Genomic DNA, 72089 nt, shown 5'->3' with positions numbered 1-72089 from the left:
AGTATGCGACTCTCTTTCAACCCAGATTTTGAAGATTATTAATCTTAAATGCAATTAAACACAGCTTCAAACACAGCAACAATCCGCCTTTTGACAGTGTTCAGAGTTTGGTTTTCATGTTTTTACCACACTGAAAATCATGAAGTATCACTGTTTCGTGGGGTATATGCCAGTATTTAATATGCCATAAAAAAATGAAACAGCCAACTTAAACAAAACTCCAACAGTGGAAGAAAAGTACACAGTTATCAGAAACCTAAATACACCATGTAATAAAACTTGATTTATTCTGACATTTGGGAAGATGTTATTCAAAACTAAAACAGCAAAATTACACAAAACTTATTCCATGTGTATCTGGGGAGGTGTTTTTCAACACTGCACTGGAGTTCCCTGATAACATCTTGATTTCAATGTATTATAGAATTGTAAAAGCTGCCTTACTTTGAATGAAAGTGGATTTTTTCAGGATTTTGAGGAAAGATTATTTATTATTACCTAAATTCTTTGTAAAACCCAGGAGTTTAATGTAAATGTAGTCTGTAGTAGGGCTTCATCGATACCAATTACTTGTACTTTTACTCTTACAAAGTTACAGATACCAACATCTGGTACCAGCTGATACCATGTGACATAAGCATAGTATACGCTGCCCTGCTAATGAACAAATGACTCATGCTTGCAGTGATGAGTCAAGTCAAGAGTCAAGAGGCTTTTATTGTCATTCCATCTATGAACAAGTACACAGTGGAGTGAAATTACGTTCCTCCAGGAACAAGGTGCAACATGGAACAAGAGGGTCTGCTTACACAGTGAAGTGTTATAGGCTACGTTCACAAAGCAGATTAAAGCGGCCCAAATCCATTCTTTTCCGTCATGTGTGACACAGATGTGTTATCTGTGCGGCAGTGTAAAAAACAAAAAACATACTGAATCTGACATTGAAATCTGATATGTATCCGAATCGTGGTAATGCGACTGAATGAGTCGTAGTATTCTGTGATAGTCATAGTATGAGCTGTCGTAATGTGAGTCTTGTATATCTTTTACAGAGCTATTAAAGAGTAGAAACCAGACTGAGAAGTTCCACTTTCTTTTTCTTGTCAAAATAGTAACGTCTCTGGTAGCAGATTTAAACCAGTTCTAAAAAGAAAAAAGCAGGCACGAAGAACTGGAGAAAGAGGTTAAGCAAGTGGCTGTTATGGTTGACTCTGGATGAGCGTGTCACGTGAAGTGAGGCATCGTTCTTTTGGGCATGTGCATCAGTTTAGGAGCGTGAACTGTTCAGACGAATGTCAGCTATAGATCACATTAAAAAGATAATGTGAACAACCTAAAAAAAAAAGAAATCAAATTTGGTGAGAAAATTGGATTTGGGCCACTTTTACCTGCTGTGTGAACATGGCCTTAGGGTGTGTCACGCTAGCAAAAGTGGATCAGACACAGCAGTGCTGCTGGAGCTTTTAAACACCTCAGTGTCACTGCTGGACTGAGAATAGTCCACCATACAAAAACATCCAGCCTACAGCGTCTCCTGAGCAGCATCTTGTGACCACTGATGAGGATGAACAAAACAAACTGTGCAGCAGCAGATGAGCTATCGTCTCTGACTTTACATCTACAAGGGGGACCGACAAGGTAGGAGTGTCTAACAGGATGGACATTGAGTGGACAGTGTTTAAAAACTCCAGCAGCACTGCTGTGTCTGATCCACTCGTACCAGCACAACACACACTAACATACCACCAAGACGTCAGTGTCACTGCAGTGCTGAGAATGATCCACCAGGCAAATAATATCTGCTCTGTGGTGGTCCTGACCATTGATGAACAAGGTAAAGGTGGGATGAATTATACAAAGACACAGATGGACAGTCTGTAACTGTAGAACATAAGTACTTCGAATTGATAGACAGTGCCTTTTGACACTATTTATAAATATGGACAAAATTCATGTATTTATAGGCATTTAGACAAATCATAACTCTTTTGGAACAAAAATAGAGCTCTGGCAATAATTCAGCTCATGTTTGGAAAGAGAAGGGTTGTGCGTATGATCCCAAGAACACCCACAGTGAATTACGAATGAGAGAGCATCAGGATGCTGGGCTACTTCTCTGTGAACAGTTCTGGAGCTTTAAACACCATTGAAGAAAAGATGAATGGAGTAAACACTGGGACATATTAGCAAAGAATTTACTGTAATCAGCCAATGAACTGAATCTGGGGATAAAATGGATGTTTCAACAAAACAACCCCATTCATGAGTAAAATTACATTTTAATTATCGATTTGACACCATCAGTGAATTATTACATAAAGCATCAATATGCAGTTCTGGAAATGCATTTTCATTTAAATAAAGCTATTCAAAGCATCTAAATACAGTACTTGTGTAAATGAAATGTCAGTATGTAAGTGGAATTATTGAATTTGAGAGCACAGACCTGCATGTATGAGTGGAAAATATACATTCAAACTGAGGATTTCATTGCCATTTTGCATATTACATTTTTATTTTAATTTTGATACTGATATGCTTCCATAAAAAACACTTACATTTCTGCCATTTAGCTGAGGCTCCAGAGCGACTTACAAGGTTCGTATTCGTATTGCAGAGGTGGGCCAATGTAGTGTTAGGAGTCTTGCCCAAGGATTCCTATTAGTGTAGCACAGCATTGTCACCTAGACTGGGAAACAAAACCTCACTGGGCAGGCAGTGGTGTTATCAGTTACACCACACCAAACACTACCACAGAGAAGATACGAAGAAAAAAGATTGCGAAGAAGTTCTTAGATTAGACAGTTTATTAGATTAGGCAATTCAACGGAGGAAAGACCTCCTAGAGTTGGCGGTGAAGCGTTTCAACGGTAGGCAGACCTCAGAAAGTTGACATGGCTGGAGCTGGCTTCCTAGTCGCATTTTCCAGTTCCACCTTAAATGGTGCAGCAGTTCATTCTGGCGCCTGTGTGGAACGTGAAAATTCGAACAAGAACGGCTTCTTCAAGATGACTTCCAGAACACGGTGGCATTTATTTTTGGGTCCATTCACTCAAGCTAAAGTACACGTGAAGTAACTAAAAGGTGAAGAGCCATAAGCTTAGCAGAAAACACAGAAAACGGCGTTAATCAGCGTGTACTTTTACAGTAAGAAAACTTAAATTTGTTTCAGGGATGCTTGACAAGAGTAAACCTCACATTATCTTGCTTGTTGAGAATTTATGAATTTTAATAAGTGTGTTCAAGATAAACTCCTGGGTCTGCAAGATTTACATTGGTTTGTTTACAAGGCTGAAATTGGCTTACTTTTCACCAGCTTTGACTGTGTAAAAAGTGTATGTTACTTATTATATGTTACTATAGATTATGTCATTAACAAAAACATACTACTATTATAATATTACTTAGTAAGTAATTTCTGGCTTCTATTTTTTTTTTTTAATATTGCTTGTTTTAACTCATGTATTCACTCTCCATTGTATGAGGTTCATCTACGACCTAAACATTTCTGTTTTGTGTATTTGCTTTTGTGCATTCATAATTTTTCTACTTTGAAAATGTTTGTAATTGTTATCACTGTCATTAGCATTATCATTATTAGCATTATCACCGTAATATACTCACATAAGCTCATGTTGGAATCAGTTAAAAGTCTCTATATATTCTTAAGTTATTACCACGATAGGTGGGTTTAGAAACCCACTTCTTGCCGAAGTGGGATCCAGTGCACATCCCAGAAAGGGCCCATATTTAACATACATATATACATACATCATCTAAACCGCTTATCCTTCTGGGTCGCGGTGGGGTGCTGGAGCCTATCCCAGCTGTCATTGGGCGGAAGGCAGGATACACCCTGGACAGGTCGCCAGTCCATCACAGGGCAGACAGACAGACATACACAGTCACACACACACTTAGGGGCAATTCAGCATGTCCAATTGGCCTGACTGCATGTTTTTGGACTGTGGGAGGAAACCGGAGTACCCGGAGGAAACCCACGCAGACACGGGGAGAACAGGCAAACTCCACACAGAAATGACCCTGGTCGCCCGGCCGGGAATCGAACCCAGGCCATTCTTGCTGTGAGGCGACAGCGCTACCCACTGCGCCACCGTGCCGCCCCCATGTTTAACATATTATAGAATAAAATGAGGTATTTAAATTCATTAGCAAAACAGACGTTTATCCAGTTTTGTATTTGTTTACTGTGAAAAAAATATCCTCTAGTAGTCAAACTAATTACTGCGAGCAGAATCAGAAAATGTAGCTGTTTATCAAGTTAAACTGCAAAACAGTGCCTCATATGCAGTTGGCTTGATCTCGTTTACGCACATATTTTAAAAAGGCCCACTGAATGGCTGGACAACTATACTTCAGGGACATACACAACTGTTTTTATTCCACAGGCCGCTAAAGTATAATTTTCAGTCATCTCTGATTTAAAATTAAAATGTCTGAAAAAAAATTGTGAAGAAATATTGCAAAAAATGTATTTATGAATGTGAAAAACATAGTACTCTTTGACTCAAGGCATGTGGTCTGTGGAATGGCCAGCTGAATACGTCTTTGAAGATGTACACACTAAGACTGCAGACGATGACCTGTCACAGAGATGAAGCCTTTTTTCATTCATCCATTTACTGTTTTTTTTTTTTATTTCACCAAAATCCACATGGAGTTTTCATTGGAAATGTCTTTTGACACATATTGATTATTAAGAAGAAATATTATGAATATTTTAGATGTTCTGCAATAAATGAACATCCTGCAGGGCCACATCTGGGCTGGGGACCAAGGTGGGTACTCAGTCGTAACTGGGTGCCATATATGAGCCAGATCTGGCCCACACCTTTTAAATGTGCTCACTTTAGAGTATATGGACCAGAGCTGGGCAACATCTGTTAGCTATACAAATTTTACAGTGTGTGGGCCTCATCTGGGCTGGGGACCCAGCCAGAACTGGGCCAGAACTAAACCAAGAATGTGGCCCACAAGTGGGCCAGATGATCAAGCAGGTAAATAGACAGGAAGGGTTGCTGATGTCTGATGGATGGCATTATTGATTGGAACATTTTGTTTTGCTAATTTAAAGGCTTTAGTTTGACTTTCACTTCTGTCACAGTGGAATACACATTATATCTTGATATAATTCTCATATCAAAGGTGACAAACAAGAATTACTTTAAACAGCCAAGTAAATTGATTGACTTAATTAAGGCATCAAGACAAAAACAGGTAGGCTGTTGTTTTGAATCATTTTAAGCATTTTCATGATATTTTACGATACAGACACTGGTTGAATTCATTTAGAGTGAGGATTAGTTGCATTTAGAATTCTGAATTAAGAGAATTCAGAATGGGCACTTGGATTCATTGAGAGTGGGCATTGGCTGGATTCATTGAGAGTGGGCATTGGCTGGATTCATTCAGAGAGGGCATTGGCTGGATTCATTCAGAGTGGGCATTGGCTGGATTTATTCAGAGAGGGCATTGGCTGGATTCATTCAGAGAGGGCATTGGCTGGATTCATTCAGAGAGGGCATTGGCTGGATTCATTCAGAGAGGGCATTGGCTGGATTCATTCAGAGAGGGCATTGGCTGGATTCATTCAGAGAGGGCATTGGCTGGATTCATTCAGAGAGGGCATTGGCTGGATTCATTCAGAGTGGCTGGATTCATTCAGAGAGGGCATTGGCTGGATTCATTCAGAGAGGGCATTGGCTGGATTCATTCAGAGAGAGCATTGGCTGGATTCATTCAGGGTGGGCATCGGCAAAGAAGCTTTAAATCCCTACTACATTTGTGTTTAGAAGTAGAAGAGGAGCTATTTTATTATGGTTTGTATTTGAATTTATTGTTATACAAAGAAAATCCTTCTTTTGTATTTTTTATTATTTTTTTTTCCCATTTTACGACTCGATTTTGAGTTTTGTTATTGAAACGGTCTTGCTTTCATTTGGACTTGGTCTTGACTTGTCTTGATTTTACGATACAGACACTGGTTGAATTCATTTAGAGTGAGGATTAGTTGCATTTAGAATTCTGAATTAAGAGAATTCAGAATGGGCACTTGGATTCATTCAGAGAGGGCATTGGCTGGATTCATTCAGAGAGGGCATTGGCTGGATTCATTCAGAGAGGGCATTGGCTGGATTCATTCAGAGAGGGCATTGGCTGGATTCATTCAGAGTGGGCATTGGCTGGATTCATTCAGAGAGGGCATTGGCTGGATTCATTCAGAGAGGGCATTGGCTGGATTCATTCAGAGAGGGCATTGGCTGGATTCATTCAGAGAGGGCTTTGGCTGAATTCATTCAGAGTGGGCATCGGGTGGATTCAGTCAGAGTGGGCATTTGGTAGATTCATTCAGAGTGGGCATTGGCTGGATTAATTGAGAGTGGGCATTGGCTGGATTCATTCAGAGAGAGCTTTGACTGGATTCATTCAGGGTGGGCATTGGTTGGATTAATTGAGAGTGGGCATTGGCTGGATTAATTGAGAGTGGGCATTGGCTGGATTCATTCAGAGAGAGCATTGGCTGGATTCATTCAGGGTGGGCATCAGCAAAGAAGCTTTAAATCCCTACTAGATTTGTGTTTATAAGTAGAAGAGGAGCTATTTTATTATGGTTTGTATTTGAATTTATTGTTATACAAAGAAAATTCTTCTTTTGTATTTTTTATTATTTTTTATTACGGTCTTGCTTTCATTTGGACTTGGTCTTGACTTAGTCTCGCTTTCATTTGTAGTCAGTCTTGACTTGGTTTCGGCCTCTTTTAGACTCAGTCTTTACTCGGGTTTGACTAGTTATGGTCTCGGACTTGTCCTGGACTCAACGATGGCGGTCTTGACTACAGCACTATTGCTGAGCTCAGTGGACTGCACACAGATCCTACAGTTGAATTATACTGAAGTCATTTTTCTGCAGATGTCTTGATGCTGCCTCCTGTTGGTGGGCTTTCACTGTGATTAGTAAAGCTATCATAGGTAAGACATGTTCATTTATTAGCAATTCATACACAAGGGCAATTCAAAGTGCTCTAAATAAATAATGACAAAAATGAAAATAACAATGAAACAATAAAATAATACAGCAATACTCAATTCTGTGAAGATGAATGAAGCCATGCTATAAACAAGTTTTTATTAGAGGACACAAAGTCTGAAAATAAAATTGTGTTTTATGATGGTTTGGTTAGAAATTTAAAACAGCTATCTGTCATTTCATTTTAGTCATTAATCTGGTATTTCATGGCCAGATCTAAAATGGAAAAGCTAAGAGAGAAAAGAAAATCCAAGCTTCACTTTGGCTTTGCCTTTTCTTCATGAAATGCATGAGTCAAAACTAAAGTCAAATACGATGTTTACATTTTTCATAGCAATACTCTGCAAATCTAACAAAATGAAAAAAAAATTACAAAATGGAAACAAATCAACAGCAAAGTGACAGTCTGCCATTCAGTTTTTGGTGTGGACGCATTTTAAGTGTCAGAATAAAAGGCAAACGAAAACTAACAAAGTTTGACACTTTGCTTTTTTGTTTTCAAGTTAACTAACATGTAAGTTATGTTAATTAACTGTAGGCATTTTAGGTCACCCTCAGACCTCAGTGTCAGAACGGCATCGTTCCTGGTCTAAATGACTTAGAGTCTCGGGAAAACCATCGTCATGTCTCAGATCTGGTGTAACTGAACATCAGACCAAATGCAATCAGATCAAACGGCCTCAGAAAACAGAAAAAAATCAGACAAAACGCAAGCTTGGTCAAGCATATACTGAGTCATAAAACTTAGAAAACTATTGTGTATTCTCCACATTAGTGTCAGTGTAGCATTTGCAAAGTGTTTTGATGGTAAATGAAATCAGATATGGCTCACCACCCTCCACAGCACCACAAACCATCACCACAAATGAGAAGCTGCGTTGTTCTCTGTTGTCAACTGCATGGGTTTCCGCTACTTCTAATGATTGAGGCAAACTTGTGTGATGGTGTTTGGTCTGATGCCTTTTTTTCTGAGGCTGTTTGGTCCGAGGGCGTTTGGTCTCAGGACATCTGAGGATGTCCTAAAATGTACCCCGTAGCCCCACCTAGTGTAAATTAACATGCATTTACATGATGGTTAACTTGAAAATGAAAAGCAAAGTGGGAAATGAAAACACCAGAATAATGACTAAAATGAAATGATAAATAACTGTTTTATATTCATTTTTATTTTTGTCACCAATGACTCTTCAGTGCTTATGTGAAACAATAAACTGTAAATGTAAGTTTTTCATTTCATGGTCAATTTTGGCTGGATATTTGCACAAAATAAATTCTTTTAAAAAGGAAATGGCAAAAAGAGGTTTGCATTTACATTTAATTGTTTTAAGTATTATATCTTTTTTGGCAGAGTATAGTGTGTCAGCCATTTTGTGGTGTTTTCTAAATCTCAATAGTGAATTTTACTCAGTGTAGTTCACTATTGAAGACCCGTAATGCATCATACATTTGAGTGTACAGATGATGGACACTACAAATTCCAGTGTATACCCTAATGCAAAGCTGTCTTAATAAAGTAGTAGTGAGAGAAGCTAGAGCAGATCTAGTTTAAGGAGAACCTGGCCACTTCCTGAAATACAGAACTAGTCAAAAGTTTGTGAACACCTTGTTTCAAAGATGTAGTGTTTAATCATAGGATGGGAGTATTTTTATGAAAGCAGATATGACAACAGAATTGCATGTTTAATGGTTAAAGGAATCTGAAGAAGGAATCACAGAGGTATATGGGAAGCCCAGCTTTTTCAATTTTTGTCCTGCTGAAATTTGTTAACCAAACGTATCTGAAGTTGTAGGTGTTTTGACAATGCTTTAATATTCATCACCACCACAGCGGAAATCATTATCAGGATTCTACAGGAACAACAACCCTAAACACACCAGTCTACCGAAGAGCAAGTGAAACAGTAATTTTGCATTTTGAGTCAAAATCCAGACCAGAATCTAATAGAAAGTCCACTCTAATACTGTTATATGTGACATGTCTGTTCAAACATTTTCATATATGTTTTGATAACATATATATTCATAAAGGTTTCTGCATTTGTCTGTGGAGGCCAGACTAACAGTTCTTGAATAGCTGAGTTGATTAGCATTTGAAACCGCTAAGCTCATGACTATTGGGCCTCATTCACCAATCATTCTTAGGAAGAAATTTCTTCCCACTTACACAGTTTTAACAAAGATTCTAACATTCACCAATGTTTTCTTATTTGGGATTTGTTTTTAGGTAAGAACAGAATCTACACTCACTCGAGCACAAATGTGAAAACAGTTCTGCGGTTTAAGGACATCATGAACCTGAGACAGACTTTTCTTAGGATCTTTCTCAAGAACACATTTAAGAACAGACTTAGAAAGATATTGGTGAACGAGGCCAATATTGATTACTGCATATGTTTCTCTTAAATATTGATTCATTATGTCTAAATAATAACTTTTCTTGAGATTTTGATGTTAACACAATGACTTATGTTTTCTATTTTGACTTTGTAAGACAGATTTTCACGACATCTCAGGATTTTGCACTTCTGGCATATTTTCTCATAATTTTGGCTAATTACATTTTTTTTGGGTGTTAAATCAGGACCTGACTCACCACTCAACCACAAACACAAAAGCTGGGTCATTACTGTGACGTAAGAGGCCCAGCTCTACATTTTGAATAGATCTAGTGGTTTTTCTAGCACTGAGTGGTGGGTCAGCTCTGGCAGTGGTGGATGAAGCTGACTGAGATGTGAGCTGTAAACGAGTTGTGGCAGCTAAATGTGCCATTATTCTGTGTGGTATGTGAGCCACATGAAATGCCAATTAAATGCCAGATGTGAATTTGCTTTCTGGCTGTCTGGGAGTTAAGAGTGAAACTTTAGTCTACATACGACCTGGAAAATCACTTCAGATTGTGAAAATTTTCAACAGCTAAGATATTTAGTAGCGTAGCTCTTATGTGATATCTGAGTGAATAATTCATACTACTTATTTGAACTGTTTCTAAAAAGCTGCTTTGGGCCTTTCAGTGAAAATGATCTTTAGTGTAAAGATCTTCGTGTGGTTGTTTCAAGGTGAGTTTGAATATTTTAATTTAGCAAATTCTGCCAAAGATGTGCACTGTTTAAGATAACGCTGCTTTTTTTTTATTATAGCGACCCAGATTACTTCCCTAACCAACCGTTGGCCACTTTGAGGGTAGGTCACAGTATTAACAAGCACTATTTGTGAACTTTCTTAATAGTGCCACATGCTTTGAACACAGGTTTTTTAAAGATTATATCTCCCGCTCAGTGTGTGTTTTTTAGCATTGACTCTTTGGTATGTAGCTTGAAAATGGGCATGACTCTATTGGTTACCGTGCCACAAATCAACAATCTGATTAGTCACTGCTTAGCTCATTTTTAAAACTTTGTCCAGAAAGAGAGAGAGAGCAGAGGGAGGGGGGGGGTGTGCATGAGCCATTTGATGTGTCAGTTATATGTGTATTTTGTCGTCTCTCGCCTCATTACAGCATGCTCTGACACATTCTATTTGATGCAAATCATGCAAAAATTTTAAATGAAGTTTGGCAGATTTTTTTACACAACACACTGACAGAGTGTATCACATATATGCTGCTTAAGATTTCAGCACCCCACCATCCCGCAGTGATATGGAATCAACTCTGCAAGTAATACTCTCATTTCAAAAACATTTGTCATTTGTTAAATTTTGATTGGAAACAAAATGATTAAAGTCTTAAATGCTTGAAATGCCCAACAGAAAATGATCCAAGTAGGATTTATTTCCTCAGTGGTGTCTAGATATGTACAACCAAGCAAGCTCTTCTTTTGGTCAGTACTTCAAGAGCTGAACTGAAGGATGAATGTGTCCGATAAACGGCAAACATAATTAGTGAAATCACCACATTTTGATTCCTATGTGGGAGAAAAAACATCACTAGGACTTCTGGATGCCTAAACACGTCTCTGACTCTAATAGAAGTGGTAGCCTGACCAATGCATTTCGATCAGAAGTTACAAATTGAAAACAGAAGCAGCTCTTTGTCATTCTTTACCAAAAGAGACACTGTAAAACTGCTACACAGTAAAATATATGTTAATATGTCCATTACGAACTTCAAATGAAATACGTAATGTCTTTTACGAGCTTCAGATGTCCTCATTTAATGTAGAAAGGCCAAAAAGCTTTGTGAATTGCCTTTAGCTCAGTGCTACTCGTGAATACCATAGGACTGCTTGCAGAAATTGCCATTAATGCAAATCACATAAACATAATCACACAGATTTAAAGGCAATTCTCCCAAAATTTCACCAACACATCAAATGTGTTACAAGAGGGAAAATACTCTGGACAAAGTCTATTCAAACATCAAGAACAGATTTATGACAACATTACCCCCTCACCTAGGCCAGTCTGACCACTACTCATTGTTCTTTACTCCAGCTTATACCCCCCTCAGGAGGAAAGCTCAACCAACCACAAGCACTGTTCAGTCATGGCCGAGTAGAGCTTCCTCACAGCTGCAAGACTGCTTTGAAAGAACTAATTGGGACATTTTTGAAGGTCAAGACATTGAGGAGTATACATCAGCTGTATTCTGCTACATATGGAACTGTGTGGACAATGTCACAGTCCAAAAATACATCCGGGTGTACCCAAACCAGAAACCCTCAATCACGAAGGAGGTCAAAATACTCCTCAAGGACCACAACACCGCCTTCTGGTCTGGGGACAAAGTCTTATACAACCCTGCCAGGACCAACCTGAAGAAAGGCATTAGGGAGGCAAAAGCAGACTAAAAGAGGAAAACTGAGGATCACTTTACCAACAATGACCCAAGGCAGGTGTGGCAAGGTATACAGCACATCACAAACCACAAGACCAGCAACCGCACAGCTGCAGAAGGAGATGCCTCACTGGCAGAGGAACTTAATTGTTTCTTTGCTCACTATGAGGTGACACCAGTGGAGGCGGAGTCAGTCCTGCCACCCGCTTCCAACGATCATATCAGTACAGGAGCATGAGGTGAGACACGTGCTCAAAACTGAATCTGAGGAAAGCTGCTGGCCCTGATGGTGTAACCGGAAGGGTATTGAAGGAATGTGCAGACCAGCTCTTCATGGTCTTCACAAGAATCTTCAATCTATCCTTGTCCAAATCCATCATCTCACCTTGTCTGAAATCTGCCACAATTATTCCACTTCCAAAAAAGTCCCTCAGTGACTACTGTCTGATCGCACTCACACCTGTCATAATCAAGTGCTTTGAGAGGCTGGTCCTGCAGCACATGAAAGCCAGCCTCCCACCAAGCTTCAACCCACACCAGTTCACCTACAGGGTAAACAGATCTAAGGAAGATGCCATCGCCAACACTCTACACACAGCACTGACTCGCCTTGAACACCAGGGGAGCTATGTGAGGATGCTCTTCATAGACTTTTGCTCTGCCTTTAATACACTCTTCCCGGGCAGATTGGTCACTAAACTCACTGACATTGGACTCTCCCAACCCATCAGCACCTGGACTCAGACTGTGAGACTTGGCCCCCACCTCTCCACCACCATCACACTCAGCACCAGTGCACAACAGGGCTGTGTGTTGAGCCCCCTTCTCTACTGCCTCTACACCCAAGCCTGTGCCCCCAGCCATCGCACCAACACTATAATCAAATTCTTGGACGACACAACCGTGATTGGACTCTCTGGAGTCCACGGACTGGATCTGCAGTGTTCAGAGAACAATCTCACCCTGAACTCCTCAAAAACTAAAGAACTCATCATAGACTTCAGTAAAAAACTCTACAAAACCTAATCCATTATACATCAATGGGGACTGTGTGGAAAGGGTACATGATTTCAGGTACCTGGGCACACACATTGCTGAAGATCTCTCCTGGACCACCAACACCATGGCATTAGTTAAAAAGGCACAGCAGCAACTCTACTTTCTAAGAATCCTCAGGAAAAACAACTTGCAAGAGAAGCTTCTGGTGTCTTACCAGCACTGCTCCATTGAAAAAGTGCTCACATATGGCATCTCCACATGGTACACCAGCAGCTCAGCAGCGGACAGTAGAGCCCTTCAGAGAGTCATCAACACCGCCCAGAAGAACATCAGCTACTTACTCCCTCCTTGGAGGAGGTGTTCAGATCCCGCTGCTTCAGCAGGGCAGCTAACGTACTGAAAGACCCACCTCATCTTGGTCATCATCTGTTCGACCTGTTACCCTCAGGCAGACGCTACAGAGTAAGACACAACTGTGTTTATATATGTTATGGAATAGTAGTGGGTGGCACATTGTTGCTGTGCAAAGAAAAACAAGTATAAGTTTTCACAATTTTTAGATTTTATACAAGTGAACATACAATATTACTGAAAAATGCAATTAAATCAACTGAAACCAGTGATGACATAAAAAAAAACAGTTTACATCTAATATAAAAGTCAGAAGTCCCTAATCAGCACTGACCAAAAAAATAAAAAAAAACAAAACAAAACATGATGATCAGAAAACGACTATCTCAAAAACTACATCACATCAAATAACTGGTATTAGCTCGAAACACACTGTAGATGAAAAATAGACACATGCTGTCTGTTCCTTAAGGTTACTGCTGAAAAATAAACTAGGGGTATAACGGTACATGTATTCGAACTGAACGGTTCATGCAGTCGTACAGAGAATACATAGTATGTACGAAGACTGATGAAATGATTCAGTCTATTGAGGATTCATAATGTCAGCATCATAACTCCTGACTCCCAAACAGACATGAGGCTGAGTTTCAGGTGTTTGAACTGTAAGCACGATGTCAGGAAAGCATCTTTTTAGATAAATAACAAGAGCGAGGACTTAAAAAAGAAAGAAAAAAACACACAAGCTGAAATTAAACAAGTAAAACGGGACTCATCCCCCATCCACAGCATGCAGTATTTTTGCGCCTGTATTTTCTCTGTTGCTAACTACAAAATCAGAACTGTCAGCACACAAATTAGTTCATGTTAGTGACTCTCCCCATCGAGTGTAAGTGACCCACACTGCAGGCTGGACCAACTAAAGTTGACTTAGCGGGGATTATACGTCACTATGTGGAACAAACTGTAACCTGCACTACTGTCTGTTCAAAATAAAAGAAAAGAAACCGAGTCTTTTGCATTTGAGGGTCTTTGTTTTGCTTTTTTCCATTGTACTGAACTCGTACTGAACCGTGATGTCCGAACTGCGGTGTGAACCAAGCCGTGACTTCTGTAAACTGTCACACCCCTATAATAAACACGTTTGGTATTGTTTCCTGATGATCTTGGACAATTATTTTCTGTCATGTGATTAGCTTTTGATTCCGAAGTCAAGATGCTGAACAAATACCTCACAGCTATGGTTATGGTTAAACTGGAAGTTTGATTGGTCAGTATCAAGAGCAAAATTTCATGTAAGTGATATATTTTATGAGTTCATTTTGGTTTTGGTTTATTTGTGAATGGGACAGTTTTGGATACAGCAGCACCAAAAGTGGGTGTTCTGTGACATTTTTTCTCATCATACTAAAAGTATTTGCTGGATGTAAATGGATTAATGTTCATGTTAACATCACATTCTATGCTGATTTTGATGCACATAGCTGTGTCACACCATGCAGCAAAATATATCCATAAAATATTTCAAAATAAGAGTATTTTTATGTAGAGTAGGAAACACTTTTCAGTGGATATGAATTACATACTAAAAGAAACATTAAGAGTTTATAAGTACATAAGTAATGATGTTAGTAACCAACAGTTTTGATGAATTATTAAGTATTCAGAGAATTTTTTTTAGAAAATGATAAATGAATTAAAATATATAAAATGATTCTGGATTGCACTGTGTAACAAATATGTCTTTAAATAGGTTTGTCCATTGAGTCAATCCACACATTTATGGTACCACTGTTTAATTCAGAATTCAGTGAGTGTCTGTAGTTTTATAATCTCATAATGACCTCTTTCATGAGTGACCTGGTCTTGACCAAATGTCAGGTGTTCCTTGGACATTTGTAAATAGTGTAATGAAAACATTGATAAACATAGCTAAAGCATAAAATCATTTTATCACAGGCAATGGTGTTCTTAAAAAATAAAAGTAAAAAAAACTTCCTTCCCCATGATAAAATCACAGTAACTGTTAGAAATTCGGCACCAAGAGTCAGGAGACTGGAGCTTCTGCGTTGACTGGAGTTTATTTCCACATACAGAGTATGGGTACAGCGTGGTCGATCAGCAGTCAATCAGCAGGATCAGACATCTAGTCTTATTCACGTGCATGCAGACAATCGCACGGGCACATCTTGGTCATCAGTGTGTCACCAGTCTGGTCTGGTCACCAGTCACCTTACCCCAAACCAGGGGTACGGTGAGGTTGTTCTCACCTCAGGGGGAACAATACAGATAAAACACCAAAAGGCACACAACTGTAAGACAAATACAGCTGACACAACAAAAAGACAACATGGGTTAGAGCATAGAAGAAAGCAAATGTGAAAAGACCTATACTTTCTCTCAGTAACACACAGCCTCAAGTGGCTTATTGCTTTTCTAAAATGGCAGCCGACATATAATATTTTAGAAAAATAATTTATTACCAATAATAATCGAAAAGTTTTGCCCCAAGAAATTCAGTCCTTTAGAGTTCGGTATCGTTGCAGCAACCATGGACGCTGAATGATGAGAAGAACGTTCGGTCGTTGACTGCTGTATTTTGCAGTCACTTCATGAATTGTTTAACATTTCGGTTGTATAATAATGAATGTAACATAGCGCTGTTTCATGGAAAAAACTTGGCTTTAAAAGTACTTTTTAGTTACCGAATCACCACCACGCATCGTATATAGCGCCAATCCAACAGTGCCCCTCTTCCTACACTGGGGCTGAAACTAAAATGGCTCCCTGCTCCCTACATAGTGCACTGCGTAGGAATTTAAAAACTGGCTTTTACTGAAATACTGGTTCTTACTTCATCAGTACACTCAGTTGTACATGAAAGCAGCATTAGAGTCAAAGATTATTCCTTTAACAGTACAAGGATTTTTGGTGATGTGGTGCAGTAATAGGTGTTTGAAAATTGTGTATTTTACAACGGCTTTGAACGAAGCTCAGCCAGTCAGATTTTAGGACTGGAACTATACTGTTTTATAAATACTCAATAATGGCTTGCTGACTCTTTGAGTAATAGTGGAGCCAAAGTGAAATGTTGTACTGGGATTGGGGTATGGCTGCCACTAATGACTGTTTTTCTATTGATTCATCTATCGACTATTTTACACCTGTTTTTGTATGATTAGCTTAGTATAAAGGGCTTTTAGACTAGGTCATTGCAAGGTATTGCTACTTGTTCCAAGAGCTACTGAGCGTTATTCATCTGACTATTGTGATTTTTCCGGTTCTGATTGTGTTTTGGTATTTTGACTTTTGCCCTTTTTGCCTGGTTATATTTGTGTTTTTGCGTCTTTTGTCATTCCTGGATTTGACCTTTGCCTGTTATCTGATCACGTTTTTGGATCACGATTCAAACATCAAAGCCTCACTTTCCCTTTTTATCTGCGAGTATCTGAGTTCTGAATTCTGAATTCTGCTTTGTTAATCAACTAATCCCAGCAGCCCTAGATTAGGGTAAACAGTGTACAAATAGAGAAGGTAGGTTTCAAATTGAGACTTTAAAAATAACATGACACTGTTGTTACAAAATATACTTCAAAAATACATTTTTTAAAGGAAAGACTTAAATAATACATTAAATAATACAAATACAACAAGTAGTGCTACTGAGAGAAGAGGACAAAAATGCTTCAATATGGTGTGTTTGTGCTGCTGCGATTGGCCCTGTAAAGCCTAAAATAATTTATTTAAAGTCAGAGGTGTCGTGTCGGATTTCACAGACGTTTTTGGACCATGTCATGCATCCTTAAATGTTATCCCCAAATCTTACATAGTGCAGCTTTAAGGCAAAGAGCAGTATTTACACTAGACCCATTGAATTTGATCCTTAAGAAAGTCATTATCAAGAAACAAGAAACTTGTTTTAAAATAAAACTGTGTTATTAAAAAAATGCATTACATCTGTTACAGAAGTACAGAGCATCTGATATTCATCGCAGGTTCAACTGACCACAACTACTGATATTTTTGCATTTGTCAGTGTGTCAGTTATAGCCCCATTCTGAAAATCGCCTACCCCTGTACGTCACATAAAAACTGCAGTCTATGGCTGGACGTCAAAGTAGGTGGGTCTTTGGCACAGTAAGCAACAAAACACACTGGAATCTGTGAAGATAAGCAGTCTGGCTTGTGTGACTAGCAGCTCAGTCATGCTGTGTCCAGTACTTTGAAAAGATGTAGCAGAGGAATGTGTGGAAGCCTGTGATTGGTGGTATTGTCATACTACCAGGCTTTAGGTTTTCTGCACAGTAATGAAATGTTGAATTATGATACCGTAATAATTCATCTGTAGACAGCGCTCTAAAGGAGTGTTTTTATCAGGCTGTCCAGGAGACCAGGTGGTGTAACTGAATTCTGACCCATCTGTCCACACCCACGCTCCCACCTGTAAAAGAAAAGTGTGACCCTAATATAAAATTTAGATCAGAGATTAATGCACCACATACCTCAATGACGCAAATACAACTGAAACCAAGTTTCAAAGGATTCATGCAGAAATACTGAAGCTATGTCACCCGTGCAGCATCCATGCCGCCTAACCATGTTGGTGAGTTTGATTTGGTTGCATTCAGCACTAAAGCCCGGATGAAGGTGTACTCTTCACTGCTGTGCACAGATGCAAGATGTCCTCCCATGGACATACAGTTTTACTAAAAGAGATCAGAAAAAAGTAATAATGAACTGTCAGTTCAATTATTGACACCTTGGTAAAGATGGGGTAAAAATGTCTTTGTGGATTAACTCCATCTCAAACTGAAAATATGAGAGGTAATCTAACTTTAAATTTAAATTGAAATTGAAATTGAATCAACTTAAAAATATATGTATTTAATCAAAAATCTGTTTTTTAAAAAATCTTTTTAACAATATTACATATGTGACAATTATTGGCATCCCTGCATCTATTTTGTACCACATCCTTTTGTCAACATAACAGCAATAAGTCTACTAGTGAGTGTTCAGGAACTCTCAAGTGGTCATCCTGTTTTGCTGGGGTGTAAATATGAAGTGACACATAGGCCTGAATTTCCATTAAGCTCGTCTTAAAGTTCACACCTGTGGTTTTGTGTACAAGTGTGCACTTTCATGTGTTTCTGGTAAATGTCCACAAAAACCACATACTAAAAATACCCTTTCCTGACTACAGCATAAAAGCTGTATTGTGTTAAGCATACATCCCACAGTTCATTGCATCAGTTTTGAAAACACTGGGAAACTACCTGGAACAGGAACTACCTGTCCCACAAATATGTGATGTGATACCACTGTGCACAAAATCACAAACTGCAAGTGAACTTTGAAACAGGCTGTTAGTCATTCATCATCATCATATTTTAGAGAATGCACAGACAAAATGAGTCCAAAATTTGTTGACCTTTATAAATCAGCTATGTATGTATATATATGTATATATATATATATATATATATATAGAGAGAGAGAGAGAGAGAGAGAGAGAGAGAGAGAGAGAGAGATTTATAAATCTAAATGTCTGAAAATGCCTTGCTCTGTATTCTCCAGTCTCATTAAGAATAATAGTAGTACACTCTGGTGTTGTAGTGCCCAAGACCAGTCTCGAGACCATAAACTAATGGTCTCGGCCTTAACCTTATCTAGACTCAGTCTTGTCAAAATTTTCCCCTTTTTTCAGAAATCAGTGAGGCCAGAGATGCAAAAGAGAAAGAGAAATGAAAGAAAATCCATTTGAAACTCACTTAATTTAGTGTAGGTTTCAACATGCATTTTCTGCTGAAAATAAACATATAAGTACTGACTTATATAAGTACTGAATGTAGAATTAGTTGTTCTAGAGAAAGTTTTGACATCAATATAGAGATTATTATTTCATTTTAATAGTCTTTTGTGTGGCTGTGGTGGTGTACTTACTTGTAGTTGCCTTTTTGATATTAGCTTTTATAACAGACGCTCCCTTTGTTTTCACTCAGGAATTCAGGGGTTTTACCTGGGTGAGTAATTCAACAATATTAAAAATCCATGTGTGCTGAAGGCTGATTTATTGTAGTAGTTCAAATGTTTGACTACTTTCTTGAATTCAGATTAGATTTCATTCACAAAGTCAACATGAGCAAGAGGAGATGAGATATACAGCACTTTTTGGTGCTAAGAAGAGTAGGTTGAAAATACAGGAGTTAGGACATAGAGATGAAAATGCAGCCTGTATTTCTGCTGTTGTCATGTGATTTAATACTGAGCAGGATAGTATGGGTGATGGTGAGTTGTTATATGCTGTTGTATTAAGGAAGCAGAGGGAGGTCAGAATGGCACTCAGCAAACAGAAAGAGGTCAGGAGGACAGTGAGCTGACAGGACCTACTAGCAAAGAGGTTAGTCAGAAAGGATGCTTAAAGTTGAATGCCATCGTACCAGATATGTAGGCAAATATTACTTTCAGAAACTGAAGGGATGATCAACAGTTGTACCTTACTGTTCTCAACTAAATGCTGGGACTTTTAATAAAGTTAACTACTGATAAGGCATCATCTCATTCAGTATCCCACACTGTAGATCCTGTACTGGTCCCAATACCAAAATGAATGGATAAGGTACGACTCAGTCTATAGACTCAAAAACTTAAAAGTGAGTCACTGACTAATTCAGAAGTGAGAAACATGTGGCTCCTATGAAGAAGATCCTGTAGAATATCGATTTAATTTTCAAGACAAGAAAATGGTTGCCAGATTAAGGTTATTGGGTGGCCTGCGCCTTTAATGTTAGTCTGGCAGAGTTCTAGATGCTGTATGCTAGTAACACATCTGTCTACATTTTTGGCATGTTGGTAAGCAATTTTGGTTCTGGTATAGTCTTGTGTGGGTCTGTGTTCTGCTGTTGTACGTGTGGGTCTCACTACTTGCTTGTAATTTTGGTGATGCTCACTGCAAAAGCTATGTGCCCCATGAGCTGGTGTAATGGACGTGTCATCATCTACAGACTGTAGACACTGTATTAAACAAGCAAGATACTGTAAGTATTTTAAGACGTCTGTTGTTTATTAAGTAGCGATGATGTGAAGATGCTGAAGAAGTCTCCGCTGACACCGCATTACTTGCATAAGATGTTTATTACAAAGTAAAATGGTATCATATCAAGCACTATAAAGTACCTGAGAGAGGATCCGTGCCAATTGTGTCCCCTCCAGAACAGAACAAACCAGCTGCTTATATAGGGTACTTGTTGTTGAAAAAGCAAACTGAACATATGGCCCTTTTTAAATTGATCTCATCTATGTGGAACTAAGAGAGAGACCTTTGGAACAGCGGGCCCCTTTAACGTAAACATTCCAAATCCTGCAGGACAGATAATACAGAGGACTTCAAACCTCACTTTATACTTATAGAAGTTAAGAGTGTTTTTACCTTATTTTATAAAACTATTCTTCTAAATACACCTCACGTCCGTTCACTGAAGCATGGGCCAGCACTGTACTGGGTCTTCTTTATGTCCTAGAGAAAAAGTTGACTCACGGTTTGTCACTGTTCGCACTCTGTTCTTTGGTTCCGAAACCTAAGACTAAAATGTAGTGATAATTACTAATGTTTTAGTATATATATATATTATTGTCTTGTCTCGGCCACTCCTGGTCTCGGTCTTAACTCAGACTTCACTACTAAAAGTCTTGGTCTTCACTCAAACTAGCTGTGTCCTTGTCTTAGTCTTGACTGGACTCCGCTCTTGTGGTCTGGACTACAACACTAGTAGACTTATTGCTGTTATGTTGACAAAAGGATGTGGTAAAAAATAAATGCAGGCATGTCAATATTTGTGACAGGGCTGCCAGTGATTTGGATGTAGTTTTGTTAAACAAATTTTTCATAATGGTTTTGTTTTCTTCCATTAAAGGTTAGATTTTTTTCTCATATTTTAGGGTGAGATTGAAGTAATCTTTTTTTACCCAGCTTTATCAAAGATGCCAATGTTCAGAATCTGACTGTGTATATTAATGCAGTTTTTACCTTGGATTTTTATTCATAGCTTATACATAAACAGTAAAAGAATGAAATTCTAATAGAACATTTAAATCTGTACCACAGCATCATTCCAGTTTGTGGTTGCTGTAAAGATCCTGAAACAGTGAAATCCAAACTGTGACCAGCCATCCTGGCTGATAATATTTGTGCTGATTGTTCAAATTGATCGGTTTCTCACAAGTACTAAGTCTGTCTTTGCACTTGCTTTTTAACTTTACACAGAAAGAGATTTTCCCTTTTGCCCATTCATAAAACAGTGCACCATTCTACTACAAGTGGAATATAAATAGAAGTGGTGATTAACCCTTGAAAATCTCAGACCTAATAAACACATCAAAAGCTTTGTTCCCTTAACTGTATGGAAAACAATGCAGACTGGCTGAGTTATTCTTAAATTATATAAGTCTGAAATGGAAGCTTGGATCCATTGGAGGTTCTGGACTGTAAAGTTAATTCATATCTTTTCAGTCAATCATAGTTGCTGGCTCACACCTTTCAATCATTGGCTACACAATCTTGGCAGTTCAATAAGCAAAAGTATATGAAATAAGATCTAACATGAGCAAATATTTTATTCATCACCAAGTGCCTCACTTATAAAACTCTTTATGGATTCCAGAGTGAAAGTGTTTATGTCAAAAAAAATGAGGAAATTGCAAACGCACTCAAATATTCAAATCAAACCTCTCTTATCTGATACTTTATATACACCTGGTAAGGGTAATATGTATAAGCCTCCAATTAAATAAGTTGTTGAGTTATATTATAAAGGATGAAAGTTCTGAAACAGTTAGTAGCCGACTACTGTCAAAACTATGTGTAACGCGACAGAAGGAGTCAGACGTGTGCGGATAAAAAGGCAAATGAGGCTGTACTTGTTGAATCGCTTTCCAGAATCTCATGACAAAACCTTATGTTTTCATGAAAATATCAGCATCTTATCTTGTGCTACCTCATTTACATAGATTTCCTATTTCTTTGTGCCAACTGTCCCACCTTCAGACTTTCATGAAAATACCAATATATCATAGTGCTATTCATAAAATGAAGCAACAATCCTTTCATACACATGAAAACGGGACCTTTTATTAAGCACTTGCTATTTTTATAATGGCAGAAAAATCTCTGGGCTTTTATCAAGTAAACTTTGTTGTCCATCTCATGGCATCTCAGGTCACATCATGTTAGCTTTGTGTATTGGGGAGAACATTTTTTCTTGACTAAGGAAAGCAAAATGAACTTACAACTGAGCGTGACTGGAAGGGTGAAGAGTCCTGTTGGAAAAATATTGCATATTAAAAGTCAGTTTTGACGGACCTACCTGTACATCTGTCATGTGACGTTTTAATACATCCCTCCAGCTCATGCCAGGGGCACCAGTAGTAATTTAGAGCCCCCCAAGAATGTCATGCTGTGCCCCTTGCCTCACCTCATTTGCCTTAAAGGATTCAATTAACAGAAAACTTCTATCTATTGAAATAAAAGACATATCCCTCACTCCCCAGTCCTTACAGTCCATATATAGAAACTAAGCTGCAAAAACAGCCTGTTTTGAATTCACTGTTTTTGTGATTACATAAAAACCAACACATTCACTGAAGTAATTCTCTTAATAAATATTCTTTTCCCATGTGATTGGGTAGGCCTGTGATCAGTGTGTATAGGCTCAGGATACAAGAGGCCGGTATGTGGCTACACTCCAGAGTAGACCACCGTGGAAAACACAGCTGTTTCCATGTTAAGTCTCATAAGTGTAAATATGAATGTGAAAAAGTCCTGAAACTACCACAATCTGGATCTTGATGTCCACATAGCCACTCATGGTGATATAACTTCATGTGTAAGTAAGTAAGGAAGTAAATTCAAATTTATTTTAGATATTTTATTTTATTTCCAATAATGGTTTTATAGTAAACTCATACATGTAATATTGCTGTGGAAAGATGTCCTATTTGAGCATGATAAAGATTTGATTCTGAAACGTTTTATTAATATTTTAGATGAAATTCCAGTGTCTCTGCAGACAGTTAAAATGGCTGTGTTCCTTAAAAAATGATGAAATGACTCGGAAAGTGAATTAAAACTTTCAAAAATTTCTTTATTGAACAGTTCGGCGTGACGGATGGCTGGAGACTAAAAGTAAAACTGTACAGCTAAAACCATAAAAAACCTAAATCATATCACCCTCTGCATACACACCTCACCTCATCCTGGCAAGCTTAAATCTGACTATAGCAAAGATGTAAAGTTGGCAGATCTGTCATTGTTTGAATACAGACAGCTGATCAGTGGTGTTCACAGACTTTGGTGAGGGCGGGGGCTGAGGGGTTTTTCAGTTTTTGAAAATAGCATTATAGACAAAGTGAGTCTAATATTGTGGTAAATGGTGGAGCAACTATGATTTAAACAATACAACAGTAATGAAAACAAAAGGATGCGCACAGAAATCAATAAAACAGAAACAAACAATATATAAATATTTTAATGAATAACAGTTTAAATACTTTTATATGAGTTACATATTTTCATGCTTTCATGTTATCGTTTAGTGATTTTATATCTATATGGTTCATTTATATTGATGTTATTTTTGTACATATACTCACTTCATGGAATCATTAATAGAGGCCTCAGTTTTACCATATAATATATTTTTAATGCTGTACTTTGATTAATGACACAGTTTCTGATACAAAGACTAGAAATGTTTTGACATGAATTTTACGTTCTTTATTTTCTGCTGTAAAAGCAAAACTGACAGAAGTTCCAGATGATTTCCCTCAACTGTGTGTAGATTTATATATACTAAACTCACAGATATGATTTAGCTTTACACTAAATGGACATTGTTTCCACTGTTACCTAAATTTTTACTGATTTATTGTATTTTCTGTATCGTGTCGTACCCTCTTATCATACACTTACATTTTTAAGCTTTGAGTGTTTACTTTGAGTTCCTATATCTGTTCATGTCTGTGTATGTACAGATATCTATATAAAACTACTGTGAGAGATTGGAAATATATTAATAAAAGTCATGTTCAAAAATATGGTATCTGAAATAGGGTCCTGTTTTCTTTAAAAAGCACTTCACAATACTTTAACCTTTCTACAGCATGTTCATTTTAAACATTCCTTGCTGCAATAAACATTACTGAAGTAATGTGACTGATTCAGTTTTTGTCTGAGAAACGTTTCACCGTCAGCTCAAAGATTCAAACCTCTAGTGCACATATTTGTCAATGTGCTTCACTCACTGTGTGAAGTGGGTCACATTTCTGCAAAATAGACCTCTGATCCCGACTACAGCCCTGATTACTATAATAATCATACTAAAATAATCAGACCATATTCAAACACTGCTGATCCTAATGAAAGCTTTAAAAAAGAAGAGTGCTCTTCGGGAAGAAGATCTTGTTAATAAACATTTAATTAGGGGCACCACAAGGAGGCAGCAGCCATCTTAATGCTGTAAATCTGATTTCTTTCCTTTGCTGCTCTTAAGTGCTTTTATGTAATTCCTCCTTTTTCTTTTTCTCTATTTATCACAGTGTGGTGACTCAGTATTTTTCATACTATATATTTATGGTGTGTTAAATGGAGTGCAGTAAAGTTTGTCTGCAATCAGTTACAAACCTCTGGGAAAACTGTGATCAAACCCAGTTAAATCACTTAAAGTCACTCATTGTGCAGCTGAATCATAGATCAGCAGACCACAGTCTGTTAAGATGGGTGACCAACACCCCCCCACCCCCCACATTTATCACAGGATGCCCACAAGCCTGCGTCCTCTCACGCAGGCTCCACACACTGTACACCTACGACTGCATCATAAAACACAGCTCCAACACCATCATCAAGTTTGCTGATGACACAACAATAATTGGCAGCATCACCAACGACGATGAGGGACCGTACAGGGAGGAAGTGAAGCTCCTTACACAGTGGTCCAACAAGCTCTCCCTCAGTGTTAGCGAAACCTAGGGTATGATTGTCGACTTCATAAGGGGGAGCAGAGTGTATGTACCGGTGTGCATCAAAGGGATGATGGTGGAAAACGTGAGCAGCTTCAAGTTCAGTGTCCACATAGCCATGGATCTCACCTGGTCACTCAACACATCATACCGTGTCAAAAAGGCCCAATAACCCCTCCATTTCCTCCGAAGGCTGAGGAGAGTCAAGCTGCCACAACAGCTTCTCTGCAACTTCTACAGTTCCACTGTGAAGAGCATCCTGACCAGCTGCATCACGGTCTGGTTTGGCAGTTTCACTGCTGATGAATGTAAGGCCCTGCAGAGGGTGGTAAAAACAGTCCAGCACATCACCGCAACTGCCCTCCCACCCATACAGGACATCTGCAATCTAATGAAAGCCATCAACATCTCTCTAACCCCACACACCCCAGACACTCCCTGTTCCAGCCTCTGTCCTCCAGAAAGAGGTACCAGAACATCCTGAAGAACCACCAGATTCAAGAACAGTTTTAAGCCATGAGCTGTTAAACTGGTCACATCAGCAACACCAACCTGAACATGAACACACGCTACAGAGCCTTCCTGATCTAAACCCTGATCCTTCCAGTACTCAGCATATCTACACACTGAGTTCATGGGACTGTATACACATTGCACTTTTACTGGAGCTCACTATACTTGAAGGTTTAAGCTGTTTACTCTCTATACTTGAACATTGAACATGTAAGCTGTATGCTTGAACATTAAACTGCTAATGCTCATTTACCTGCATCTAACGCTTTGTGAATATAACATCTGTGATGCTGTTTACAAGCCCTTCTTATAATCTGCTCAAAATACTGCACACTTCAAATTAGTACACACTATAATCATTTCCGCTGTGAATCGCACAAACCTACATATTTATTATAGTTCATTTATTGTAGTTTAATAACTATACTGTGCATTTTAAATTCTACCTCTGCATTCTGACCTACAGTTAATTTTCATGCATATTGACAAAAGCACAAATAACTGAATGCATTAATTAATTAATAAACAGTGGATGAAAATAAATATGTCAAAAGTGTAACACGTGGGGAAATCTTCTGATCCTGATCCTATCCCAGACAGCAAGCATGTTTGGGCCGGATTACCTTGGCCGTCACAAAGTCCTTCTAGCAGTCGCATCTGCATTGCGGACTTGTGCCACATTTGGGCCAAGTAACTGTTAACAGCACTGGACACACTGCTGGTCAGCGGGCTCAGAGCGCACTGGGGCCATATCTTTAAAACAGACGCGCCTCATTTAAAATGTGCCCCTCCCCTTTTCCCCCCGCTCAGTTCTCCGCAGTTGTCAGTTGACTCGCTGCTGCTTTTGAGGTAAGGTGTGTTTCGTATTTTAAATATTTGCACATTTATTAGAATTACGATCAGTCATCTTGGATTTTATGTTTTAACTTTTAATATGTTATTCAGTTTGACAAGCAAATAAGCTGAGTGGTGGAGTCGCTAGAGGGGAGGACGTCAGTGCTAGCTAGCCTAGTTATGTTAGCTGAGGTAGTGAGTCAAAATGTCTAATTCCAACCTAAATTAACATCAGAGATTTCTCTTTAATCATGTTTAATAACGACACACTCTTAATCTTACATGACCTCCCTCGCCCGGCTGTGTAACGAGCTAACGCTAGCTTAGCTGGGTTGTACTGTGAGAGGCAGCTGTTAGCGTTCACTGGAAAATGTGAAAATGTTCTGAGAGCAGCTTTAATATCCATTAGCTGGAAACTAAAGTTGCCCTATATTGTGGTGTGGAGCTAGCCAGCTAACGTTAGCTAACTAGCTAAGCTGTATCAGCCAGTGTAAGCAGTATCGTTAGATTACCATCTTATTTTTATCTGCTTTTTATAGTGTCGGATTTTACTATTTTTCACCTAAAGAAAGGGTAGGTTAACGTTACTTTTAATTATTTTTTTCTTTAAACTGCTGAAATAACATATACCAGTAACACAGTCCTCTTATTTGGTTAAAAGTGTGTAAAATTCCCCCTCAGAAACAGAACCGGGCTTCCCTTTGATTAACCTTTTATTAGACGAAGCTTCAGCTTTCACACTGCTTCTCCGGCGGCCGTTTCGGACTCAGGGTCCGTCTCAAAATTCTCAAAATTGTGAAAAGAAAGTGTTTCTGCTGTCATTACTAGCACTATTATTATTGTCTTTGTATGTACATCTGCTGATATGTTCATAAGCCTTAGCAGAGCTATTTACAGAGATACTAAAGCTACTACTACTAGTAATAATAATAATAGCTTCACTTGTTTCGTCTTTTAACTTTGAGACGGTCTCTGACTCTGAAGCAGACGCGGACAAGCACAGTGATAGCGTGAGTTGAACCTTTTGGCAAAAATAAAAGAATAGAAAAAAGAACAAGAAAAGAATGGCGTTCAGTACAAACTGGGTTTGTTGTGTTTGTCATCTTTAATTTGGCCATGAAAGTGTGATTAATCCAGTAACACAGAACGTAACTGCGAATGTCACACGAATTTTACCGTCCGATGACTACCGCAGCTCGGTCATGTTGACCTGTCGGAATATTGTTCCACGCAACGGTTTGCATTAAATAAATCAATAAAAGATCGTGTTTTACCGTCATTATGGGCTGTTACTGCGGTAGCTCGGTAACTCTTACCGGGCTCAGGCCAAGGCCCGATATGTAAAACGGACGCGCCTAATTAAAAAACATTCCCCTTTCTTTTTTCCTGCTCAGCGGTCTACAGTCATCCGTTGATATTGACCTGTAAAGTTTGCTGCTGACTTTGAGTAAGTTAATCATTACTTTCGATATCTGCACATATGTGATCAGTTATCACAAATGATTACATTTGTTTATTGTTTAATTTATTTTTAAATATTTTATTCAATTTGACAATCAAATAAGCTTAATGGTAGAGGAGTACTGACAATTTTAGTTCTGTTAAAACAAATTACCGTTAGAGTCTTCTCTTTGATTATCTTTAAGTTAAAAACAAATTTTGCCTCTCCGCCAGGGCCAGCCTCCGACACCTCTCCCCGCCAGGGCCAGCCTCCGACACCTCTCCCCGCCAGGGCCAGCCTCCTACACCCCTCCCCACCTGGGCCAGCTTCCTACACCTCTCCCTGCCAGGGCCAGCCTCCTACACCTCTCCCCACCAGGGCCAGCTTCCTACACCTCTCCCCGCCAGGGCCAGCCTCCTACACCTCTCCCCGCCAGGGCCAGCCTCCTACACCTCTCCCCACCAGGGCCAGCCTCCTACACCCCTCCCCACCTGGGCCAGCTTCCTACACCCCTCCCCACCTGGGCCAGCCTCCTACACCTCTCCCAACCAGGGCCAGCTTCCTACACCTCTCTGCCAGGGCCAGCTTCCTACACCTCTCTGCCAGGGCCAGCCTCCTACACCTGTCTGCAAGGGTCAGCCTTCTACATCTCTCTGTCAGGGCCAGCCTCTTTCACGCCCTTTTTTTAGCCACTTTATCTAGACTGGCCTCTGTTGTTTTCCTCTGTAACCAACCTCTTTCACCACTTCTTTATATCCAACTTCCTCCATGTCTGCTATAGGGTGAACATTCTTCTTCTAAGGTTACACCCACCCTTTGAAAGGTCATGACCCCAATAAAACTGTGGGCTGCAAATATTGGCTGATTTGGGCCAACTGATGACTTGGTCAGACTCTTAATGGGACAGTAGTGCCAGTACTCCTCTGGCAGCGGACTCATTCTTATGTATTTTCAGTGTTGTAATTGTAATGGCTATTACAATTTCAGTGTACATCAAAAAATCTAGATTAAATCTAGGAGAAATCGCTAGATTATTCAGTTACTAAAATAATCGATAGTGACAGCCCTGTTTTAAATAAAGTTGTCAATATGTATAGACGAAAACAGTTAAGAACATTGTTTTTTTTGTTTTTTGTTTTTTTTCCTGCTTTCTTGCTCCAGCACCAGTCATTGCATGGATTTGTTCAATTTCATCAGCAGCACACTTGGTTCAGTTTAATGTAGGGTTGGCTGAAGCAGGTACTGGATGGTAACTGTAAATAATGGGCTTCCTCAATGAGAGCTTGGAAAAAAGGTTGTAAAGATCGTTACCATTCAGTTCACTGTTCAGCTGTTGACCGCAGCAGTGATGAACTGTAAGAATTTTAAGTGATTTGAATTCCAGAACATGGATTAGAGCCCAACGAATATGAAAACTGTGACTGACACCAGTAATGATTGTTAAGAGGCTGGAAATTATGTTAACACTTAACAATATTGGCTGGTATTACTTAATATTGTAGTATTTTATATTGTATTGTTTTATACTCCAATTCATTTTAGTTGAACTGTGCTTCTCTGATACAATTGTCACTTCTCAATGGTCACACCTCTTAATTTGACATTGTAAAACTCAGCATGGTAGTATTTTGTGTTCAAATTGCCAGTTAACCTGTATTATTGTGATGACATGAGCAGAGTTTAGCCGTCTCTACCAGCGTTAAAGTCTGTTTTTTATGTCAGTTTATTACAATTGAAAACAAAGCAGCTAATTATCACTTCTCAATGGCAGGTTTTTTTGCTGATAAGTCTACACCTCAGTACTGGCATTGTATTTAAAATGTATGTAAAAAATGCTGTGTTGAAAACATAATGACATTCAATAAACTTTTTTTGAGGTATTTGGTTTTATGTTTCCCTTTTTGAATTGATCGTTTTTTGAAAAAATTCATTATTAATGATTTGTGAATAATTATGTGGGATATGAAGCTGTTGTTGACTCTGGAACGGATCCGGTGCAGATGCAACAAGTCAGGGCCGGATCCGTTCCAGAGACAGCTGCTTATATCAACTTGAGCTTGGACCTCTTCTGAACTGGGTCTGTGCCACATTTGGGCCAGATATGAAGATAATATTCAGACCTGCACCAATTCAGGGCCAGATGTAACGCTGTTCTTTGGTCATCTGGGCCAGTTTTTAATCTGTTTTGGCGCAGATCCGTAAAACAGACCAGTTCCGGTATTGGGCCGTTGTGCAAAAAGACACCGGGCCAGCTCTGCTTTGCGGATCCGGACCGGATGCAGCGCTACATTTGGCCCTAATCAGGCGCAGTGTTCATTTGTTGTCTGGGATGGGACTTTAATGTATTTCAGGTAGTTATTCCATTTTTCTGAGTGCGGTTCTGCTTTGTTAATTAGACTGTAAGATCATTTTTCATAGGTTGGCACTCTGTCTGATAAGAGGTGCCACTCTTCTAGAGAAGGAGCTCTGACTGACCGCCAGTCTTGCACCAAAAGCCTCCTTCCTGCCATCAAAGCAGTGCGAATTGAGGGGGAGATCTGCCTCGTCTGCCCTCAGCAGGGTCGTGGTAGGTTATACCAAGATTAGTCGTCTTAAATGTGGTAAGATGCAGTCAAAGCACAGTTTTAGCTACTCTGGGGTTTTTCGAGGTCAAAATAGTATTTTCTACGGCCTTCGTTCATTTCTAAATAAGGACGAGAAGGTTGCTGTGTGAGAAACTGCCTCAGCTAATCACACCAGTCAAAATGGCTTCTTTGTGCTGTGCAGTTAATGCGACAACATCCCAGCTAACAGGGAACGTTCCCACAACTTTGACTAACGTTACGTAAAGGTTCTCCTAATGTTAGGAGCAAACGTTCTCACAATAACGTCAATAGAACGTTCTTTCAACGTTTTTTAATAGTTTCAAGGACTGTATGTATAATGTTCTTTAGACACGTTAGGAAACATTAGTCAACTGTTTTACATCCATTTTCAGAGATGATAAGGTGCACAGTTGATAACTGAATCCATTGTGTTCTACTGGACTTTTTTGATTAATATAATATTTAATTAAATAATATATTTAAGATAAGCTATTACCTTTCTTAGTTTTTTTTCTGACTGCATTTAATAAAAACTACATTGAACACAAACCGCTGTTACTAGAAACAACTAGAAACAACAGTTTTCCACAGCCTGTTTTGAGTACTGTTGCCATGGTGACGGAGATTTGGCGGTTAAATAAGCTGACTTAAAATGTATAAATTCTCAACAAGCGAGATAATGTGAGGTTTACTCTTGTCAAGCATCCCTGAAACAAATTTAAGCTTTATTACTGTAAAAGTACACGCTGATTAACGCCGTTTTCTGTTTCAGTAAGGTTAGATGATAGCAGACCTGGGCAAAAGGGTTAACGCTATATAAATACATGTTGTCGATGATGTACAAGTAACAAGATGGCGATGTGTAAAAGGTTATAATCGCTGTTTTGTAAAAAGAACCGAGAGAGAATTAGAGAGGACTAATTTACAGTTCAGCAGCTTGTAAATAAGTTGGGAAATAGGGGTTCGCGCCCCAGTTGTCATTTTTTCTGTGTGTGTGTGTGTGAGAGAGAGAGTAAGAGAGAGAGAGAGAGAGAGAGAGAGAGAGAGAGAGAGAGAGAGAGAGAGAGAGAGCGCTGTTGGTTAGTTCTTTGTGTTACGCTCATGGCTCTTTGCCTTTTAGTTACTTCACGTGTACTTCAGCTCCTTTTGCTCCTTGGGCAAGACTCCTAACACTATGTAAAGAAATGTTAATGTTTTTTTTATGGAAGCATATCAGTATCAAAATTAAAATAAAAATGTAATATGCAAAATGGCAATGAAATCCTCAGTTTGAATGTATATTTTCCACTCATACATGCAGGTCTGTGCTCTCAAATTCAATAATTCCACTTACATACTGACATTTCATTTACACAAGTACTGTATTTAGATGCTTTGAATAGCATTTCCAGAACTGCATATTGATGCTTTATGTGATAATTCACTGATGGTGTCAAATCGATAATTAAAATGTAATTTTACTCATGAATGGGGTTGTTTTGTTGAAACATCCATTTTATCCCCAGATTCAGTTCATTGGCTGATTACAGCAAATTCTTTGCTAATATGTCCCAGTGTTTACTCCATTCATCTTTTCTTCAATGGTGTTTAAAGCTCCAGAACTGTTCACAGAGAAGTAGCCCAGCATCCTGATGCTCTCTCATTCGTAATTCACTGTGGGTGTTCTTGGGATCATACGCACAACCCTTCTCTTTCCAAACATGAGCTGAATTATTGCCAGAGCTCTATTTTTGTTCCAAAAGAGTTATGATTTGTCTAAATACCTATAAATACATGAATTTTGTTTATAAATAGTGTCAAAAGGCACTGTCTATCAATTCGAAGTGTATATATGCACTGTAAGTATATTAAGTAACAAAAACAAAGGTGTCTGAATACTTGTTTCACCTCACTGTAGTACCGTAACATGAATGATGGCAAGAGTATGACAGGAATTGTCAGCAAATATATTAGGAGAAAACAGGAATAAAAAAGAAGTTTCAATGAAAAAGCACATCTGATGTTTATTTTTCAGAGGCTTGCCAGGTCATGCACCCCAAGGTGGCGTCCAAGGTGTTTGAGGAATGTATTGTGGACAGTGTAAAATATGCTCCACACAGGGGATCAAGGGTAAGTCAAACCTGTGCTGTTTCCTTTTTTCTAGAAACATGTTACACTCTAGGTTGTCCCTAAATCTTAAGGCACTCTGGTCCTGGTCTACTTATGTTCTACAGTTACAGACTGTGGTATGTTAGTGTGTGTTGTGCTGGTACGAGTGGATCAGACACAGCAGTGCTGCTGGAGTTTTTAAACACTGTCCACTCAATGTCCATCCTATTAGACACTCCTACCTTGTCGGTCCCCCTTGTAGATGTAAAGTCAGAGACGATAGCTCATCTGCTGCTGCACAGTTTGTTTTGTTCATCCTCATCAGTGGTCACAAGATGCTGCTCAGGAGACGCTGTAGGCTGGATGTTTTTGTATGGTGGACTATTCTCAGTCCAGCAGTGACACTGAGGTGTTTAAAAGCTCCAGCAGCACTGCTGTGTCTGATCCACTTTTGCTAGCGTGACACACCCTAAGGCCATGTTCACACAGCAGGTAAAAGTGGCCCAAATCCAATTTTCTCACCAAATTTGATTTCTTTTTTTTAGGTTGTTCACATTATCTTTTTAATGTGATCTATAGCTGACATTCGTCTGAACAGTTCACGCTCCTAAACTGATGCACATGCCCAAAAGAATGATGACTCAGTTCACGTGACACGCTCATCCAGAGTCAACCATAACAGCCACTTGCTTAACCTCTTTCTCCAGTTCTTCGTGCCTGCTTTTTTCTTTTTAGAACTGGTTTAAATCTGCTACCAGAGACGTTACTATTTTGACAAGAAAAAGAAAGTGGAACTTCTCAGTCTGGTTTCTACTCTTTAATAGCTCTGTAAAAGATATACAAGACTCACATTACGACAGCTCATACTATGACTATCACAGAATACTACGACTCATTCAGTCGCATTACCACGATTCGGATACATATCAGATTTCAATGTCAGATTCAGTATGTTTTTTGTTTTTTACACTGCCGCACAGATAACACATCTGTGTCACACATGACGGAAAAGAATGGATTTGGGCCGCTTTAATCTGCTTTGTGAACGTAGCCCATAACACTTCACTGTGTAAGCAGACCCTCTTGTTCCATGTTGCACCTTGCTCCTGGCGGAACGTAATTTCACTCCACTGTGTACTTGTTCATAGATGGAATGACAATAAAAGCCTCTTGACTCTTGACTTGACTCTTTACTGCCAGCTTGAGTCATTTGTTCATTAGCAGGGCAGCGTATACTATGCTTATGTCACATGGTATCAGCTGGTACCAGATGTTGGTATCTGTAACTTTGTAAGAGTAAAAGTACAAGTAATTGGTATCGATGAAGCCCTACTACAGACTACATTTACATTAAACTCCTGGGTTTTACAAAGAATTTAGGTAATAATAAATAATCTTTCCTCAAAATCCTGAAAAAATCCACTTTCATTAAAAGTAAGGCAGCTTTTACAATTCTATAATACATTGAAATCAAGATGTTATCAGGGAACTCCAGTGCAGTGTTGAAAAACACCTCCCCAGATACACATGGAATAAGTTTTGTGTAATTTTACTGTTTCAGTTTCGAGTAACATCTTCCCAAATGTCAGAATAAATCAAGTTTTATTACATGGTGTATTTAGGTTTTCATAAAATATTCAAATCAAGCTTTTAACAGGGAACTCCACTGCAAAATCAAATTCAGACTGCGAAATTACATAAATCGCATTCTCTTTGTACCCGATGTGTTCTTCAACAATGCAGTGTAGTTTTCTGCTAACAGTTTGATTCCTTACGTTTATTGAAACTTTTAACATGGGCATATATGTAATTAGCTTTCCAAAGCATTGCAGAGGTCTTGTTCAGAATTTAAATAGCAAAATAAAACGTAGCTCATAACCTTATATGTTAGAAAGTATTTTTAAACACTGCAGTGGAGGTTTCTGATAACTGTGTACTTTTCTTCCATTGTTGGAGTTTTGTTTAAGTTGGCTGTTTCATTTTTTATGGCATATTAAATACTGGCATATACCCCACGAAACAGTGATACTTCATGATTTTCAGTGTGGTAAAAACATGAAAACCAAACTCTGAACACTGTCAAAAGGCGGATTGTTGCTGTGTTTGAAGCTGTGTTTAATTGCATTTAAGATTAATAATCTTCAAAATCTGGGTTGAAAGAGAGTCGCATACTGAAAGAAGGAGGAAGACACTTCCAGGTCATTGCAGTACTGTTCTGCTGTAATCCACGGTGCGCCCATGAAATCCAAGCGTAGAGAGCACGACCAGGCTCAGAATTTTTTTGCAAGAGAAGGCAAAACATTTGCAGGTGAACACAATGTCAGTACTGTTTTAAGCATTACACCTAAGGGGCTCCGTACTGTTTCCACAAACCTTATATTTTATACTCTTAACTTTAAGGCCACTATACAGGCCGATTAAACACCTTGAAACTAAGAAGGCCCTCAGTACTTACCAACATTATTAAAATCCTATCACATGCAAGGAATTCAGCCATGAAAAAAGAAGAGCCACAGGCGCCTCTTGCACATTTGACTTATAAATCAAAGACTGCAACGTAACTTCAAGAAAGCTTCGTGTTTAGCTGCCCAGATTGGCCTGGATAGAGTGTAACAATGCTTTACATGAACTGATAAATGTGAAAAAATAAATAATAAACCAATTTGTTTACTTTGCAGGTGGAGAATACAGAGACGCCCTAATGGACTTCTTGACTTTTTTTCATTTTTTGTTCATTCACTTGAATTGATTAATAATATTAGCAATAATCATAAACATTTATTAAATACATTCTGCTTGCATTGATTTTGCCTTAGTTTATGTCAGCATAATTATAGTAGTTGGGATTGTTTGAATTAGACTATCAGCAATGAATGGGAATGTGGATGGAGGGAAGGAAATCAAGACTGGGAGGGATTAACATTAACTAGACTGAGAAAATGTTAATGAAATGTTAAAGTAACATTAAAAAAAATCTGAACTTTTGATGCTGAGTACTGCTGGCTGCACAAAAATATTAGGAAGATGTTTCAGGGTTCTACTAACTTTATGTTCTACTAACTTGCACGAACGTCCTAGGAAAATTAAGAACATTTAAAGATAACATTCCAGGAATGTTCAGTGGTCAGTGTATGTAAAGTTGAGGTAATATTCTGGGGCAGTGGATTTAAGAAAGATGTTATGGAAACATAAAAATGGCCTTTTTTAAGTGTAGCATCATTCTCACAACCATAATAGAATGTTATAGGAATGTTTTCAGGTTCTCAGACCACATTCCTAGAAGGTTAAATTGTTGCCAGTGAGTTTGGGTTGATGTTTAGAGAACATTCTTGTTACTTGAATGTTTTGTGTTCTGGGAACGTTCACATAATTTAAGAAAAACGCTCTGAGAACCTTAAGAACACTGGACAAAATAACGTTGAGGGAACATTCCAATGCAACGCTCCCACAACCAAAACGGAACTTAAGAGGAACGTTCTGAGAACGTAATCTTGTTAGCTGGGCTCATCTTCAGAGTCTGACCAAATCAGCTCTAGGTCAAAACTTAAAAGTTTCTATTTTCTGTTTGTATGAAGTAAAAAGGCTTCAAATGGCTTGAGCTTCTCCTACAGCTGTCTAACTCATTGCTTAGCAAAGGCGTCTCAGCAGAGTGATACAGTGTTTGTGAAAAACCCATGATGTTATGACGAAATAACAGCACGGTTAGATTGCTTCTCAACCAATCAGCTTGTGTGGCCGGAACTAACTGTTGTATGAAAAAGGATAACTTTTAAAATGAATGAATGGTTAAAAACAAAATCACATGCAGAAAACGTTTCCATTTTTCTGTGTAATTGAAAGAAAACTGGCTGTATCCAAATTATCACAGCAGCATCTTTAAAAAAAATATATAATTTTAAAGAAAATACTGATCTACAGCACAAATTCCATTATTGTTATTGTAGAACAAAAAATAATGAGTGTTTCGATATAGAAGATCAATCATGCACAAACTTTAGAACAGCAAAATGTCGTAATTTCCCCACCTGTTGAACTTTTGAAATTTATTTTCTTCCACTGACTGTTTAGTAATTCATGTACTGTTTCATTTATTTATGCTTTTGTTAATAGGAACAAGCACAAAGACAATAAGTGGATAGAAAGTGTATACAGATATATGCATAAACAGGTAGGATTTAAAATGCAAAATGCAGTTACTGAACTAAAATCAATCAAAATAAATCAATAAATCAATAAATATGTAGATTCGTGTGATTCACAGGTTAACTGTTTACGGTGTGTATTAATTGGAAGTGTGCAGTATGTTAGGCAAATGATAATCAGTGCTTGTAAACAGCATCAGAGAAGTTGTATTCACAAAGCGTTAGATGCAGGTAAATGAGCATTAGCAGTTTAATGTTCAAGCATACAGCTTACATGTTCAGTGTTCAAGTATAGAGAGTAAACAGCTTAAACCTTCAAGTATAGTGAGCTCCAGTAAAAGTGCAATGTGCATACAGTCCCATGAACTCAGTGTGTAGATATGCTGAGTACTGGGAGGATCAGGGTTTAGATCAGGAAGGCTCTGTAGTGTGTGTTCATGTTCAGGTTGGTGTTGCTGATGTGACCAGTTTAACAGCTCATGGCTTTAAACTGTTCTTGAATCTGGTGGTTCTTCAGGATGTTCTGGTACCTCTTTCTGGAGGACAGAGGCTGGAACAGGGAGTGGCTGGGGTGTGTGGGGTTAGAGAGATGTTGATGGCTTTCGTCAGACATCTCTTACTGTAGATGTCCTGTATGGGTGGGAGGGCAGTTGCGGTGATGTGCTGGACTGTTTTTACCACCCTCTGCAGGGCCTTACATTCATCAGCAGTGAAGCTGCCAAACCAGACCGTGATGCAGCTGGTCAGGATGCTCTTCACAGTGGAACTGTAGAAGTTGCAGAGAAGCTGTTGTGGCAGCTTGACTCTCCTCAGCCTTCGGAGGAAATGGAGGGGTTATTGGGCCTTTTTGACACGGTATGATGTGTTGAGTGACCAGGTGAGATCCATGGCTATGTGGACACTGAGGAACTTGAAGCTGCTCATGTTTTCCACCATCATCCCTTTGATGCACACCGGTACATACACTCTGCTCCCCCTTATGAAGTCAACAGTCATCCCCTAGGTTTCGCTAACACTGAGGGAGAGCTTGTTGGACCGCTCTGTAAGGAGCTTCACTTCCTCCCTGTACGGTCCCTCATCGTTGTTGGTGATGCTGCCAATTATTGTTGTGTCATCAGCAAACTTGATGATGGTGTTGGAGCTGTGTTGTATGATGCAGTCGTAGGTGTACAGTGTGTAGAGCCTGGGTGAGAGGATGCAGCCTTGTGGGCATCCTGTGATAAATGTGGGGGGGTGTTGGTCTCCCATCTTAACAGACTGTGGTCTGCTGATCTATGATTCAGCTGCACAATGAGTGACTTTAAGTGATTTAACTGGGTTTGATCAGTTTTCCCAGAGGTTTGTAACTGATTGCAGACAGACTTTACTGCACTCCATTTAACACACCATAAATATATAGTATGAAAAATACTGAGTCACCACACTGTGATAAATAGAGAAAAGGAAAAAGGAGGAACTACATAAAAAGCACTTGAGAGCAGCAAAGAAATCAGATTTACAGCATTAAGATGGCTGCTGCCCCCTTGTGGTGCCCCTAATCAAATGTTTATTAACAAGATCTTCTTCCTGAAGAGCACTCTTCTTTTTTAAAGCTTTCATTAGGATCAGCAGTGTTTGAATATGGTCTGATCATATTAAAATAATTATAGTAATCAGGGCTGTAGTCGGGATCAGAGGTCTATTTTGCAGAAATGTGACCCACTTCACACAGTGAGTGAAGCACACTGACAAATGTGTGTATTAGAGGTTTGAATCTTTGAGCTGACAGTGAATCAATTCACGAGTCATTGCTTTTCAGTTGACTCAGAGGTGTTTTTGTAAATTGAGAGACTCGATTCAGTGATTCAAGCCTCTTTAAGAAATATTGTACTGCACTAAAAGTATTCTTAAAAGTCTTCCTCTAATGTTTCTCAGACAAAAAACTGAATCAGTCACATTACTTCAGTAATGTTTATTGCAGCAACGAATATTTAAAATGAACATGCTATGAAAAGGTTAAAGTAGTGTGAAGTGCTTTTTAAAGAAAACAGGACCCTTTTTCGGATAACATATTTTTAAACAGGACTTTTATTAATATATTTCCAATCTCTCACAGTAGTTTTATATAGATATCTGTACAAACACAGACATGAACAGATATAGGAACTCAAAGTAAACACTCAAAGCTTAAACATGTAAGTGTATGATAAGAGGGTACGACACGATACAGGAAATACAATAAATCAGTAAAAATGTAGGTAACAGTGGAAACAATGTCCAAATACTGCAAAGCTAAACCATATCTGTGAGTTTAGTATATATAAATCTACACACAGTTGAGGGAAATCATCTGGAACTTCTGTCAGTTTTGCTTTTACAGCAGAAAATAAAGCTTTAATAGGGGTATTTTGTCCCACTCTCAGTATGACACCCCCTTACATGGAGGAAGAGGCCCCACGATAAAGTTTTACGGAATGTAAAATTCATATGTCAAAACATTTCTAGTCTTTGTATCAGAAACTGTTATTAATCAAAGTACAGCATTAAAAATATATTATACGGTAAAACTGAGGCCTCTATTAATGATTCCATGAAGTGAGTATATGTACAAAAATAACATCAATATAAATGAACCATGTAGATATAAAATCACTAAACAACATGAAAGCATGAAAATATGTAACTCATATAAAAGTATTTAAACTGTTATTCATTAAAATATTTATATATTGTTTGTTTTTGTTTTATTGATTTCTGTGCGCATCCTTTTGTTTTCATTACTGTTGTATTGTTTAAATCATAGTTGCTCCACCATTTACCACAATATTAGACTCACTTTGTCTATAATGCTATTTTCAAAAACTGCTGAGATTTAAGCTTGCCAGGATGAGGTGAGGTGTGTATGCAGAGGGTGATATGATTTAGGTTTTTTATGGTTTTAGCTGTACAGTTTTACTTTTAGTCTCCAGCCATGAATTCCGTCACGCCGAACAGTTCAATAAAGAAATTTTTGAAAGTTTTGATTCACTTTCCGAGTCATTTCATCATTTTTTAAGGAACACAGCCATTTTAACTGTCTGCAGAGACACTGGAATTTCATCTAAAATATTACTAAAATGTTTCAGAATCAAATCTTTATCATGCTCAAATAGGACATCTTTTCACAGCAACATTACATGTATGAATTTACTATAAAACTATTATTGGAAATAAAATATCTAAAATAAATTTGAATTTACTTCCTTACTTACACATAAAATAATATCACCATGAGTGGCTATGTGGACATCAAGATCCAGATCTTGGTAGTTTCAGAAGGACTTTTTCACATTCATATTTACACTCATGAGATTTAACATGGAAACAGCTGTGATTTCCACGGTGGTCTACTCTGGAGTGTAGCCACATACTGGCCTCTTATATCCTGAGCCTACACACACTGATCACAGGCCTACCTAATGACAACAACCTAATGACTATTTTGCTCTGAACCTAATTCTACCCGCTCACTATCAATATGTGGACCAACCACATTTAACTGGCCGTGGTGGAGGACTTGCTGTGGTGCATAGATCCAAGCTCAGAGTAAAAACTGTTCCAGTTCCTCATATGACATCATTTGAATGCCTAACTGTGCTTATTTCTGCTGCTAGACCTTTACTGATTGTGCTTGTCTATCATCCACCTAAAGTATCTCCTGTTTTCATTTCTGAGCTTTCTGAGTTACTCACCTCACGTAGTCCTATGTACTTTGACATGCTGCTGCTTGGCGATTTTAATATTCATGTTGATTCTAGTAATTGTTCATTTGCCACTGAATTTTTAAATTTGCTTCAGTGCTTCGACCTCACTCAGAACGTGGACTTCCCTACGCATGACAAAGGTCATATCTTGGATATTGTTTGTTCCACTGGCATTTCTCCCACTAATATGCGTGGCATTGATCTATTCATATCTGACCATTAGGCTGTTTTCTTTGATCTTCTTTTACCATGTCACCAGCGAGGGCAGCGCGACCCACGCCAGTTCACTTTTAGAAATTTAAAAAACGTTAGTCCTCCTGTCCTTATGAATATGCTTAGTCAGTTTCCTATTCCTGATACCCTAGTGTCCCATTATGATGAAACTCTCTCATGTATATTGAATCATCTGGCTCCTCTTAGGACACGCACTGTAACTTTTTCATATCCTGCTCCTTGGTACACACCAGAACTGCGCAAACTGAAAGCTGCTGGTCGTCAGCTTGAGCGCCGTTGGAAGAGAACTGGCTTGACGGTCCATGCCCTCGCTTTAGCTATAAGGAGGAATTGAAGAAAGCTAAAAAACACTTTATTATTCAAAAATCATCCAAGGCGCACATGGTAATTCTAGAGCTCTCTTTTCTACTGTTAATAAGTTATTGTGTCCTGTGAAATGTTTCCCTTTGGCCCCATCACCAGAACTTTGCTCTCAGTTTATGGCTTTTTTTAATCAAAAATTGATTTAATTTACTCTCAATTTCAGCCTGTTTTAGCTTCATTGAATTTCCAGACTCCATCTTTTCAATTTAGCGGCAGTTGTTTTTCCACTTTTAATACTGTGCATGAAAGTTTTGTCTTACAGCTTATTAAGTCCTCTGGAGCTACCACTTGCCAACTGGACCCCATGCCAACACACTGGGTGAAAGCTTGTCATGCTTCAGTTTGTCCTCTCATTACTCAGGTTATCAATGCATCACTCAGTTCAGGTTTTGTCCCAGCTTGTTTGAAATTGGCTGCCATTACGCCGGTTCTCAAGAAGACTGATTTAGACCCTGAGAACTTAGCAAATTACAGGCCAATCTCTAATCTCCCATTTCTCACCAAAATACTTGAACGGACGGTAGCAGTCCAGTTAATAGACCATATCGAATCCAATGACCTGTTTGAAGTTTTCCAGTCCGGTTTTAGAAAGAATCACAGCACTGAAACTGCGCTTGTTAGGGTGGTGAATGATCTCTTAATAGCAGCTGATAAGGGTTTGTTGAATTTGCTTGTTCTATTGGACCTTACTGCCACTTTTGATACGGTATGCCATAGCCTACTACTATATTGGCTTCAAAATTTGATTGGCATATCTGGTACTGCACTTGCCTGGTTCCAGTCTTATCTAGCAGACAGGCAGCAGTTTGTCTCTTTTGGAGGTAACAGATCTGACTCGTGCTCCCTGTCATGTGGTGTCCCTCAGGGGTCAGGCCTTGGCCCTTTGCTCTTTATATAGTACATGCTCCCCCTTGGTGACATCATCAGGCGACATGGATTGCAGTTTCATTGTTTTGCGGATGATGTGTAGATCTATATGTATACTAAACCATCTCACGGTTTACCACCCTCGGTTTTGATTCATTGTTTAGCTGATGTTAGGACACGAATGACTGAGAACTTCCTGAGTCTGAATAGTAATAAGTCGGAGGTCATATTAATTGCCTCTCCAGCTACAATTAAAAAGATAGGCAACACTGATGTCTCTATTCCTGGTTATATCGTCTTGTAGGAGCCAGATTTGAGTTTATATTTATTTTCCTTGAGAGACGTTTATTTTGATTTAGATTTAATGTCTTTTTACTTGAGACTCTTATTTTGACACATTTTGTCACATGACACACTACCAGTTAAGATGGCGTCTTCCTTAGGCACAGACACAGCCTCATGGCTTAGAAATGGAAGACGCTGAGAACAAACAGTTTTTTACCGCTTATGCTTATAGTTTAAAGCTTACTGCTTAACCTCCTTTTTGTAATTTTGGAAACTTTGTACATTTGAAGTCTGCACTTTAGAAACCCATCTTTTGGGTTAATTTGAACTTTCAAGCAATTTGATAAAACCACTGCATACCTGCCTGCCCCTTTGTTTGCCCACTTGCCTGCCTGTCTACATACCTGCCTGCTTGTCTACATACCTAGCTGCCTGCCTGCCTACTCCTTTGTTTGCCTGCCTGCTCACCTCTCTCCCACCACCATTGAACACAGGTATGACTCACAGCCAAACACAGTGTGTATAATAAGAAAGCATGTAACAACTGAAACAGCGTCTAAACTGGATTTAAATTTTGGTCAATACACGTCTCTTCTTTGACCCAGATTAGAAATTTGGGAGCGATTTTTGACTCCACTCTGTCTTTTGAACCACATATCAAACACACTTGTAGGGCATCCTTTTTCCATCTGAAGAGCATTGCTAGGATCCGCACTTTTCTCTCTTTTTCTGCTGCTGAGACTGTTATCCATGCTTTTGTAACACCTAGAATTGACTACTGCAATGCTGTGCTATATGGACTCCCTGCTGGGGTTCTGAATAGGCTGCAGTATGTGCAGAATTCAGCTGCTAGGGTTTTAACCCACACTAGATCCTGGGAACACATCAGTCCAACTCTGAAACAGCTTCATTGGCTCCCAGTACAGTATCATGTTTGATACAAATTGCTTGTGCTGGTTTTTAAATCTTTGAATGGCCTTGCCCCCTCCTACCTTGGTAGTCTGCTGCAGTTATACTCTCCAGCTTGCACTCTTCACTCCTCTGATTCACATTTGCTCCAAGTTCCTCCCTCTAAGCTGTGTACTGTTGGTGACAGGGCATTTAGTGTTGCTGGCCCCAAGCTGTGGAACAGTCTCCCCTCTGAGTTGCGTGCTTGTTCGACCCTGGCTATGTTCAAAGCTAGTTTTAAAACCAACCTTTTCCAGCTGGCTTTTTGGTGAACCAGTATTGTGATTTTTGTAAATTGTGTATATTGCTTTTACGTATTTCTACATGCTATTTTTATTTTACTTGTTATTTATTTACTTTTTAATTTATTTTTGTTTTTATCTGTTATTTTTATTGTACAGTGTCCTTGGGTGTCTTGAAAGGCACTTATCAAATAAAATATTATCATAATTATTATTATTATTATCCAATCACAAGGGAAAAGAATATTTATTAAGAGAATTACTTTAGTAAATGTGTCGGTTTTTATGTAATCACAAAAACAGTGAATTCAAAACAGGCTGTAAGGACTGGGGAGTGAGGGATATGTCTTTTATTTCAATAGATAGAAGTTTTCTGTTATTGGAACCCTTTAAAAGCGAATGAATGCACAATTCAGTCAGAGTTTATTGCATGTGCTGTTTTAATGATACCTTAATGAACAAATCCAGTTCCAAAAAATTGGGACTGTATGTGGAATGCCACTAGAAACAGAAAGCAGGAATTAATAAACTTTGTTTGCCCTGTGTTAAATTAAAAACAGCATAAAAACATCACATTTACTTAATGAACACTATTGTTGTTCTTTTTTGTAAATATACACTCATTTCAAATATGATACCTGCATCTTTTTTTCCAAAATACAGCATGTTTACTACTGTGTTACATCACCTTTCCTTTAAACAGCACTTAAACATTTGGAGACTGAAGACACAAAATGATCCAGTTTTAAAAGTGGATTCTTGTCTTTCTTCAGTTACAGATGTATAAATATTGTGAGCTCGAGTCCAGAGAAGCTGCTGGACATTTCTGGACGTTGTTGACATGTGGATTCCACTGTGCATCATACAGTCTTAACTTACATTAGCAGATGCAGTGCAAACAGTGTTTATGACAACGATTTGTCAAAGTATTCCTGAGGCCATGTGTTGATATCCATCACAGAAGCATGAGGATTTTTAATGCAGTGTTGTCTGAGAGGTCAAAGGTCACAGGCATTCAGTTGAGGTTTTTGGCAGACAGTTATTTTGATGAGCTAAAACGCTAATTATCTTGTCTTTGTGCTGTTACTGTTTAAATACAGCTCAAAGTGAATTTACAAATCACTGCTCTCTGTGTTCATTTGCATTTTACTTACTGTCCCAACATTTGTGGAACTGGGTTTGTAAACTGGCCTGTTATCAGTGGATGTTGGTGAAAAACTGTAGCACGATGTTGCAGATTATTGTGCGTCTCTTTTGTGCTCTTCTTCCTCTCTCTGCTCTTCCTGTTGCAGCTCCAGCAGCTCACTGAGGACCTCCAGCATTTCATCAAAGATCTGCTGCAACCTACACACAAACACACAAACACACATTCAGTCATAATGTTCATGTTGGAGTTTCTTAACGTCACACTTCAACATGGCAGGTTGAGATTCATTATAAAGACACATTACATTGTAAAGCTACATGATAACTTAAAACTATTTACTTGTGAAAAGATAAATTAATCAAGACAAGATGGTTTTATGGAGGAGTGTAAAACACAGACCTCAGATCTGAATGGAAAGGCATTTAGAATGAAGGATAACTCAGTAAACAGAGATTTCTCTATTAGCCCTATAATGCCTAAAGCAGAAAGCAGCATTTTCTGTCTCTAATTTACTCTTCTCCTTTAATAACGTCATTTCTCAGTACTGCTTTTAGATGTAACAACAGCATCTAACAAAGCTGAAAATTTATAGATGTTTAATTTGTAAGATATGCTACCTTTTTGAAACAAGCAAATGTATTTTATCAGAGTTTGTGATTGTGGTGGGAGCTTACACATCTGGGTGCATTCTATCTATTTCTGTATTGTTTATGGCTCAGTTACACTGTTTTATATCAGCATTATTTTGCACAATAACTGGATACTTTGATCTTTTGTTGCAACAAATTAAATCAAATATCACCTCAAACCTAAAAATGTATTTTTTCGTTACACTCTACTACAAACTGAAGAGCAATAAAGCTCAGTGTGTGTGTGTATGTTGCTCACTTGTCCAGGGTGGCGTCCTGGTGTCACAGCGTGGTGAGATATATCTGTAGAAATGTCAAGCTGCTGCTCTTATCCTTCGTTACAATGTGGTCCGAGTCAGAGAGAGACATTCTGAGCTGCTGGATGATTCGGGGGAAATTCTCAGTCTTTATGTTCGTGTCGGACCATTTCTTCAGTTTAGACACCTAAATGTAAATAATGTCAAACAAAACACTTCAGTAAATACATTTTCAAAGCAGTTTTCTCCTCAATTTTATCATGTCTGATTCCACCCGCTAGGTAGTTCTCCACTTATCAAACAATGTTACCAAGCTGGGAGAGTGAAGGCTAGCACCTGCTTTCTTCTGAGACACGTGAAACACCACTGCCTCATTTCAAAGTGCTTTGTCATTAAAAAAGCTTCTTATTTCTTTACAGGTGTTTCCCACTCAGTTTTGTGTAGAACTCTACTTTCACTCCCCTGACTCAACCTGCACTCACCTGACTCCCAATCAGCTGCTTCATTGTTTATTTTCTGCTTCTTTCTTTTCTGCGCTGCCTTCCGCTCCTGCAGAGACTCCTCCTCACGGGCTTTAGTCATGCGCTGTTTCACATTAGGAAGAAGAAAATATACACATTAACTTCAATTTGGGTTAATGGTAGAATTAGCATTCAATTTACTAGAGGCGTTAATTAAAGCAACTGAGTTTAGGCTTAATAAAGGGCAGATTAATGTTCTTTTCAATGTTAGGGTTATTTATCATATTTAGCGTCAGGCTTAATGTTAGTGGTAATATCATTCCCCTCTACATGGCAGACTGTGGTTTGATATCTTGCTTGGGCAAACACACCACACTATACCAGTAGGAGTCCTTGGGCAAGACTCCTAAAGCTACATTCTCCTTCCTCTGTAACATGATTCAACTCTAGCTCTGGATAAGAGCATCTGCCAAATGCACAAATGTAAATGTAAAGATAGATTTACCTCAACCTCCATGATGACCAAACCCACGAACATGTTGAAGAAAATGAAGTGGCCTATCAGTATGAAGATGATGAGGAAGAGCCGACTGTAGGTCACTCCTGAACTATCTACTTTCTTCAGCAGATCCACCCAGCCGTCCAGCTAAAATAGAACAACAAAAACGACATGCAGTCAATTATCATGTTTGCTATTGCGAAAACTTTATCGCAGGAAACAGAAAGCAGGGATGGACATTTACAGGGTGATTAGATTGGAAGGAGGAGGAGTTTCATTCTAGAAAATGTGAATGGGGTGAACATTCTAGAACAATCTGAGTGGGGAAGATCACTTTAGAACAATGTGACAGCAGAAGAAACCTGCACGACACTGTGAATGGGAAAGAACATTCTAGAAGAGAGTGAATAGGGTGAACATTCTAGAACAGAGTGAATGAGTGAATGGAGAGGTCATTCTAGAACAGTGTAAGGGGGGTGTTGCTGCTGATTGTTGATGTTTGTTTTCATATGTTTGTGTTTATTGAGGATTGTTTATATCAAATGTAAACAGTTTGTTTTTACAAGCTTTAGATGTTTATATTTTCTACATATACATTATGTGTGATTGCAGATGCTTGTGTACAACTCACTGTTACTAAGCCAAAGATGGTGAGCAGGGCGGACCCCAAATCCCCCCAGTGCTCGAGGTCCCCTGAAGCCTGCTCTCCGAAATAGAGAACTCCAGCAACAGCAAAGATGAACATGAAGAACACCAAACTCATCACATACACAGCTCTCTTCATGGCTTTAGCCAGCATCACAACCAGAGCCTGCAAAATAGCACGAAACAGACGAAAACAGTTATAAAAACAAAATCTTCTCATATGTTCATATTTAAACATCACACGTGAGCTAAATTTTTATTTTCAGGCATCTTAACAATTTCCTTTTACAGGTTTTCACTTAAGAACAATTCTAAGAACAGGTGCTATTCTTGAACAGACTGGTTCTTAAATATTTCCCTAATCTTGCAGAACCTTCATGCGTGTTTTACACAGAAAGAGTTGATAGGGTAAAGCCATGTCATGGTAATTCCCAAAATTCTCTCGTATAACGTGTATTGTAGGTACTACTAACGCGTTTACGCAATGTGTGTTTGGCTTGGGGTTGGGAAAATGTAAAATTTCAGTTTACCGGTTAAAAATCTTTCCAGTTGAGAGTAATGATGTGAGCTCATTTTCTTTTCCAGACTGGTCATCCTATGTTGTGCTGCAAACTGGATCACATGCCCATCTTGCGTTTGTGATTTAATGTAGAGCTAAAGCAGGATTTCCGCCTCAGCAAAAGAGCCATGCATGGTCTGCAGGGGCTCCTACAAAGGGAACAGGACCACACCAATCTGCCTAGTCACACCTTACAAGGAGCCAGTTAATGGACCAATACAAAGGCGCTTCAATTATTACCATTCTAGGGGACGCAGCATAATTGAAAGGGCTTTTGGAATGATGAAGACTAGATGGAGGTCTACCCTTTTCAGAGCCTTGGAGGTTAAACCTTCATTCGCACCACTGGTTATTGCGTCCTGTGCGTTTCTACACAATGTGTGTGTGGATAATGGGGACATTCTGGAGCCAGATGATGATGATGTTGCACAGGACAACCTTTAGCCCCAACCACCCTGTGAGCCCCTAGCATATAATGAGAGCTTTGGGAATGCTACAAGGGACAGACTGGCTGCCCTGGTCTAATGCCATGTTCAAGCCCCATAAGGATGCTGGCTGCGATCCAGAAATTGATAAGTGTATATAGTTTTTTTTTTTATGTTAACTATGTTTACACTGTTTTAAAATGATTATTTGGCAAGTTCAGTTTTTTGTTTGATAAATACAGATGCTGACAAGATAGCTCAGGGATGTGTACAAGTTATTTATCCAGTATTATTTTTTCTAATAAATAATGTCATATTAATATCGGTTTCAGTAATATTCACATTCAGCATCACATTTAAATGCATGTCCATTGGCACATTATTGTCACCTAATAAACTTTAAAATAACAATAAAAAAAAGTACAAAAATAAAACAGTGAGCTACATTTTCAATTGGTACATTCCTATCGCCTAACAATATTATAATATCAGCCAGTTGGCACATTCTTGTCACCTACCAAACATTTTTTTTTAAGTGTAAAAATAGAACATGGAGCTATTTTCAATAGTTGTATTCTTATTGCTTAACAATATTATAATAAGAGCCAGTTGTGCTTCTGAGGTTACTGACATCTGAATAGTGCAATCACAATGTAAACAAATTAACCATCACAAACAGGAACCTGTGTGATGCTAGAGGAAAAAGTATTGCACATTACAAACAAGCCAACACTAAATCATATTTTATCAATTAGTCTCTCAAACAGGCCCAAGCACCGCTCTGTTTTCACCTCACTCTCCTCATGGCGCTTCTGCTCTTGGTGAAGGGGTTGGGGGGCTTGGGGCCATAGGAGAGGCTACTGATGTACTGGCTGTCATGGAAGAGGGGCTTGAGGTGGTGCTGGCACTCGTGGCCTCGACCATCTCCAGAAAGGGAACAAAAATTAGACGGAATTATATTGCAGAAATGGGTGATATGGCAATGTGGTATGTACAATATAAACGCTACGTTCAAAATATATTTCTAAAAATAAAAAAGACACTAGTTTATCATCAATATCACATTAGATACATTACCAATAACATACATTATACATTACAATGTATATCATCAATAACATTCCAGGCTACATAGCATTGTTTAAAAGATTAATAATGCATTACATCGTAAATGTCATTGAAGCTAATCTTTAAACCTTACCTTAAGTATTGTTGTGGGATCAGCATCAGGACCAAAAAATACGACCACAACAGGAGGGTCCATTGAAGGCCTGGCACCCAGCACCTCATGCATGTCTTCAAAAAACTGCAATGTGGCAGCTGTTACTTCACCAGCATCTGTTCCAGACCCTGCTTTGGGAGTTTTCAGGTCCTGAAATAAACGCATAAATGCAGTATTACTCAACAAAGAAAATAATCAGAAATATTGCTTTATGGCCTTTTACAGTACACTCTTAAAAATAATGGTTCTTTAGTAAAGATTGTGGTTCTGTATAGAACCATGAACACTCAAAGAACCCTTTGCATAGTTAATGGGTTCTTCAGACTGATGGAGAATGTGTTGTACATGGTTTTGTGTGGAACCTTTTTGAAAAGGATTCTATATAGTACGAAAAAGGTTACAAGCGAGACAAAAATGTTTAGCCTGTAACAATAGAAGAACCCTTTTCAAAAAGGTTCCACACAAAACCATGTACAACATATTCTCCATCAGTCTGAAGAACCTTTTAATCTTGCAAAGGCTGGACTTGCTGGGGAGTGATTCTGCCCTCAAGGCCAAGGTCTTTGATCAATGTCCTGTATCATAAAAAATATGAAGAGTAATATTAAAATGAAAAACAAGAACCAAAACAGATGTTTGCAGTGAAGCAGCTTTAAAACAAAAGACTCACGCCCAAAGTGGTTTTGCAGCACTTTTTGATTGAAGAAAATGCTTATTCTCTGCTCGGAACCGGATGAGCTCTCTGGTTTCCTGTGGAGTCCCTGGAAAGATAGAACATACACTGTAAAATCTGTGCAATTTACGGTAAAATACTGGCAGCTGTGGTTGCTAGAATTCCACTGTAAAAAGTAAGGTGACAATGTACAAGACATCTTGGTATGCTTTTTTGGCAACCATAAATTTCAGTTAAAAATTGCTGTTTGTTTACAGTAAATTACTATGAAAAAAAATCATATATAGTAAATCTGTTTACGGTAATATGCTCTAAAAATAACAGCTGTATTATAAATCTGTTTATGGTAAACAATTTTAAAAACAACAAATATTCTGTAAACATAATTACGGTCTATCTCAGTGACGGACACAGTAAAACTGTATTATATATTACAGTACTTTATTGTAAAGTTCAACTTTACAGTAAATTACCGGCAGCTGTGGTTGCCAGAATTTCACTGCAAAAAAAACAGTACAACACATAAGAGGTTATAGTTAGTTGGCATAGAATTTACAGTCAACTACTGTTTATGGTAAACTACAAAGGAAATAACAAATAAACAAAGGTACAGACTATTCCTGATAAATATTAAGAAACTGTTTTTACATTTACAGATTCTCTGTGAAAAACAAACTGAACTGATCTAATAACTTGTCCAGTACACTCACAAATTCGTGTTGAGATCTTGAAAAAAACCAGCATGTGTCCATATATAGGATAATCCATGGTGGAATGAATAAACCTCATGGAAACAAATAGCCACTTGACTGAAGAGGGTGTTCAACATGGGACAGACTCTCACATGGACATGATGTTCAAGAAACTGGAACTTAAGGCATGTATTGTCACCAGTTCTGCTTGAGGACTCACATGTTGCCCATCAGGTGTTTGTTCACTGTGGGCTGGCACCATCCTCTCTGTAGCCATAAAACAGAAAAAAAAGCAGTTAGATTGATGTAGTGCTTGAGCATGATGCCTACACAGAGATAAACTGACAGTTAACTGTTGTTAAGCTGAGCTCCCATGATGTATACGTAGGAGAAACCAGGAACCGTATTACAGAAACTTCTTACCTCTGAAATCTTTTTAGTCACTATGACAACTTCAGTTAGGACTGAATTTAGGATAAACCCCAACAGGGTCCAACTTCTGTTTAAGCATCCGTCTCTATCATTTTTAGGCAGCTGTGTCAGGCAGCAGAGTTCACTACTAGCATAATGACGCTACGTTTATTTCTAAGGTAAAACGCTGCTTTCACTTGTGAGATGTTTTCTTTTCTTTTTTTAAAAATCTCAGACACTGCAGACACGATCTCCACCGTCCCCTCATATTAACCTTCGTGTGTTAATGTTGATGATAAAATATTACAGTGATGGTGATGAATAATGAGAAATAATGAGGGGGCGCTCTCACAATATTCTTAACTTAGCACACAAGTTTTGTTTGACATTTTAACATCATGGTTGGTAGCTAAGTAACAGGCATAGCAATTGACTGTCAACTTCAACTGAGTAGGTTAAGATTTTGAGCCTATTCACAGCCCAGCCTCCACTACTCACCCTGTCTTTCCTTTTCCTCCATATCTACCTCCTTTATTTTTATTTTTTTGGTGAACACTAGGGATAGGTATCAAGAACCAGTATTAAATTGCTACCTGTTCCAGACTGGTCAGTAAGGGTAAGACCTTCAAAAGTGTTGGCTCACTTTACAAAATTTAATGATAATGCAGCTAAATGCAATACACCGGGTTATTTAGGTTCTGTCTGAAACTTAGTGGAGTTGAGGGTCTGGTCCATAACTGAAGCTTTTTATTTCAACTCTGCAAATCAGCATTTACAGCCAGGAAAACGAACAGCCTAAAGGCTAGAAACAAAAGCACCTGCCTTTTTTTTTCCTTTTCCCAAACTCCATTACCCCACCTGTATTCAGGATCTTCAACCTATAAGGCCCGGTGAAAGTGAAACTAAAGCAGCCAAAATTTAAAATTTCTCTTCCAAACGAATGACTGACTAAGTGTACTGCTTATGGTTGTTACTATTTTCAATTGCAGGGAGATGACCACAGCTTTTTCACATTTTTTTCAAGTTGTCAAAATTTCATATAATGTCTTTGCACCGAATTCCAGACAGTGGTATCAATAAGAGCGTTGATAAGTATTAATAAGCAGTATCAGTATAGTCCTAATCAGGGGTGTAAAAAGTACTGAAAATCCCTACACAAGTACAAGTACTGTTACTATAGTGATAAATTACTCAAGTACAAGTAAAAGTATTAGTAAATAAAATTACTCAAGTAAGAGGAAATAAGTAGTTTGTTGAAAAACTACTTAAGTACTGAGTTACTTAGTTACTTCTTGGTATTTCCGCTGTCACAACCTGAACATATTTCTGAGCTACTCGGCTTCATCACTGAAAATAAACTGTACAGAAAAACACTAAAGCTAAAGTTCTGACTGATCACAGTCTGCTCTGCTAGAGCACATCTACACACCTTTCTGTGAACTGTGTAAGGAACAAGAGAGGAAGAGAGAGAGAGACAGAGGAGAAGAGAGGGTGGGCAAGAGAGACAGAAAGAGAGAGACGGGGAGAAAGAGAGAAAGAGGGGATAAGAGAACATGTTTTATGTTTTATTTTTTATGCCCAACTATTCTTGGGCCCTTACAGTAAATATGGACAAAACAAAAATAATGATTTTTCAAAATAAAGTCAGATTACAGGAGAAGAAATACCAGTTTACTTTCGAAGACACAGTAAGGAAAGCAGGAAATTTTAAATCAGCGATTACAGCACTGACAGAAAAAGCTCACAGATCTTACTACATGATTAGAAAAACAATTTCCAAATTCAGCCCCCCCCCCGTTGCAATCTGGTTAAAATTATTTAAATCAGTAACTGAACCAATAATGTTATATGGCAGTGAAATCTGGGGACTAGAAAGAACAAAAAATAACGAAATTTGGGACAAAACACCCACAGAACTATTTCATCTTGAATTTTGCAAAGACGTCCTGCAGGTGAACAGAGGTGTCTCTAATCTGGCCTGCAGAGCTGGGCAGGTTTCCGCTCATTCTAGACATCCAGAAAAGATGCTGTTACGAAATGCTTGATCGGAAATACTCAAAACACTTAGCCAATTATCTAATCAGGATCAAAGATAACAAACAAAGACAAACACTAACAAAGTACAGACTGAGTGACCATAAACTGGCCAATGAAACAGGGAGGCACAGGAATTGCAGGCTGGACAGAGAGGACAGGATCTGCACCCACTGCCTATCAGGAGAGATAGAAACTGAGAATCACTTCCTTCTTTCATGTTTAAAATATAAAACCATCAGAGATTCTTTTCTGCCCAAATTTACTAATAAAACCCCCTCCTTCCCAAACTGACCGACTCAGAGAAAATGAAGATTATACTGGGAGAAAATGTAGAAACAATAAGTTTAGCCAGACAGTTTATTCAGAACTGCCACAAGATCAGAGAAGAAAATGTAACATAGCACATCTTCAGTTATGTAATTAATATTTCTAATTCCTGATGTTCAAACATATTACATTTTTCATATGTACCTTGTTTGTTTTATGTATTTATTTTTAATTATTATTATTATTATTATTATTAATAGCGGTAATGGTAGAATTTTACTTTATTTTATTATATTTTATTACATTTGGCATGTCCATACTCATTCTATGCTTATATGTATTACCATATTTATTTATTTTTTCTATTTATTTTTTTATTTTTTTCCTATTCATTTATATTTTAATAATAATTCAATTTAAGCTGTATTTACAGCTTTGGCAACATAGGTCTTATATCCTGTCATGCCAGTAAAGCATATTTGATTTGATTTGAGAGACAGAGAGGAGGAAAGAGAGAGAGAGAGGGGCAGGAGAGAGAAAGAGAGAGGAGGAGGAGTGGAAGGGGGGGCAAGAGAGACAGAAAGAGAGAGATGGGGGAGGAAGAGAGAGAAAGCGAGAGGATAAGAGAGAGACAGGGGAGAGAGAGAGAGGGGGCAAGAGAGACAGAAAGAGAGAGATGGGGGTGGAAGAGAGAAAAAGAGAGGATAGAGAGAGATAGAGGGGGAGAGGGAGAGAGAGAGAGAGAGGGGGGAGAGGCAGAAAGAGACAGAGGAGGCAGAAGAGAGACAGAGGAGGAAGAGAAAGAGAGAGGATAAGAGAGAGAAAGAGGGGGAGACAGAGAGAGACAGAGACAGAGGGGGAGAGAGAGAGTGGGGCAAGAGAGACAGAAAGAGAGAGAGGAGGAGGAAGAGAGAGAGAGAGAGAGACAGAAAGAGAGAGACGGGGAGGAAGAGAGAGAGAGAGAGAGAGAGAGAGAGAGAGAGAGAGAGAGAGAGAGAGAGAGAGATAGAGACCGGGGTGGTATCAGATCAGGCTGTGCAGAGGTTATGAAGAACATGTATTAGACTAAATTTCAATCTCAGCCGTTCACGACAGTTTATCTCCAAAATAGCAGCTAAACTAGGCTGTATAAACGGGTAAACTTTAGCCTGTGGGCGACACCTGTCAACTAAAGTAGCTAACAGACACTTGTAATAAAATATATGCAACAGATTTTAAGTTTAATAAACAGAAGCGTTACAAAAGAAAAAAGAAACCCGTAAACACGGTACCTGTTTAGCTCGGCTACTGCTGCCTCAGGCTGGAGTCGAGTTGTGAAAGCGGATCTCAGCAGATTTTGTGTTTGGTCGCTGATAATAACGGCGTTTTCTTTACTTCATGTGAAAATGAATACAGAAGACCTTTTGGACGCGGCCTTTTTCTCGTGTGTGCTGCTTAAATCCTCTTCTGTCCTTCTCCACTTAACTGGACATATCTGTAGTGTTTTTCTTGCTGGAGCTGCTGTTTCTTGATTGGTGAATCAATTTAACCACGCTTTAACCACGCTCAATTTAACCACGCTTTTTTATTATTGGGTGATAAGCTGATACGCTCATCATTTATTTTTACTCTGTAACATTATGAAAATTAAAGTAGCAAAGTAAAAGTATTTTATTAAAAATGATCTCAAGTAACAGTAAAAGTACTACGATTTAATTCTACTCCAGAAAGTACAGTTACAGGGAAAACTGTACTCAATTACAGTAACGAGAGCATATGTAATTCGTTACTTACACCTCTGATCCTAATGATACCTATGCCTAGTGACCACTGTGTTTCGTGATCATGGCTAAAAAATTCAGTTGGGGAAAGGAAGTGTCGTTTGTTACCATTTTTAGCAAGGTCAAAGAAAGTGTGGTTAACGTTTAAGTTAATGTTTTGTCTAATTAAATATCTCTGAGACACTATGGGACAATGTTTGTGTCCCAGCCGTTTGTGGCTGTCAATACAGCCGAATGAAGATGAAATTACAACTGGCCTCTCAATGCTACAAGCACAAAAAGCACAGAGCTTCAGCAGACATGGGACTGTGGCTTCATAATGACTTTAAAAAAAGCCCAGTTGTGAGCGCTGAAATCTGTGTCTATTCAATGCAACCGACCCAGGCTCAACATTTTAATGTCTGTCAGCCATCGATGACGGACGATGGCATCGTACATCAGCCCAACCCTAGTAAGTCGATGGGGTGAAACAAATGCTGATGATGGCTTAGTGTGGAAATGCATCAGTTTCTACCTGTCACCCTGATACTCTATTAATTATTAAAGTGATCTGCAATACTACATTCCAGAGTGTTGGTTTCTTGTATGTAGAGTTGTGCTTGCATCCACCTACCCTTTGCTACACTGAACTATATCACCGCTTACCTCTAATTACCCTTGACAAGACTGGTGTCCAAGACGTTGGGTTCAGACTTGAATGCAGAGCGGTGGGATAGAGTCCAATACAGTCAGGGTATGATGTTCAGAAAACGGGAGCTTTGAGCAGGTGCTGTCATCATCATCACAACTTGTCAGTCAGGTGTTTGCTGTGGACTGGCGAGGATCCTCTCTGCAGCCAGAAAAAGATAACAAAGAAAACAACAAAGAAAACATTAACAACAACAATAATAATACAACCCCTTTTCCAAAAAATTTCAGATGCTGTACAAAATGTGAATAAAAACAGAATGCAGGTTTTCACCTGGGGTCTCCACAGTTTCTCCCTCAATCTCCCTACCTCCTTTTTCATCCCAGAGGATGCAGCATCCATGATTTCTAAAAGGAATTTCTTAAATGAGCTTGGCCTGAGAGAAGTTGGTGGCATTTATGATCCTGTTTACATATGGTTTATCATTTGCACAGTAGAGATTTTCCTTGGGGGAAAAAAAAATCAAACAAACATTTAAGGGCAACACTAGTTCAGAAGTCTATCAATTAAATGTACTCACTCGATGCTGAGCGTTGATAACGCTGATGACAAATCAAAGTGCTCGCACATTCCTGCAAAGTTGACATCCTCGCCTTTTTTCCAGCTGCACCGTGCTGAGGAGAAAGTTAAATGATTTTGTGGTGCATGGCTAGGACGTTCATGAGATGAATCATCAACATAAAAGCTGCAATCTATTGAAAAATACAACATTAAAAGGGACAGAACCGAGGTGGTTCTTATTAAACATTGCAATGCCCCCATCACAGCCTGTGGACCTCAGGTCACTTTGGGCCAAGTCTCCATAAGGAACGAAATATGTGTATTCTGGTAGTTAATAAAATCACTAAGGATAAAATATTTATTAAACAGTGATCAAAACAACTGAAGAGAGAGACTTGGATGGCTGAGATTCGCAAGAAGTTCAAATCACATTAGATTATGTAATGCCTATATTTATGCAGTGCTTTACGTCAACAATTACATATACTGTTTGAACGTGAAATGGCTACACAGTGCTTGCAAAAAGAGGTGGGCCTAAAGCCTTCTGTTGTTAAATTAATGTACACTGAACTGGTATCTGATGAGAAGCGCAGAATGGTAGGACAGAGGTTGACGAAATCCATGTCAAGTACAACCACTGGTAGACGTAATAAGCCCTGAAAGAAAGAGTAAGGAGATAAAAGATAGGAGGACATACATCCTCTTAAGTGAAAGATGAAATCATCTCACCCATGAACTATTCTCTTTTTTCAATGCACAGGTTGCAAATTACAATCAAATGGCTAAGCTCACACCCAAAAACAGCCAGGCCTCCCAAGTGGCTTACCTGGTAGAACACATACATATTGTTATTGCAGCATCCAAGGTTCCATTCCAGCTTGGGCCCTTTTCTGCATATCATCCCCTCTCTCCGCTGTGTTTCCTGTCTATTACTACTGCATCTGTCCAATAAAGCAGAAATGCCAAACAAATCATCTTTGAAAGTTAAAAGCAAAAACAGCTCGCTTTTGATATTTAAATGTATTAGAATCTCACCGTTTCCCTGGTTGCCACAAAGGCCAGCAAGTGGTTCCTTCCAAGCCTATAACCGCTCATAAGAGTATGAATGCAATGCATGAAAGGTGGCAAGAGCGAAAGGCTTATTCTTACTTGTAATAAACAGAATTTATACAAGAGCAGTGTGTATAGATAATTAAGACATTTTACTCTTAAAATGTTAAAACATTTGTTAGACGTGCTCAGTTTACTTACCTTAGAGGAGATTATTAAATCTTAGCAATGCCAGCATCCTTCAACCTACTCTGGAGTGTCACAAAAGCACTGAAACTAAGGCTCAAGTGGTCTTCAGAGACCGTTTTATTCACTTCAATGCATTGTTAGCCAATAAGCTCTGCAAACTCCCTGCATGGGTCACAGACTATTTCAAATAAAAAAGTGACCAAACCTTCTGAAAAGTTGCTTCTGGCAATAGCCAAAATTGGGAAACTCCCTGTATGTACTGTAAAATCTTAAAGAACTAAATTACTGTTTGCCAAACAGTAATTGTACAATAAGCCAGTTCACATAAATTTAACAGAACCAAACACTGCTTATTAAAACACTAAAGCTAACTAAAAACATCAAAGAACACTATTCTGAATGTCAACAGTTAACAGTGTATATTGTTCCGTACAGCTAGAACTGTATAAGAGTTCAGTGGGATAAATCCATCCTTAACATGTCCCTCTCCACTCGTGATCAGAGAGATCTGCGATGAGGGTGAGGACTGACAGTTTTTTCTTGTTTTTCCTTGTTTCAATTTTTGTGCCCCTCTCTGGAGTGATGTTGAAGAAACACAAGAATTTATAATCAACCACAATATACAGTGATTTGCTCTAAAGGAGCAGATTTAACTAACTAACCAAAAGTGGTCTTAAAAGATGCTAGTTGTGTTTCTTCCCCATCCAGTGGTATTTTCTCCTCTATATGAGTGTAGTTTGACCTGTCGGCTGTCCTTTCCTGTGGTGAGAACAAGTGCTTCACCAGGACTGCTATTCTCCAAAATGAATGAAGTGGAACTGGACCTGCGAACACCACAGATCAAATTCTAACAAGCATTTCAAAGTCTCTCTCACAGGCACATAATAGGCAAACAGATCTGTGCTGATCTCATCTCTTCCTAAAAACATTTTCTTAGGCTCCACATAGTTGAGCATTTTTTTGTAAGACTGAGCTCTTGAGAATGCTGTCCTCATTGACCCTGCATGACATGTAGAGAACAGATCAAATCCCTGGACAGACTCACAAACCTTGGTGATGTCCTCATCTGATAATGTGTCATTTTTCAGCAGTGAAGTAAGTTTACTCTAAGTATATGTCTGACCCAACTCATGTATGTTTTGCATCTCCTCAACGATGTTCTGTATGGTCGCAGCAGGTAGAAGAAACTGCCCCTGCAATTTTAAGTAAAATAAGCCAACGTTTCTAAGAAAAAGATCGCTGAAATTTTCTGACATATCCATTTGACTTTCATCTGTACCTGTCTCATACACTTGATGGTCAAAGTCTACTCTTTCAGTTGGAACGCGTGATGACTGAGAAGCAGATTCTTTGTATAAGTCACTAACGCTGCTCTCTGCAAAATCTCTGTGCTAACACAGATGATGTTAGACAAAAGTCAACTCCCTCAATTTGTAAGATAGTTAGCTAGTTAACGATAAGTTAACTTACCATTCAATAACCAAATAGTTTTTTCAAGGACAACACAAAACTGCAAAAAAGGCCGTGTTAAAATCAACATTAACACTAGCCAGCTGGCTAGTTAGCTAAGATAACTGTGGCTAACATTAGGTAAGTTACTTATCCTGACCTAGCTAGCAAACTTAAGGTAATATTAACGTAAAGTTATTACAAACCCAAACAAACCTTCGAGAAAGCTTTTACTCTCAGACTGGAACAATTTCTGTTGACGTGCTTACCTCAAGAACATTTTTTTTTTAAGCCCAGGAGACAGGACGTTGTGCCATCAATGTTACCAGCATAATCCCCAAGGAACAGCAAAGGTGCGCTGAAATGGCAGTAATTGCTTGATGATGGGGTATCGTAGGCTGAAAAATAAAATGTAAACCCATGCTTTGGGGTTTTTGTTCTGTAAAAAACATTATTAATTATAATGCACATCAATTTTATAATTTTCGTTTAAACTGTGTATTTTGATTATGTTGGGGAGCCACATTTTATTGTATATAACTGAAATAAAGAAGAAAAAATAATAGTATGGAAAATTAAATCTGTGTTGTTACAAAATCACAATACAAAAGACTATCTATATTCTTATCACATCAGTAAAGGTATGCCTTATTAGTTATGTTAATTAGGGTAACTGCTGCAATCATCTAATGTCTTGTGTTCTTATAACAACCTTCTAACTCCCTAGCAACCAACTAGCATACCTAGCAACCACCTATAAACACTATAGCAACCACCAAGAACACCCTAGCAACTGCCTATAATCACCCAAGCAAACACCCAAAACACCCTAGCAACCACCTACAGACACCCCAGTAACCACTCAGTACATTCTATCATGTAGAAACACCCTGACAACGACCACGTACATCATAGCAACCGCTAAGTACACCGTAGCAATACCCTAGCAACGCCCAGTATGCTATAGCAGCCACCCGGAACACACATAGCAATCACCAAGCACTAACAATCACCTAGAAAAACCAGCCATAAACCATAAACACCCTATCAGCTATGTAGAACATCCCAGCAGTCACCTAGAAACACCCTAACAACCATCTATAACCACACTAGCAGCCATCTTGCACTCTCTTACAACCACCTAGTACTCCTTGGCAACCAAATACTTCACCTTAGCAACAACCTAGAAACACCCCAGCAGCCATCTTAGTTGTCACATCTTAGTTTATAGCCTGGAACAGCCTTGCAACCACCAAGTGCACCCTTGCAGCCACCTACAAAGACCTTAGCAACTGGCTACCCAGATAGCAAGCACATATCGGTCTGCTGGTTTGATAAGACATCCCGCTGACTGCTTGCCACTGCTGCTCCACCCTCAGACGACCCAGATTTTTGTCCTGCATACAAGCTCTACCTACGTTTTAATCTCCCCAAACAGATTTTAAACGCACAGAGCTAAGAGAAACAACTAAGAGGAAAAATAATGACTAGGCCTGACATAAAATGATTTTATAGAAAATGTTTTTGCTGACTCTGTGCTAAATTAAAATTATTTACTTAACTAGTTTACAAAGTATAACTAAAGAAAAGAAGGAGGAAAAAAATAAGTAAATAGGACTGTGAGTGGAAAATGAGCGATAGCGAGTAGAATTTTTTCTATTACTCTGCTTAAACACCACAACAAAACGTCAGTGGACCACCAGCTTTGCCAGCAGTGGGCCAACAGTAGTCCTCTATCCTCTTGCTCTCAGGGTAGTACACACTAGCAACCACCTACACTTTAGATACCACCTACACCTTAGCAACCACATGGTACATGCTAGCAACCACCTAGTTCACCTTATCAAACAGAACACCCCAGCAGCCACCTTGTGCATCTTCGTAACCAACTAAAACGCCTCACCAATCACCTAGACCACCATAGCAAACATAGCACACCTACAAACACCTTAGCAACCATCTAAAAACACCCTTACAACCACCTAGTAAACCCTGGCAACCACCAACGATTGCTAGCATTGCTGCTCAGCAATCAGTTGAATTTCGTCAAGAAATACATCTTTCTGGTAATGTTTTAGTTTTTCATTGCACATAACACATTAACTGTCAGATCGAACCCATATTTACAAGGATATCACCTAAAATTACAGTAAATTACAGTATATTTAAACATGTTTTACTGTGAAATAAACATTATTCAACATACACCATATTTTTAACATCTTGTTTCTATAGAAATGCAAGTATAATGAAAGCTGAATGGTGGAAGGTTTTAGACTGTAAATTTAAATGTATACATCAGCAAAATCCGTAGTTTATGCAGAGAAATATCGTTACGTTTAGAGTAATTACTTACTAGTGGCTTTATGGTATTTCCCATTAATTTTACCAAAATTTTATATTTTCACAGTAAAATTGTGCATTTTCTACATATTACGACACGGAAAATTAAAGTAACGTAGTGTTTCTTGATTTAGGGTAAGCCATTGTAACCACTACGGTGATATACTATTTTGGATTTCATGGTCTTTTACTGTTGCCAATTGATAGTTTTTTACTGTAATATCTATGGACATTTTTTACAGTGGAGGTATGTCATTGTAACATTGTTAAGATTTCAAATAAACCAATACTATTTCTTGCAGTCACTAAGGTGAAAAACCCAGAATGTTCGAATAACAATCATGCTAATTTTGTTGGGCATGACAGGACAGGTGTATCACATTTAAAATAGCCTGGAAAAAATAATCAGGACGTGTTTTCCTGCTTCGTCTCCATACTATGGCAATAATGATATATCAAACCGACATTTGCCATTTATCCAAAGGAGACTGAAAAGCATTGGCGCTCACGATTCATTCACAACTTCAGTTTTATGCATCAATCAATCAATCTAACCAGTCACCGAATAAAAAAGAGCACAAACAAAAAACTACATTACTTCATTAACAGGCTACTAGCGCTGCTCTGTAGGCAACCTGCCAGTCTGCAGTGATAGCAGAGGAGGGTAAAGTTCAGCAACCTCGCTGCTTAGTTACATTTAGGGCATCATATGCCTTCAAAGAGGGGGGATGACAATTATTTATTATTGCCACCAAGAATTCTTCAGCGATACGAAGCAGAACTTAGCTTTTTAATCGCCAGCAAGGGGTGAAATGGGATTGGGCCTAACTCTATTTTTACAGTGTACTCACCTGGAACACTCCTGAGTTACTGTACTCTTCCTCCGGGGTGACGGTGAATGTGTTCATGAATCGGGACATTCATGAACAAGAATCGGGACAACCCTATCCCTAGATGTAAACGCACAAAACAGAGGGGTAGGGCTAAGTGTTAGGGGCAAGGGGTGAAATGGGATTGGGCCTAACTCTTTTTTTTTACAGTGTACTCACCTGGAACACTCCTGAGTTACTGTACTCTTCCTCCGGGGCGACGGTGAATGTGTTCATGAATCGGGACATTCATGAACAAGAATCGGGACAACCCTATCCCTAGACGCAAACGCACAAAACGGAGGGGTAGGGCTAAGTGTTAGGGGCAAGGGGTGAAATGGGATTGGGCCTAACTCTTTTTTTACAGTGTACTCACCCAGAACACTCCTGAATCACTGTACTCTTCCTCCAGGGCGATGATGAATGTGTTAATGATGAACACAATGAACACATTAAATAAAGAGTGCTGAATGATGGAGGAAATGAAGGAGTGAAACTGCCCATCTCTCCTCCTGCACACAAACAACAAACACAAAAGAGTCACTGTTACTTTTCTTCAACTCAAATACACTTTTACACATTTACACTTGCATTACTATTTATGGTCTTTAGTTTTGAGTTTTTCTGCCAGATCCCAGCTAACAAAATTACGTTCTCAGAATCTTCCCCTAACATTCTATTTTGGTTGTGGGAACGTTGCACTGGAATCTTCCCTCAACGTAATTTTGTCCAGTTTTCTTAATGTTCTCAGAACGGTCCTAGAACACCACCTCAACCTTATTTGCAACCATTTAAAATTCTAGGAACGTTCTGACAACGTTCAAAATTATTTTTTCTAAACGTTCCTCTAACATTCCTTTTTGGTTGTATGAACGTTTTATTGAAACGTTCCCTCAATGTTATTCTGTCCAGTTTTCTAAATGTTCTCAAAACGTTTTTCTTAATTTATGTGAACGTTCCAGAATGTCACCTCAACCTCATTTGCAACAATAGTTTAACGATCTAGGAACGTTCTACTGGAACCTTCTGAGAACATTCAAAATTATGTTCTCTGAATGTTCCTCTAACATTCCATTTTGGTTGTATGAATGTGTTATAGGAATGTTCCCCCATGAATCTGTCCAGTTTTATTAACATTCCCAAAACATTCAAGTTACAAGAATGTTCTCTAAACATCAACCCAAACTCATTGGCAACAATTTAACGTTCTAGGAATGTGGTCTGAGAACCTGAAAACATTCCTGTAACATTCTATTATGGTTGTGAGAATGATGCTAAACTTAAAAAGGGCCATTTTTATGTTTCCATAACATCTTTCTTAAATCCACTGCCCCAGAATATTACCTCAACTTTACATACACTGACCACTGAACATTCCTGGAATGTTATCTTTAAACGTTCTTCAAAGGTTTATAGTTCCAGTTTTCTTAATTTTCTTAGGATGTTCGGTGCAAGTTAGTAGAACATAAAGTTAGTAGAACCCTAAAACATCTTCCTAATATTTTTGTGCAGCCAGCAGTACTCAGCATCAAAAGTTTAGATTTTTTAATGTTACTTTAACATTTCATTAACATTTTCTCAGTCTAGTTAAGGTTAATCCCTCCGAGTCTTGATTTCCTTCCCTCCATCCACATTCCCGTTCATTGCTGATTGTCTAATTCAAACAATCCCCACTACTATAATAATACTGACATAAACTAGGGCAAAATCAATGCAAGCATAATGTGTTTAATAAATGTTTATTATTGTTGCTAATATTATTAATCAATTCAAGTGAATGAACAAAAAATGAAAAGTCAAGAAATCCATTAGGGCGTCTCTGTATTCTCCACCTGCAAAGTAAACAAATTGGTTTATTTCACATTTATCAGTTCATGTAAAGCATTGTTACACTCTATCCAGGCCATTCTGGGCAGCTAAACACGAAGCTTTCTTGAAGTTACGTTGCAGTCTTTGATTTATAAGTCAAATGTGCAAGAGGCGCCTGTGGCTCTTCTTTTTTTTAAGGCTAAATTCCTCGCATGTGATAGGATTTAAATAATGTTGATAAGTACTGAGGGCCTTCTTAGTTTCAAGGTGTTTAATCAGCCTGTATAGCGGCCTTAAAGTTAAGAGTATAAAATATAAGGTTTGTGGAAAAGTACGGAGCCCCTTAGGGGTAATGCTTAAAAAAATAAAAAAACAGTACTGACATTGTGTTCCCCTGCAAATGTTTTGCCTTCTCTTGCAAAAAAATTCCAAGCCTAGTCGTGCTCTCTACGCTTGGATTTCATGGGTGCACCGTGGATTACAGCAGAACAGTACTGCAATGACCTGGAAGTGTCTTTCTCCTTCTTTCAGTATGCGACTCTCTTTCAATCCACATTTTGTAAGTGTAACTAAACACTGCTCCAAACACAGCAACAATCCGCCTTTTGACAGTGTTCAGAGTTTGGTTTTCATGTTTTTCCACAGTGAAAATCATGTTTCGTGAGGTATACAGCAGTATTTAATATGCCATAAAAAATTAAACAGCCAACTTAAATAAAACTCCAACTAGGAGTGCAATGATTATTTGAGTTAGTAGACTAAAACTGACGATCAAATTAGTTGGCAACTAATTTAATAGTCCATTAGTTGGTGGCGTCATTACGCCTCTTTCTCGCGCTCACTAGGAACATTTTGACATTAGCGCTTACTGAAGAGTGAACAAAAGCGTGATGTCAGTCTCAAGAACAAATTCCTTAAAAGTGTGCGAGCATTTCACGCTGTGCTTTTTGTAAAGCCGACCTTAGCTGGCACAGGAGCACATCCTCCATGTTGGAGCATCAGAAGAGGAAACTGATGAATCAGATTTACTCGATTGAGAGAAAACTGCTTTAGTTTTGTTATACGTTATTGCTGGTACTTTGCACATCCTTGGTTTTAAATTCTAAAAGGGAAAACGATATTGGAGTTTTATTTATATTTTGTATTTGCAGAAAAGTTCATTAAATTAGTAAATCTTTAAACAGGTTATGCGTCTTTATTGTTAGTTAACAAATGCATAAAACAAAAAAAGCCAAATTTAAAAGCTGACAGCTACATAAGTGTTATTTGGAAATATAGTAATTCATAATAATAATCGATTATTTGTTTCAGTAATCGATAGATTATTCGACTATCAAATTAGTCGTTTGTTGCAGCCCCAACTCCAACAAAGGACGAAAAGTACAGTTATCAGAAACCTCCACTGCAGTGTTTAAAAACACTTTCTAACATATAAGGTTATGAGCTACGTTTTATTTTGCTACTTAAATTCTGAACAAGACCTCTGCAATGCTTTGCAAAGCTAATTACATATATGCCCATGTTAAAAGTTTCAATAAACGTAAGGAATCAAACTGTTAGCAGAAAACTACACTGCATTGTTGAAGAACACATCGGGTACAAAGAGAATGCGATTCATGTAATTTCGCAGTCTGAATTTGATTTTGCGGTGGAGTTCCCTGTTAAAAGCTTTATTTAAATATTTTATGAAAACCTAAATACACCATGTAATAAAAATTGATTTATTCTGACATTTGGGAAGATGTTACTCGAAAACTGAAAACAGCAAAATTACACAAAACTTATTCCATGTGTATCTGGGGAGGTGTTTTTCAACAATGCACTGGAGTTCCCTGATAACATCTTGATTTCAATGTATTATAGAATTGTAAAAGCTGCCTTACTTTGAATGAAAGTGGATTTTTTCAGGATTTTGAGGAAAGATTATTTATTATTACCTAAATTCTTTGCAAAACTCAGGGGTTTAATGTAAATGTAGTCTGTAGTAGGGCTTCATCGATACCAATTACTTGTACTTTTACTCATACAAATTTACAGATACCAACATCTGGTACCAGCTGATACCATGTGACATAAGCATAGTATACGCTGCCCTGCTGATGAACAAATGACTCAAGCTGGCAGTGAAGAGGGTCTGCTTACACAGTGAAGTGTTATGGGCTATGTTTACACAGCAGATCATGACATCTTCAATTGACGCTGCTCTGCGGGGCTTAGATAGGCTTAATTTGTTTGTGTTTGTACCGTTATTTCGTCCTATTCCTCATGGTAAGAGAATTATAACGTTTGTAGAATGACTTGTAGTTAAACACGTTTTGAAGTATAAAATGTGTTGTTAGCACATCTTTTAATGCTCAAACACTACGTGGGTTATCTTTCTAATGCTAGCTTTGGCTCCATTTTCAACTACTCCGAGTAACATAGATTTATTGCGCCATTTCTGATTTAATTATTGTACATGCAGACACATTGTTGTTCAGACTTCAGTGATTTTTAAGGTGTATTTATGTCCCATATCCTCATCAATCTTGCTAAGTTGTGTAAATAGATTTGAAATATTTGTTGCTGAAATAAATAAACTGCATTACACAGCACAGTAATCAGTCAGTGTCATTATTGTTAGACTACTTATTTCAGTGCACCTAATAAATCTATGCTACTCGGAGTAGTTGAAAACGGAGCCAAAGCTAGCATTAGCAAGATAACCCACGTAGTGTTTGAGCATTAAAAGATGTGCTAACAACACATTTTATACTTCAAAACGTGTTTAACTACAAGTCATTCTACAAACGTTATAATTCTCTTACCATGAGGAATAGGACGAAATAACGGTACAAACACAAACGAATTAAGCCTATCTAAGCCCCGCAGAGCAGCGTCAATTGAAGACGTCATGATTTCGACATGCGCAATGAGGGGGAACAGGGGGAACTGAATTTACCGTAACACCGGAGTTAGCGCTGGGGATGAATTAGTTCCTGAAAGGGGAGCTACATCAGTAGTGTGGAAGTTTTTTGGATATAGAAGGTCAGACTCCAAACAAACGACTGCAATTTACAAAACGTGCAAAAATACTGTGACCACAAAAGGTGGCAACACATCAAATTTATTTCACCACATTTTCATTTCACCTTTCAGTCATTGCACGTGTCCGAGAATGAAGATGTGATATCAAAACGTTTGCTTGTTAACAAACAAGCTAAACCAAACGTAGTCACTCAAGCAACCACAGCTGGAGAATTTGCAAGCAGCACTCTGTATGACAAAGAAGCACACGGTGGAATGAAATTACTGAAGCAGTCACATTTTGGTTAGCAAAGGACATGACGCCTACCCAAACGGTGGAAAAGGAAGGATTTAAGTGTCTTGTTAGGAAGATGGACCCAAGGCACATCCCTTTGCCGCAACTGTATGGCGAATGCCATGCCAAGTTAGCCACTACATTAGCTTCAATAACATGTACTTCTTGTTGTAGTACAGCATTGTCACACAGACTGGGAAACAAAACCTCACTGCTGCAGGGGTTCAGTCCCGAAGTGGCATCTGGCAGCAGGAAGTGGCAACTCTGTCGTCCGGAAATGGCACGTACTGGCATGTGCCACTCAGCGAATGGTACCTGCCACCGATAACTGGTAACGAGTGGCACATGCGGCTCGTGCCGCTCGGTTAGTAGCACTCGCCAGTGGCACCTGCCACACAGAGAAAGGCACACACCAACAGCTCCTGTGAGTAAAGCAGTGATCCTGGACAGCGGTAACGCTATTTTGAATATAGACTCTTTGCGTGCTCTTGTTGTGGCGCATAGAGCTGAAGGAGTGCCTTCTGCCCAATGACAGCTGGGATAGGCTCCAGCACCCCACCACGACCCAGTAGGATAAGCGGTTTAGATGATGATGATTTTTTTCAGGAGTGGCACTAGCCATTTACTGAGGCGAGAGGCACTGGCATGTGCCACTCAGGAGTGGCAATCAGTAACACTACTAGCTGCTTATCACACAGTGGACAAAGTTCCAAGGTTTGAAAACAGTTATTGATTAGCCTGCATCACACAGGTGATAAATGCACCAGCTGAAAGTTTGATCTCAAACGTAAGCAACACTGGTCAATAATTTTATTCAGTAATTCTTGTGAATGTGTTCCTGTTACTAATTTCGGAGTACCTGAGCTATTTGGAAGTGGGCTGTTACATAACATTTACAGTTACAAAGCTACCTTGCCACATTTGCAAGTATTGTAGTGTTGCTCTAATGGTATATGGGGTATTTAAAGTTTGTGAATCATATGAGTAATCTTAAAGCATGTGCAATGTAAAATAAAAGGAACTGTACTGGTACATTTTTTTAGGTACAATGTAAATTTAACCAATTGTGAACCTTAAATATGCTTTTCCCAGGTAAAGGTTATATATTTGTTCATTTACATAATCTAAAACAGAACAATAAAATAAAAAAGCATGGAGACAAGACTGGGTATGTCGAGTCAATGTAGTTGCAATAGATTACGCTCCCCAAATAAAAGGTACTCAAGACGTACCTTGAGGGTACCACCCCTGTGACAGTTCAGTATAAACCCCTGTGTGTTTTAAACATTAAGTTATTCCCACTTTAACAGATGTAACGTTGAGAGCTCTTGACAGAATGAATATAGGTCAAAGGGGTAAGCAATCAATTTTCTGTCACATTTTGTGATAGTTTCCACTACTGACTCCCTTATGAACAGCATGAGGTGCTATTTTCAAAACTTAGCACTCGGTAACATGATAAGCAGACATACCAGCTTTCGTCTCAGTAAATGGCTAGTGCCACCCCTGAAAAAATAATACATAAAAACAAGAACACAAGCCTGCGTTCCTCTCGTCCTGTTTAATAAATACGCTGATAAATAGTCTATACATCGCATGAATAACACCACAATGAATTCAGTAATCATTTCGCTTAGAATCGTCCACCCAAGAGCACAACCAGTGAACCAACAAAATGACAGACTATCTGTACAAAGTCTTTAGGTCAACATTCCTCCATGACTCCACCATCTGCGTGGAACGTGAAAATTTGAACAAGAACGGCTTCTTCAAGATGACTTCCAGAACACGGTGGCATTTATTTTCGGGTCCATTCACTCAAGCTGAAGTACACGTGAAGTAACTAAAAGGCGAAGAGCCATGAGCGTAACAGAAAGAACTAACCAACAGCGCTCTCTCTCTCTCTCTCTCTCTCTCTCTCTCTCTCTCACACACGCACACAGAAAAAATGACAACTGGCGCGCGGCCGCACACATGAACGCGAACCCCTATTTCCCAACTTATTTACAAGCTGTTGAACTGTAAATTAGTCCTCTCTAATTCTCTCTCGGTTCTTTTTACAAAACAGCGATTATAACCTTTTACACATCGCCATCTTGTTACTTGTACATCATCGACAACATGTATTTATACAGCGTTAACCCTTTTGCCCAGGTCTGCTATCATCTAACCTTACTGAAACAGAAAACGGCGTTAATCAGCGTGTACTTTTACAGTAATAAAGCTTAAATTTGTTTCAGGGATGCTTGACAAGAGTAAACCTCACATTATCTCGCTTGTTGAGAATTTATACATTTTAATTAGTGTGTTCAAGATAAACTCCTGGGTCTGCAAGATTTACATTGGTTTGTTTACAAGGCTGAAATTGGCTCAAGTTACTTTTCACCAGCTTCTGGTTCAAATTTTCCAGTTCCACCTTTAATGGTGCAAATTATTTTAACACCTCAGGCGCCAGAACTGCTGCACCATTTAAGGTGGAACGGGAACATTTTAACACAAAGCTGGTGAATAACAAGCTTCAAGACTTCAGCTTTGTGGCTTATTTCATTTCACTGGTTTTTATCAATGCTAGCATATCTTAACATTAATCTATACATTTATTTTTTCCTCATTTATAAACATTTATCTCTGCATTTAATGTATCTTGACGATTTTGTTATTTCATTACATTACTAATTATGAGCTATTTTTGTATTACTAAGCATATTTAGCCCATCACTAACGTAAAGTTAGCAAGATAACTAACTTAATGTTGGCTAATATTAACCAACCTAAGTAGCTACATGAGCTAAATAGCTAATTTAGCTGTTAAATTGAAATCAATTAAAAGGTAGCTAACGTTAACTAACATACTAAATCCGTGAGACACCTTTATAGAATGCATTACAAGCCTTATATAAACCTTAAAACAAGCAACATTGCCAAAATAAAGTATTTTACTCTTCACTTCTTACCTTGTAGGTTAAGTGGACTGGCAGGTGCCCCTCTGGAATAAACCGGAGAAGACTGGCTGCAACTGGTTTAAACCGGTTAAGTCAGCTTATTTAACCGCCAAATCTCCGTCACCATGGCAACAGTACTCAAAACAGGCTGTGGAAAACTCGTTGTTTCTAGTAACAGGGGTTTGTGTTTAATGTAGTTTTTATTAAATGCAGTCAGAAAAAAAAAACTAAGAAAGGTAATAGCTTATCTTAAATATATTATTTAATTAAATATTATATTAATCAAAAAAGTCCAGTAGAACACAATGGATTCAGTTATCAACTGTGCACCTTATCATCTCAGAAAATGGATGTAAAACAGTTGACTAATGTTTCCTAACGTGTCTAAAGAACATTATACATACAGTCCTTGAAACTATTAAAAAACGTTGAAAGAACGTTCTATTGACGTTATTGTGAGAACGTTTGCTCCTAACATTAGGAGAACCTTTACGTAACGTTAGTCAAAGTTGTGGGAACGTTCCCTGTTAGCCGGGATGTTGTCGCATTAACTGCACAGCACAAAGAAGCCATTTTGACTGGTGTGATTAGCTGAGGCAGTTTCTCACACAGCGACCTTTTTCCTTTTTCTCTCTCATTCATGAATGAATAAACCACATTAAAAGTAGAAATCAATAAAAACACTTACCGTCTCCTGAACGACGGTTTTCCCCAAGTTTACTTCTCGGTTTTCCTCCGCCGACAAATATATACGGTCAGAGCGGCTGGTGGTGACGTCATAAAGGGGCGGTGCTAATTTGCATCATGTGGCCTAATTTGGCGCTTTATTCCTGAGCTTTGCGCCAACAGCAGAGCAAGAAGAGCAAATTTGTCGTTGATGCTGTTACTCAGATACTTCAGAGAAACGATTGCAGGATCGGTTAAAGCAAAATACCCTTCTGGGCTCACAGTTTCATTTCAAGATATAAAATATGGGGCATCCAAAGAAAAGACTTTGTTCCTTTTTATTAAAACAATAATTGTCCTTTCGGGTAGTAGAAATGCAGAGTTTTTGGTGTCAGGTTCACGATTGTATTGAGAGGATAACAGACCATCGATTTCCTTTTACTCCACAGTTATATATTTTAAGCGACCCCTAACCTACCACGACCCTGCTGAGGGCAGACGAGGCAGATCTCCCCGTCAATTCGCACTGCTTTGATGGCAGGAAGGAGGCTTTTGGTGCAAGACTGGCGGTCAGTCAGAGCTCCTTCTCTAGAAGAGTGGCACCTCTTATCAGACAGAGTGCCAACCCATGAAAAATGATCTTACAGTCTAATTAACAAAGCAGAACCGCACTCAGAAAAATGGAATAACTACCTGAAATACATTGAAGTCCCATAGGATCAGGATCAGAAGATTTCCCCACGTGTTACACTTTTGACATATTTATTTTCATCCACTGTTTATTAATTAATTAATGCATTCAATTATTTGTGCTTTTGTCAATATGCATGAAAATTAACTGTAGGTCAGAATGCAGAGGTAGAATTTAAAATGCACAGTATAGTTATTAAACTACAATAAATGAACTATAATAAATATGTAGGTTTGTGCGATTCACAGCTTAAATGTTTACAGTGTATACTAATTTGAAGTGTGCAGTATTTTGAGCAGATTATAAGAAGGGCTTGTAAACAGCATCACAGATGTTATATTCACAAAGTGTTAGATGCAGGTAAATGAGCATTAGCAGTTTAATGTTCAAGCATACAGCTTACATGTTCAATGTTCAAGTATAAAGAGTAAACAGCTTAAACCTTCAAGTATAGTG

General features: G+C 38.6%; 2 protein-coding genes across 13 annotated transcripts; both read right to left on the bottom strand.

Moving 5' to 3' along the window:
• Positions 1–17363: 17363 nt before the first annotated feature.
• On the bottom strand, positions 17364–17869 carry LOC118801151 (galactose-specific lectin nattectin-like; the record flags this gene model as incomplete). The annotated part of the gene is made up of 2 exons (XM_036561317.1): positions 17364–17613; positions 17744–17869. Coding segments are annotated over 2 exons (279 nt in total), but the record flags the coding sequence as incomplete, so codon positions are not given.
• A 27896-nt stretch (positions 17870–45765) lies between these two features.
• Positions 45766–71063, bottom strand: LOC118801149 (cation channel sperm-associated protein 3-like). Of its 12 annotated transcripts, XR_005006462.1 has the most exons (20): positions 70965–71063; positions 62601–62736; positions 62405–62503; positions 62207–62305; positions 59282–59410; positions 57360–58387; positions 57151–57265; positions 56896–56980; positions 56344–56437; positions 56097–56170; positions 55781–55964; positions 50679–50927; positions 50442–50467; positions 49966–50056; positions 49275–49445; positions 48865–48997; positions 47620–47797; positions 47076–47255; positions 46451–46591; positions 45766–46069 (listed from the first exon to the last, which is right to left on the bottom strand). XR_005006462.1 is itself a non-coding variant. In XM_036561315.1 (8 exons), the coding sequence occupies exons 6-8, from the start codon at positions 47241–47243 to the stop codon at positions 45890–45892; spliced, it is 489 nt and encodes a 162-aa protein (XP_036417208.1). In that variant the 5' UTR covers positions 47244–47255; positions 48865–48997; positions 49275–49445; positions 49966–50056; positions 50442–50467; positions 50679–51256; the 3' UTR covers positions 45766–45889. The 12 variants fall into 12 exon arrangements, 2 of the variants coding, with proteins under 2 accessions (XP_036417208.1, XP_036417209.1); XR_005006461.1 differs by lacking the exon at positions 47620–47797; XR_005006468.1 differs by lacking the exon at positions 47620–47797 and having other exon boundaries at positions 57167–57265.
• Between the last annotated feature and the right edge of the window lie 1026 nt (positions 71064–72089).

Source organism: Colossoma macropomum, unplaced genomic scaffold (genome assembly GCF_904425465.1).
Source record: "Colossoma macropomum unplaced genomic scaffold, Colossoma_macropomum, whole genome shotgun sequence".
NCBI classification, from domain to species: Eukaryota; Metazoa; Chordata; class Actinopteri; order Characiformes; family Serrasalmidae; genus Colossoma; species Colossoma macropomum.
This window is presented reverse-complemented; position numbering and strand designations above follow the sequence as displayed.

Bases quoted from the DNA above. Each gene is read 5' to 3' on its own strand.
- LOC118801149 (XM_036561315.1), bottom strand. From the start codon at position 47,243: ATGCTGGCTAAAGCCATGAAGAGAGCTGTGTATGTGATGAGTTTGGTG. The intron at 46,592-47,075 runs GTGAGTTGTACA...GTTCTATTTTAG, and splicing joins CCATCTTTGGCTTAGTAACA to CTGGACGGCTGGGTGGATCT. The intron at 46,070-46,450 runs GTAAATCTATCT...AATGTGAAACAG, and splicing joins TGGTCATCATGGAGGTTGAG to CGCATGACTAAAGCCCGTGA.